Source organism: Lolium rigidum, chromosome 4 (genome assembly GCF_022539505.1).
Source record: "Lolium rigidum isolate FL_2022 chromosome 4, APGP_CSIRO_Lrig_0.1, whole genome shotgun sequence".
NCBI classification, from domain to species: domain Eukaryota; kingdom Viridiplantae; phylum Streptophyta; class Magnoliopsida; order Poales; family Poaceae; genus Lolium; species Lolium rigidum.
In genome coordinates this window covers 273,838,211-273,910,299 of record NC_061511.1, presented here as the reverse complement: position 1 = coordinate 273,910,299, position 72,089 = coordinate 273,838,211, and the positions used below count along the sequence as shown (strand labels likewise).

General features: G+C 48.2%; 2 protein-coding genes and 1 pseudogene across 2 annotated transcripts; all 3 read right to left on the bottom strand.

Annotated features, from left to right (window-relative positions):
• Window positions 1-12,504: 12,504 nt before the first annotated feature.
• Window positions 12,505-15,411, bottom strand: LOC124648803 (annotated as a pseudogene).
• A 1,675-nt stretch (window positions 15,412-17,086) lies between these two features.
• Window positions 17,087-18,615, bottom strand: LOC124648802. Its single transcript, XM_047188505.1, has 3 exons — window positions 18,385-18,615; window positions 17,195-17,912; window positions 17,087-17,118 (listed from the first exon to the last, which is right to left on the bottom strand). Exons 1-3 carry the CDS (start codon window positions 18,403-18,405, stop codon window positions 17,087-17,089), a joined length of 771 nt encoding a protein of 256 aa, XP_047044461.1. The 5' UTR covers window positions 18,406-18,615.
• A 24,792-nt stretch (window positions 18,616-43,407) lies between these two features.
• Window positions 43,408-49,485, bottom strand: LOC124707780 (sterile alpha motif domain-containing protein 1). Its single transcript, XM_047239474.1, has 7 exons — window positions 49,049-49,485; window positions 48,209-48,648; window positions 46,966-47,118; window positions 44,883-44,975; window positions 44,333-44,391; window positions 43,814-43,907; window positions 43,408-43,664 (listed from the first exon to the last, which is right to left on the bottom strand). The coding sequence occupies exons 1-7, from the start codon at window positions 49,479-49,481 to the stop codon at window positions 43,452-43,454; spliced, it is 1,485 nt and encodes a 494-aa protein (XP_047095430.1). The 5' UTR covers window positions 49,482-49,485; the 3' UTR covers window positions 43,408-43,451.
• Window positions 49,486-72,089: the final 22,604 nt, after the last annotated feature.

Below are 72,089 nucleotides of genomic sequence, written 5' to 3'. Positions count from 1 at the left end.
CTACATCCGAGATGGCGGACGGCACGCCAGATCACCTACGAGGATCTGCTCGACGACCTCAAGAAGCAATACAACGAGATCAAGGCCACCCTCGAAGCCGACCTCATCGGCTCTTTTCGGAGAACCCGTTCCCATGGCATCGGATGGAAGGGATTCTCACCGCAAGGTGCGCTCGATGGGATAGACCTCTCTACCCCGTCGGAGGAACGCACCGGGGTCCGCGCAGGAGATCAACTACCTGGTGGCTCACTCGCTACACCGCCACTCTGAGAACTTGGTCAACGTGTTGGAGCGTGTCGCTCTGCGCGTGATCCAGGAGATCATGAGCCACCAGTACTCGCCGTCAGGACCAGCTCTCGGGACTCATCAAGGAGAGTTGCCACTCCAAGTCCCGTCCACCGCTGCCATATGCGTTGGCAGCACCTGCTGAAGTGCCGACTACACCGGCATTCCTCGTCTACGAGATTGGTGGCGACCCTAGTGACTACCGGTTCTTAATGGAGGCGCCTAAGGAGATCCCTCAAGGATACGCGTGTATGTATGTGCCGGATTGTGGTGACCGGGCACTCACAAACCAGGCCACAACATCGGGGACTCCGGCGAAGACAGGAGGAACGTCGGCGACGCAGCTTGAGAAGCGATACGTGGCTAACTAAATGCGCCACACCGACGAAACTCCCGAGCCCAGCTCCGCAGCTGGCTCGGAGCCGGAAAAGCAAACATGGCTGGCCAGTACGCCACCCCGGCGAATCTTCGTAGTGCAACTCCTACGGCCAGCACAGACGGATCGATCGGTACCATACCGAGAGACCAGTTCGGCATGATGCCGAAAAGAAGGGCAGTCGGCTATTCCAAGCCGTACCCCGACGATTACGAGATGATCCCGCTGCCACCTAAATATCGGCTCCCCGACTTCTCCAAATTCGTGGATCGATGGCTCCAGCTCCATCGAGCACGTCAGCCGATATTTGGCTCAACTAGGACCGGCTTCGGTGTCGGATCAGCTGCGCGTGAGGCTCTTTTCACGGTCCTCACGGGATCGGCTTTGGGTGGTACACCTCTTTGCCAGACAAACTCCATCCAGATCTTGGAAGCAATTGGAAGAACAGTTCCATATGCAATACCATTCGAAGCTTCCGAGTCCGGCATTGCCGATCTAGCACAACTACGTCGAAGCGCGGGGAAACGGTGACGGAATACATCCAGCCGCTTCAGAATCTTAGGAACCGATGTTATTCGGTTCGTATAACTGAAAAGGAAGCAGTCGAGTTGGCGTAGCGGGCCTTGCAACCCAGCTCAAGTACATGGCCTCCCAAGCGATTATCCTCGCCGGCGCACATGGTTCGAAACTATCAGCATATGAACAGCGCCACCCCGACTCTGTACCAAGACAAGTTCAAGCGTGCGGTAGTTATGGTCGATACGGAGGAAGATGAAGTGCTCGCGGGAGACCAAGAAATAGCAATGGCTGAGTGGACTCGGGGAGGAACCCCCGTGGCCTCGCAAATGGGTAAAGCCACCGTGGCCGCCTGTGGGATTTGATTTTGACGTAACCAAGACTGAACAAATCTTCGACCTCCTGCTCAAGGAGAAACAGCTTGACGGTTCCTGAAGGTCTCAAGTTCCCCACGGCGAAAGAGCTAAACGGAAAGCCGTACCGCAAATTCCACAACTCGCTTTCCCATGCCACCAACGACCGCCGGGTGTGGCGTCAGCGACATCCAAGCGGCGATAGAGAAGGGGCGGCTAATTTTCAACCAAGCACGCCATGAAGGTCGACACCCAACCCTTCCCCGCCGTTAACATGGTGGAAATCACCTACCTCGAAGGTTGCCGACCGGGTCCCTCGTTCAGCATCAACATGGTAGGACCCGGAAACCACTCGGCAAAGATGGAGATGAGGGCAGCTGCTCTCATAGCAAGGATACAGAGGAGGCCGCTCCACGCGATCGGCTCCGTCATGATGGCAAGCGCTATGTCACGGAGGGAGAGGTGAAGAATATAAGATATCAGCCGACCCTCTCTCGATCACCTCCTCAACAAATATGTGAGTCGATATGACCAACGCCGACGGTCCAATTACGATGATAGAGGAGATCGTCCGGCTAGAGAAGCCGAAGATATCGTCGGCGGGATCGCGATGAGGAGGAGCACGAGCGCCGTGCCACGGAAGCATCAAGGGAGCAAGGTGACAACGCCGTACACCGGGACTGCCCTTTCTTCGTACACCGCTGGGATTCAGGAATGAGCCGATTGCCCACAATCGGCAATTGCCTGAATGCAACAATAAAAAGAAGGAGGCAGCCAACGTGTCTGTGTTCGAGCGCCTAGGGCCTCTCCCGCCACAAAGCAAACGCGCTGAGTCACCTCGTTGGGCAGATCTTGAGGATTCGGAAGACGAGGGAGAAGTGGAAGAAGACAGGTACCACCGGCCAAGGTGGTGCCCTGACGGACTCAGCCGTTCCCAAAAGCGCAGGGTTCAGCGATTGCGCGGCCTGGAGGAAGCCGAAAGGTTGTACCTGCATACGCTAAGGAAAGCACGACCTGATCTGGCTGCAAAAGTTCAGCGAGCCCTGGATGAAGAGGGTCGTCCACGGAAAATGGAGTGGCGCCCCAAACAGAGGAAAGCCGATGATGAGACATCGGCTGGTACAAACATGGTACTCGTCTTGCCGACAGAGCTTAGTGCTCCACGACCCTACGGTGCACTCAAGGTGGACGACAGCAAGCGCATCAAGTCAGAGGTTGGGTTGGTTTTATCCAGCCTGACCAAGTAACAAGATTAAACCAATGAGCAAACCAGGCGAGGCTGATCCTTGTGATCGGCCCCAAAAAAAAAAAATTTTTTTTTTATGAAGGGACATTACAGGACCTTCAGTCAGCTCTCCGATGAATATGGAGGCCGATTCCAGCAATCGGCCAAAATTACTTCCACCACATGTTCTGCTTGCATTCAGCACCGATCTACTGGACAGTGACCACGTCGGCATACGAGAGTCAGTGCGGATTTTTGCAGAGCCGACGTACAAGTGCAGGTGCCTCCGGCTAACCATACAAGCCGATATCTGCAGTCATCCAGCAGGTATCGGCTCGGGGGGCATATAATCAGATGAACATGTGCAGATAAACATGTGAGAACATACGTGCAAGGAAACATTGGGGGCCGATTAAAGAAAAATCGGCCAAATAAAAAAAAAACAAAAACAATGTTTAGTGGAATTGAGAGGCAGCCGATGCGTAGCCATCGACTTTAGTGAAATTATGCAATGTTTATCAAGTGGTGCCTTCTGTTACCCCCAGGGAGTAAAACAATGGAACCTTTGTTGTTAAGGATTTCCAATCTTTGGGGCTAGTTCAGCTGAAACGGAAGATTATCGGCTGTCGGAGGAAGAAAGAGGATCGGCCGTGGCGCATTCTCTCTGACATTCTCGCCTCGAGTGAGGCTCGGGGGGCAGCAAGCTCGAGGGAGGCTCGGGGGGCAGCAGGCCTAGTGGATACTCTGTTTAAAGAACCGATGGGTGTACCATCGGTTGATCCTTCATCGCAACCCTCTTCACAATGATGGGTACTGAAAAGGATTATTGGGTTTGGTTGGAAAAGTTCGAAGGTTTACCTGAAGATCCGGCATTTTTTCACCAGATTCAGAAAATCATCAGTTGAAGAAGAGAAGGGTGAATTTCGAAGGACCGATGCGGTGCGATCGGCTCATTACGCATTGGCAAAAGAGACGAATCGGCAAGGTCAGTAGGAGAGAGAATCGGCTCAATTAAATTCAGAAGGAATCGGCAAAATCGAAATTGGGGAGAAGTTCTTCATTGATTAAGATGAGATTTCTTACATAAAGAGCTAATTGCTCTCAAAAAGGAAATACTAGGGGATCCATTGCCCCATCTGCTACTCATCGGCCCTATTCTAAAGGTCCTATCTATGGGCCATCATCGCCCTCGTCGTCGCCGTCGTCGGCTGCTATCAGCCGCTGCTCCCGCGGGCTCGTCATCTCTCCAATGGCCGCCGATCGGGCCCTCGTTGTCTTCATCTTCTTCGTCGGCGTCGTCCTCGTCGCCGTCCGAAGTCGCTAAGATTGCCCGGCCAAGGGCGGAACCTCTTGGCCGGCGGCTCGTCGGGGAGCTCTCGTCGACGTCCTCCTCCTCCTCTTCCTGCTCCTCCTCCTCCCCGGAAGAGGTGAAGTCGCAGGAGAAGCCGTCGTCGTCACTCTCCTCCTCCGTTTCCCCAACGGCGAGAAGGCGGAGGTCGCTCTCCCCGTCCGTCAAGGATTGGTCGTCCTCGGACCAGATGGAGAAATCGTGGTCTGACTCCTCCCCGGCCGCAATGGCGCGGCGGGTGTTGGCCGCGTGGACCGCCGCCGCGTTGTACTCCGGCGTCGGCTCACGGGACGTGGAGGATTGGCTGGCAAGATCCGATGGGGCAGAGGAGGAGGAAGACATGGTGGCTGGGAGGGTTTTTTGGAGCGCTAATGCGGAGGAGATGCAAAGGAGAACTGTTCAGAGCGGTTAAATCGAAGGAGGATATAGTGGAAATTCAATGCCACAGCAGTTTCCGAGGGAGTGGTGCCTAAAAAGAAAAAAAAACTGCCGAGTCACGCGGAGAAGTTGAGAAGGCAAGGCATCATCATGAGGGATACTGCGACGGTTCTGCCACGACATGACCCGACGAAGGAAAGCAGAGTGATTTTGGAATTACCAATTCCAAAACCAGGGGGGCATGTGTTATCACCGAGATTTGACCGAGTCAGAGGTGGGCCGCGGTCAAGATGGGCTTAAGGAAATATACATGGAGAATTACATGAATCGGCCTGTTACACCAAGTTGGGCTTAATTGCCCGTGTATCTGTAACATATTAGATCTATTTTAGTTTAGAGATAGAATCTTACTCGTGCACGGTTTGGTGCACGCCCACATTAGAAAGTCCGCTGGACTATAAATATGTACCTAGGGTTCATGGAATAAACAACAACTCACGTTCAACCCCAAAACAAACCAATCTCGGCGCATCGCCAACTCCTTCGTCTCGAGGGTTTCTATCAGGTAAGCGACATGCTGCCTAGATCGCATCTTGCGATCTAGGCAGCACAAGTCCCACGTTGTTCATGCGTTGCTCGTACTCGAAGCGCTTTTGATGGCGAGCAACGTAGTTATCATTAGATGTGTTAGGGTTAGCATTGTTCTTCGTTTAAGCATGCTTACGTAGTGCAACCCTTGCATATCTAGCCGCCCTCACGCCTATCTCAGGTGTGGGGGCGGCACCCCGCTTGATCATTATTTAGTAGATCTGATCCGTTACGATTGCTCCTTGTTCTACAAGGATTAGTTTAATATCTGCAATAGTTAGGCCTTACAAAGGGGGAGGATCCGAGTGGCACGTAGGGTGGCGTTCGCAAGTCCTAAACGGGATGTTCCGAGGATCAACTTCATGTTGGTTTTTAGGCCTTGTTTAGGATCGGCTTACGAGCACCGTGCGTGGCCGCGAGGCCCAACACTGGAGTAGGATGATCCGATTATGCGGTGAAAACCCTAAATCGTCGTAGATCTCATTAGCTTCATCTTGATCAAGCAGGACCACCAAGTATTCGTGCACCCCGTACGAATCATGGGTGGATCGGCTCTTTGAGCCGATTCACGGGATAACTTCGAGAGCCGATCGAGGCTCGTATTTAATGTTTACATGTATGCCCTGCAGAAACTAAGCGAGGCATCCCCATCACCTTCCCGACCAGGTATAGGTCGGGTGGCACGCCCTGCACTTCGCATCGCCGCGTGTGACCAGAAGAGCATTGCGGGCCGTCGCTCGGAGGGGTCTCAGCCAGCCGCAGCTCTAGGCTCTTCCCGGCTCTACGGTGTTGACAAGGCCGCTGCCCGCCGGTGGGTTTTGGCAGTCAACAATGGGACATCTTGGTCCGCTTCTTATACTTAATACAATGACACGTAGACCTCCTGCGGGTTCTCAAAACATAAAATATGTATTGAACACCGCATATATATTCGCCACACTTTATCTGAGGCATTTAGGAAAAAAAGTGTCAGGTCTGCAATTTCCCCGTTGCAGTTATGTCTCGCTTTTTTTTTACCGGGCTAGCGTGACCGCGGCGTGCCGCTAGAACCAGCATGTCGTGTTTTAATGCAAGTTCTCACCGCATTTGAAATAAAATCGACATTGAGACTTTTTTTGCGAGGAAATTAAAGGCTTTATTCACCCATCACCAGCACAATCAGCCTGGATACTGGTAACCAGAAAACTAGGCGGAGAGTTCATCCAGCAACTCGTCACCTCCAAAGTGCAAGCATGCTTAGCACAAAGGTGGGCAAGAGTATTCGCTGACCTCATTACATGTGATACATCAAAAGAGAAAATCGAAAAAACTAGCCCTTCAATCTCTTGTATAATTGGCGCTATGACAGCGCAAGAACCCGTACGCGATTCCCAGAAGTCGACGACCTCCTTGCAGTCCGTCTCCATCAGCACTCGCGTAAATCCCCGGAGCTTTGCGAAGATGACACCATCCCTCAATGCCAATGCCTCGGCGATCAAGGGGTTAGTTACACCCGGATACGGTTTACTCCATGCTCCGATGAAGCCAAAAGGATTGCGCGCAACACCCCTGCTCCAGATTTCCGATTCTCCAAAGACACACCGGCATCTGTATTGATTTTTATCCAGTCCTCATCTTGCGGTCTCCAACCATGGCCTGGTAGTATCTTGGCGTGATGCCTGGGGATATCCAGCACAGCTAGGGCCTCCCTCGTCCGCAACATAGTCTGAACCGGATCGAGGCCACCCTTCGCATGAGTGATATTGTTCCTTGATGACCATATTGCCCACATGACTGTAACAATCTTTGATCTATCATCATCACTGAATCTTTCATCACATATGATATCACGAGTCCAAGTATCTGGATGTAGAGCTGGCAATTTTATGTTCAGCTTCAAACCATAAATTCTCCGCATGAGAGCACCTAACAAGTGCATGCATCAGATCTTCATTCGCCGACAAACAGACTTTGCATCGTCCCAACTCAGCAATATGCCTGTGCTGTAGCGTACGCTCCACTGGCAGAATACCACGGATAACACGCCACCAGAAAACACGAACTTTAGGAACTACCTTGAGTTTCCATAATCGAGACCACAACTGTGTATCAGAATCTGAAGTACCCGTAGCCGTCCCTTCTGCTAGAGCTGCATGCTCGTTCTGCATCATAAGAGATCGATACGCTGACTTTACAGTGTAGATACCCGATTTTTCCAAACCCCAGGCCCAAAAATTTGCACCGCCACCCTGACGAAGAGGAATGTTTAGAATAGCATCTGCCTCGGGTGCGATAAAATTCCTTCGGATGACCTCCGCCTTCCATGTCCAGTTCTCGGAATCAATGAGATCAGCAACCTTGTTGATATCATCCGCAGCAGCCTGCTCTGCATCACCAATCTGGACCGACGGAATCATCGTTCTTGTCTCTGGAATCCATCTGTCAGTCCACACATCAACAGACAACCCGCTTCCAATGCGCTTGATCAAGCCACAAGTGAGAGCTTCTCTGCCAGCGATTATCGCTCTCCATGTCGCAGAAGAGCTCCTTGGGATCGTGGCTGCCATAAACTCCACCTCAGGAAAATATTTTGTCTTCAACACCCGGCTACACAGAGTCTCCGGATGAGTGATAAGCCTCCATCCGTGCTTACCCAGCATAGCCAAATTGAAATACCCCAAGTCCTTAAAACTCATACCTCCTGTGCACTTAGGTGCAACTAGCGAGTCCCACGAGAGCCAATGCAGAGATCGACGATCCAGGGAGCTACTCCACCAATATCTTCCCATATATGACCGAAACTGCTTGAGCACTTTCTTCGTCAAACGAAAACAGCTCATACTGAAAGTTGGAATAGCTATGACAGATTTTAGGAAAACCTCCTTGCCTGCACAAGAAACCATCCGCTCCATACCTCCATGCAATTTGCTGCATATTCTTTCTCCAAGATGGTAAAAGGTACCACTGGTAATACGCCCCACAGCCGTAGGGAGACCCAAGTATCGTTCACTGAACGCTTCAACTGTGATTGCCAATTGCTGTTTGAGTTCATTTCGAACTGGCACAGGTGTATTTGGGCTGAAAAAAATCGAGCTTTTATCTCTGTTAACCCGCTGCCCCGAACAATCTCCATAAATTTGCAGAACCTCATTGAGTCGCTGCGCACTCTCCACCTTTGCTTTCATAAAGATCAAACTACCATCCGCAAAAAGCAAGTGGTTGATCCAGGGTGAGCGAGGGCTTACCCTTATACCTCTGTCTACATTTTTTTCGATAAAGAGAATATATTAATATCAAAAGATATCAATTACACCCAGCCTCTGCAACAACGAACCACCCTAATGGCACTGCGGATGCACACAACCAAAAAAAGAAAAGAAAACTAAGAAACAAAAGTCCCGCTACAGTATCTCGGGCCTAACAACAGCAATACATCCACCGCCAAGACAACACCTGAAATACAGACTCTCCAAAAACGACGCCTTCAAGAAGGGAACAGTGCTCTAACACCGTCGTCGCCCGATCAAAGATCTTAGGTTTTCACCTGAAGATAGTCCCGCTCTCGAAACAATGCCTTCAACAAGGTCATTGCCAGACACAACTAATTAGGGTCAAACCTTGGGTTTTCACCCTAAAAGGTAAGACTCTCAACTTCACATGTGTTGTCGCCCCCACTTTCATACCGCTGCTGTGAAGCCCGGAACACCAAGCCAGTTCCATCTCACCACCAAGATCCGACCACCAGTGCTCTTCCACCAATCTTGACTTTCATGACCTTCTCCGCCAGCACCATGGAAAGAAAACAAGCTCCATGATATTAACAGCCAGCAGAGCTTTGAAGCGCTCCCTCTGAAACCAAACGGTTAGATAAAACATGGGTGCGCTCGACCGAAAACACCCAATCCAGCAATCTTCAGGCATTGATCGCACAATGAATTTCGCCGGCAGGACCTTCCGGAACACGACAATCCAGCAAGCTCGGTGGGAAGAAGCTTCCGAACGATCTTCACTTGGCGCGAGAGAAACCCTAGGACTGCCACCTTTATTAGGCAGAACGGGAGGCCCCCTCGTCGCCGCCCGCCGGCAACCTGCTCCGCCGCGGACGCCGCACTCTACCAGCGGCCAAGAGGCAGCAAAGAGAACGGCGACGACCAAGCAGGGTCGACCCCGACCAGAACTGGCCCAACCATGCAGCGAAGAAGACCAGATAGGCAGCACGGGAATCACCCAGATCAAGATCTAGAGTTTTCCCCAACGCCACCCAATCTGGCCCAGATCTTCACCGCCGGAGGAGTGTCTCCGCCACCACCCCGACCAGGGGCGCCGCCCTGGTCGCTGCACGCAGATGAGCCGCCACCACCGCCCTAGCAGCCATGGCGCCGATCTCCGGCGTCCACCACCCCAGTCCACCTTCGGGGGCTGGGCCCGCCGCCACCGCGGCAAGGGCCGGCGGCAGCGGCGGCTAGAGGAGCAGGCGGCGGGGGCTGTAGGCGGCGGCGGCGCGGTATCGCCCCGGTGTCGCCCTAGGGAGCGACACGGGCGCGAGGCGTTTTCAGTTCTAAGGCGCTCTCATGAATGCCACCAAAATGATTCAACAAAGAGGTAAACCCTTCTCCACATAATAGAAATAGATATGGGGATATCGGATCCCCCTGTCGCAATCCTCTGGTAGGAGTGAAAGACGGTAATAATTCTCCATTAACACATACCGTAAACCTCACCGAAGATACACATTTCAAAACCAACCGCACAAAGCTCGCACTAAACCCAAGCTTCAACATAATAGCGTGAAGATAATGCCACTCCACTCTGTCGTAGGCTTTCATCATATCGAGCTTAACTGCACATACTGTATTCTTGCCTTTCTTCCTTCGCTTCATTGCATGAACACTCTCATACGCAATAAGCACATTATCAGTAATAAGGCGACAAGAAACAAAAGCACTTTGTTCCTCACCAATAATCTCTCCCAAAAGTCCCCTTGCCCGATTAGCAATACATTTGGCTGCAATTTTGTACAACACCGAGCAGAGAGAAATTGGGCGATACTGCGAAATCCTCTGAGGATGCGGCACCTTGGGAATAAGAGTGATTGCCGTATCATTCATACCAACAGGTAGCTCCCCTCCATTCAAGAAATCCAGAACCGTTGGCACTATGTCATCTTTTAACAGGTTCCAGTGCCTTTGGAAAAAACCGGCCGTGAAGCCGTCCACACCCGGTGCTTTCGATGGCGCCATTTGGAACAGCACCGCTTTCACCTCCTCAACAGAGAATGCTTTGTCTAATTCCATATTCATTTCTTGATTCACCCGGGTAGGAACCAGGTCCAACAGCTCATCCATATGATTAAAACCTTGAGACGTATATAAATTCTGGTAGAATCCGTCCAGTTATCACATATACTGCCATCATCACGAGCTAGATTTTCAATTTTATTTATGCGCTTACGGTGAGCAGCATGTCGATGGAAATACGCCGTATTGCGGTCACCCTCTCTGAGCCACAATACTCTAGATCTTTGGCGCATCCATATTTCCTCTTGGCGAAGTGCTTCACGCAGCTGGTTGACTACAGCCCGTTCCTCATCTGTCGGCCCACGGCCTACTGAACAGCCACGCAAGCGCTCAAGTTTCTGCCTAAGCTTCCGCACTTTGCGTGCCAAACAACCAAATTCCTTTGCACCCCACAAGCTTAAGGATATCTGCATATCATTAAGGGCTTGAACAACCCCACTCAGACCATCACGTCCAGCACCTTTCTTCCAATTCGCTAACACCAGATCGTCATAATCAGCATGTGTTTGCCATACATCCTCATAGCGGAACTGTTTGGGTCCCCTAGGCCGTGTATCACCCACATCTACCCGGAATTCAGATAGAACAAAGCAATGATCCGACTCCGAGGTCACAATGTGCCGAACTCTTTTGTGAGCAAACATATTCATAAAAGCTTCATTACCAAGAGATCTATCTAGTCTGGCGTTGACGTTTGCCACACCCATCTGACCATTATCCCATGTGTACTCCACTCCTGACCACCCCAGATCAACGAGCGAGCAATCCTCAAGCACCTCGCGAAATGCTCGCATTTGCCACTCCGGCCTCAAAGCTCTGGAAAAATGCTCAGAAGCATATAAATTTTCATTAAAATCGCCAACACAGAGCCAGGCTGAGTGTTCAATCCCGTGCAGCGTATGAAGGGATCTCTAGCTATGATGTCTATCTTCCGCCTTTGGAGCCCCATAAAATCCAGTCCATCGCCATTGCAGTTCAGGACTATCAATCTTCCTCACCATAGTATCAATATGGCAGAAACTAAAAAATTTAACCTCAACAGATACATCTGCTGACCAGAAAACACCAATACCACCACTCAAACCATCACTATTCACAGCGAAACAGCCTGCAAAACCCAAGGATTCCTTCAGACTTTCCACACGTTTAGCAGAAATTTTCGTCTCCATCACATACAGAAGACTAGGGCGCTCTTGCTTCACAATATTGCGAAGTTCACGAACAGCCGCCTGGTTCCAAGCCCGCGACTGTTCCATTCTAGGCAATTCATTGCTCCGGGCAGGGCTGCACAGCAGCCGCTGCCGAGTTGTCCGAGTTAATCGGTGTAGGTTTCTTCTTTTTTGCATCCCTTTCATGAATCTCCACACTACCCGGTCCACCGGTCATGGCACCCTTAGCTGGATCATCATATACAACAACACTCATGCCCACGCCATCCGGATTATTCTTCAGGAGCGGCATCTCTACCCTCCTATACTCTTTTTGCACAACACCATTTTTACGCTTTGCAGCCGGGTTCTTTTTCAGAGGCGAAGTAACTTCTGTCCCCTTCTCAGCTACATTGCTAGAGCTGCGTGTCTCCGCCTTCCTGTTCTGGCTAGGACCCGCCAAACCTTCACTGACAGAGGCCTTCTTCCAAGCATCTGGCGCTCTCAAACCCTTGCCAAAAGGAAGCATCCCATTCTCATCCCGATGACCAGGGTTCGGGCAGAGAAGGTCTGAGTGCCCTAAACGACCACAAGAGAAACAAAAATGAGGCACATGCTCGTACTGGATTTCATACATATCCATACTCTTTCTCTTAGCAGAATCGATCAGTACCCATCTCCTCAAGGGCTTTGCAATATCTTAGCAGAATCGATATTGAGACTAGTCCGCCCTATTTCTCAACTGTTGAGACTAAAATGCACCCAAAATACAACTATCCAGACATGTGGTGGAGTATCTGAGAGAATAATCGCTCCAAAGACCATGTAATTAAGTCTAGGATCCACAACAATAGCATGCACCTGCAACTGGAAATCACTACTTCAAGACTCGTAAAGAAGGAATAGTCATAACTGAATTCTCACAGACAGAGACAGGTAGTTGCAACAACTGACACACATAGTTGCTGCCATTTTTTCCTTTCAAGAAAAGTTTAACAGGCAAAGCACAAGTCACAACCTTGCTTCTTGGTTCAGGTACACAGCGAACACTCCCAACCAAATCACACTCACATGCAGCGCCATGTAGATGCACGCAGGCACATATAGGCCGCTGTTACAGTTCTAAACGCATAGCAAAGCACTCATGAAAACCACACACAAGCAAAGCATGCAGGCATCCACTGCAAATCGCATAGCCGCTGCTTATCGAGCAGGTCTGTGTACGCATGCATAGACCTGCGCGCCCTCTTCTTATTTGAAAGCCACACACAACTATAAGGTGAGAGTGAGAGCCACCATAAGCTCACACATATGGCACCGGGAACAAAATAGCACACGACGGCATGAGAGGCGACGGATTTACCGACGCTCTCCAAGAAGGCCAGCAATCCAAGCAAGCACGGAAGCAAACCAAACATGATCATACGGCAGCAGAACGTCCATCACTTCAACCGTAGCGATGGAAGAAACACAGCCGCGCAGAGTTCACCTAGGAAATGCGAGAGACGGAGACAGGACATTGTGAGTTGCTAACTGAATGTAAACAGCGGCATCGTCGTGGAACTAAGAGAGAAAAGGTGGATTCAGTCGTATCATACCTGAGGAAGGAGACCCTGGGCAGTTTCTTCTTGTAGTAGCGCGAGTGGACCGGCGCGTCGAAGTGGTCCGGGGAGTTGCCAGCGTCCCACTCCAGAGCATCCCACACGTCCTTCTCGATCTCGATGGTCGGCTTCTTCGCGCCTTGGCCACTGGCTGCCACGGATGGCAGCCTGCGCAGGGCCCAGCATCCCCTGATCTTGATGTTCTCGAGCACAGGAGCCACCATCTTGACCTCGCATATCTGCCGCAGCTTCGGGAGGTCGTGGAGGTGGACGGTCTTCAGCTTTGGGAATACTATGCCACCGGTGGTTATTTCCTCTCGGTAAATTTCGTTCAGAACGAAGATGTGGCCGAGATCGCCGCAGTGGATGATGTGCAGCGTCTCCAAGCTCGGGAAGGAGGAGACCCACGCCGGGAGCACAAACTGTACCCTTGGACATGAGTGCAGGTGTAGGTGCCGTAAGTTATTCAAATTATATTCTCTATTCTGCCACTGCCAGTACAAACCATTCGGCCAAATCGATCGGGCCATTAGGAGATCCCATGCCCAGAAGGTCTCCAACTCAGGAAAGTTGAAGTAATCCGAAGGGAATACAGTATCCAACTTCGGGCACCTCTCAGTGCGGCACCACTTAAGCTGGTTCCACGAGTATGCTACTGCAATACTAGGATGTATCGAGACATCATGCAAATGCAGGGATTCGGCAAAATGTATCATCGTGAAACTTAATACCTTCAGCATGCTCTCCTCGTGCCAGCTCCCTCCACCAATCTCTATATGTCGGTCAAAGCGTGTAGCCGGAGGATCTGGAAATGCCTTCATAGGGGGATCGCCAACCATGCTAAGGACATCACTGTACTTCCCTGATGCAGTAAGCTGTTGCAAGCACCCTTGATCACCGATGTTAAACTTATCATTGTTTGTTGCTTCAGATTGAACAACCCAATCATAAAAGGGTGACGAGGTGACATGGATATTAAAGTAAATATCCTTTATTTTGTCACATGTAAAATAATATTTAGAGAATAATCGCTCCAAAGACAATGTAAGCCTAGTATCCACAACAATAGCATGCACCCGCAACGGGAAGGACTTGGTCTTGTCGATGGATGGCCGCGGACACACGATTCCAGATCGGGTGTCTATGCAGACCAACTCTAGATTGGGTATTAACTTATAACCATTGTCGTCAACAAAGATGATATAGCACGAAGGTGCTTGCATCCTATTAGAAAGAGTTGCTTGAGCCTTGGGACTTGCACCACCATAGTCTTGAAGTCAAGTATCCTGATCGCAGTTCCAGAAAGGTCCAGTTCCACGAGGTTGTTTAGCCCACGCACAAACAGATTATCCAACTCGGTGCATCCTTGTAAGGAGATCTTGGAGGTACGGATATCCTTGTTATCTTCTGCAGCAGATGGGCGAAAATGTTTCGGAGGTAGCTCAATAGTTGGAGTACGCCTGGAAATAGACCCATATCCATCAATGCTAAAGGACCTGAGGGAAGGAGAGAGCTGACCAGGGGCAACAATGTTTTCTAGCCCATCACAACCATCAAGTATGAGCACCTGCAAGCTACTTGCCCTTGATAGGCTTGTTGGAAGAATTTCCATGCCAGAGTTGCCTGACAAGTCAAGTATTTCCATGCTTGTCTTGTCTATAAATGAGTCATCAACATCATTTGATGTATCATAAGGACATGTTGGCCTGATTATTCGGAGCCTCTGAAGGTTAGGTAGTCGCCCTTGTAATTGAGCTATGTACTGCCAACATCTGACTCCCTCTATATTTAGCTCGGTTATATTTGTCATGAGACTCATTTTCTCTCCAGATAAGATTTCACCCCAGTCTGTGTAGCGTAGGTCCAACACCAAAAGGTTATTCAAGCATGCCCATTCTGTATGATTATTATTTTCTTCTTCACTTATTTTGCGGTCTGTACAGTGATCCAATCCAAGAAATCTGAGGTTGTGACACCTACGGAAAGGAGGTGATGAAAAATTGAAGGCACACGAACAGAGAACTAATACAGCAAGGTTGCTGGAATTTTCAAACAAGCCATTTGGTAAAGTTGATGAGTGACTAGATCTTTCAAATGCCAAGAAGAAAGATGACGTCGTTGCGGGTATAGCCCGCAAACCACTTATTTCCACATTTTTCGATGTCACTGAAATCCATCGATATGGCCCTTCCTTATAGAGATCAACATCGTTAACGGCGAGAAAAGGAGGCTCCAAATACTTCATGAAACTTCTAAGCACCTCACCAATCAAAGAAGCATCACAGTCCCAACTTATCTCTCCACGCAACGTGTTACAAATATCCCTTGCTCTGTCCCCTTTTATGATTCCATCTGTTATGGTGCTGCTAGAGGGATGGCGCGAGAGGGCCGGCCGGGGGCCTTGCCCACGGCCGGTGGCAAGAGGGAAGGGATTTCCTTCTTAATTCTTGCTTGATTAGATTGATACATCTCCTCTCCTTATATAGAGAGGTTTACTTGACCCCTAAGTAAGCGACCCTTATCTCTAAACCCTAAGATTAATGGGCTATAGCTAGGCCCATGACGTACTCTAACACTACACCCCACCTGGACATGCAGCTCGTCCTCGAGCTGCAACCTAAACAAACCATGACTCGACGCAACACAAACCTAACACCTAAAAACGAGCCTTTTACATCTCGGCTTGTTTTATTACTCTCAACCTGAAATAGGCCGGGACGCTTTATTGTTGACCCCTGAACATAAAGTGGACACCATCCGCCCGTCGGACGTGCACTCGTACAGCCACCTGGATCCCATGGAAACCAGCGGGACAAAAGGAGCCCGCGCGGCGGCCGGCGGCGGAATGCAGTGGTGCTACGCGGTGCGCTCCTGTCGGTGACACCATGCCTTCTCCCCGCCGGATGACTGTCGATGGCGCAGACTTTGAGGTCGCTGCCCGCGGGAAAAACAGCATGTCCGCCGCCCGTGGGGGAAACCGCATGCCGAAGATCCCCGACGCAGCGGACGACATCGAGGTCCGTTGCGCAACGAAGTGCAACTTGGAGGAGCTGCAGCTGCAGATCACGCATCTCCCGCACACGCCGACGCACTAGGAGGCCGCGCGCAGCAGCCTGCAGCCTCACCGCCGCCGACACGTGGCGGATAGCGATCCAAGCCGGAAGCGGTGACGGCGACGGAGGGAAACGGACCTGGTGGAAGGGCATCCCGGGCGGTGTCGATGTAGAGCCCGGGGCCAAGGTCGCTCCCACACCGCCGAAAGGCAGGGACTGCATCGGTGGCGGCAGCAGCCGCCGCTGCGGTGTTGGTGGCGACGGCAGCAGCTGCTGCTGTTGCAGCTGCCCACCGAACGGCAGGGACAGCGTCGGTGAGGACAGCAGCTGCAGCGGCGGCGTTGGTGGCGGCAGCAGCTGCTGCTGTTGTTGTAGCGTCTCGGTGGGGAAGAAGGCGGCCGGCTGCTGGAGAAGAGGGACCCCCGGCGCCGAGGTAGGGCCCGGCCCGGAGATGGTGGACAGCGGCAGTGGGGACTGCAGCAGCCCAACGTCGGGTGGCGGCGACGACAGCAGCAGCGTCGGCTGCAGCGGCCCAGCGATCGCAGCGGAGGCCGCCTGGTGCGTCGGCGGCCCGTAGGGACCGGCCAGGAAAAGGTGGATCTCCTGGACCGCGGTGGCGAGATCGCGGAGGGCTGCGGTGATCTCCGCCGGGGAGAGAACGGCGGGGACGTCGAAGTGCGGCGGCGGCGGGTGGGAAGAACTCGGTGGAGGGCTGGACATGATCGAACCCGGGAAAGCTGGCTCTGATACCAAATTGTTATGGTGCTGCTAGAGGGATGGCGCGAGAGGGCCGGCCGGGGGCCTTGCCCACGGCCGGTGGCAAGAGGGAAGGGATTTCCTTCTTAATTCTTGCTTGATTAGATTGATACATCTCCTCTCCTTATATAGAGAGGTTTACTTGACCCCTAAGTAAGCGACCCTTATCTCTAAACCCTAAGATTAATGGGCTATAGCTAGGCCCATGACGTACTCTAACACCATCACATATCCAATAGTTGGAAGCATGAGAAATCCAATCAAGTTTTGTGGCAATGTGAAAATTATAACGCAGAAATAACCCGTAGAGGCAACATTCTGCGACTATTGTTGGGTCGATGTCTTGCATACCTAGACCACGAGCAACTATGGCAGCAGCTTGTTGATGCAGTAGTTCACGGAAATCTGAACTTTCTAAATCACTTATTTTTCTCATGGAATGCATGAAAACGTGAGTATATCTTAGCTTGGCGGTTATCTTACGATGATTGTGATGATGCATGGCCAGGCAACTTCTGTCGAAGGTCCATATCACCATGCTTTCGCCAAATCTTGTAAGAGGAATGCCAATCGTACCTACATCAATCTCGTTGTAACTTCCATTGAGAAAAAACATCATAAATTTGGTTGCACTCAGGGTTTGATTAATAACTCGTGCAACACTGTCAATCTCACCCCTTGAGCTTTCATCAACTCCATAAAAATCATCCCATTCATCGTTGTGATCTAGAATAGCCATTACAGAGCGGTCAAGTTTCAGTTCTCTTGCAACTGCCCTCTGCACTGCTCTTCTATTTTTCCACTTTGAGCAATCTATGAAAATTGTCCTGTCAAAGCTTAGTTCTGGATGGATTCTCCTGGCTGGAAGCACTGATGCCATGTATCTAAGAACAGCAGAGGCCCCAAATCCATCCCAACCATCAATATAGAATACCTTGCCGCAACCCATTGCCATAATTGTTTCATAAATCAGGGCTCCTGTAGTTTGAACATCGCCGAACGAAACAGCCTGAAGTAAAGAACCCAAAATATATTTGCTTTCTTACTATTTTTCTTTCGAAAAAATGGTGCGACTTTGTTGATTAACCAAACAAACAAAGCACAGTAAATAACATGCCTACAACTGTACGTAAGTATTGAATAAGCAATATGCATGGTATATTGAATTTCCGATAGACATGCGCCGATTCTTTTTTTTCTATATATGCAATCATCAAAGGCAACACGAAACAACAAAAGTAACTGTGGGATGTTATGCTAAATCAGTCATAGATGTATGAACTCCAGAAGAAAAAAAAGTTAATTTTGATCTAAGGCCTTTACTGGGGTATATAGCATGGGCTTGCATAGAGGGAATTTGGTACGACTGGCCAGTGCGATGTACACAACTTTTCTCCTATTGACAGTTGACACAGAGTATTCACCAATCTGATCAAGCACTCTCTAGATAGTCTCGAACGTAAAATTCACAAGAGCATTACCTTTTCCTGAGGAACAGTCATGATGGGTACACACTCTGTCCAAGACCAAGAGAGAGAAGCAGCATTGAACTTAATCGATCTTTAGCCAACAAGGACTCATGATGAAGAACTCCCCTGATGAGAAAATGCAGCAGCAGATTCAATCCATCAGTTGAAGATCGATCACCTGCCACACCACCTGCATACACAACAACAAATGAAAAGATGCTAAGTTACCTTGACAGCAGAAAAGCACAGCTTCACAAAAAAAAGTTCTTTAGAAAATCTTTCATTTGTTCGTTGACTATTGCTGGTGAGCGAGAGAGCAGGGGCGAGCACCGCGGCGGCGGCCATGGACTCGTCATCACCTTCCCCCACCCACTCCCTTTCCCCTTCTGTCAGGATCCCGGTGGATCCTTGACGAACTGGATCACGAAAAGGAAGGATTTTGGGGGGAAATCGGTAGACAAAAGGTTAAATTGCAAGAACTAAATAAATGGTAAATTGCAGAAAAGTAAGATAAATTTAGGGTTCATATTTCTTGGTTTTTTGCAACAGGATACAAGGGTAGGCTTATATAGACCTAACCAACTACAACATAACAACATAGGTCTATATAGCTATTAGCCCACTAGTAAACCCACTACTCATACACACATTAGTCCCTGACATTACTCCCCCCTTGAGACCATTGCTCAGCAATGGACAAGTTTCTTCAGAAACTTTTATCATTGTCAATTATCCATCAGACTTCATTCACCTTATCAGGGAGGTAGAAACGTAATGAAGATAATATCCATTTCCCATATCTGTGAAGATGGCAGCAAATGCTTTGTGCTGTCAGTCTTATGGACACCTTGGTGACGGACAAACTCCAATTGGCCATGAAGGAATATCAAGATGTAGGGATATTGAGATAAGGAGATGCCACTATATGCCATACTAATCCAACCCTTAATATGAATCAGCTCTGTTATGTTCAGCCGGTTGCACGAAAAATAGAGTGATTCAATACCAGGATCCCAAACGGAAGAGGACTTGTTCATTGGTAATGGACTTTGTAACCAAGTTGATGTCTTCACCTCTTTCATTTCCAGCCAGCTATACATGTATGAGGAAATTGCAACTCCAGGGTCCCATGGACATACTGCACTGCTTAGTAATATGCACTGATGAAAAGGAAGCAACGCTGCAATGTTTCTTCTTTGCTGAACTGAATTTGCAGGAGGCCAACACATACTGACAGCAGTATCAATGAAGTAAGTGTAATTGTGAGTACCAAACTTCACAACCACTAGATATCTCAATACATATCCAGTCCCTTTGGTCAACCACCATAGCTAAATTTAGGGTCCATGATTTATCAGCCTTGATGGCACTCCACAGGAGCATCGTTGTGGGACACAAAACTTGGGTACACCAAACTGGATTCTCTTTGCTAACAAATCATTGAGCATAAAAACAGTACTTCTTGGTGGTACTGAGGTCTGAAGAAAACCTACGTTATCTCTAGTCAATGTTGAACTCAGAATTGTATCTGCTCCTGGATCCCATTGTAGCCTGTATTCACTCATACCATGCTCAATACTGACATGGCTGGACCTTGTGACATCTGACCTTTAAGACTGGACATTGCATGCCCTCTCATCATGTTGGTGCTGCAGCTCAAGAGTGAAATCTAGCACATCTGAGATAATGTTCAGGCAAGCAATATCTTCTTTCTCATACACATTAGAATCTGGCATGCTCGCACCGAAACTTCTCAAAAGAAAAGATAGACTATTTTTTTCTCTACCCTCTCAGGCGATCTGGCGATTCCTCGGCGACCTAGCCCTACCACCACCACCACCACCACCGCCGCCTCCTCCATCTCTACCCTGAGCGCTCGCCGTTGCTGGTATTCCCCGGTACGCACGGCGGAGGAGCATGTCCATTCCGAAGTGGACAGCGGGTTTCCCGTCGTTCGCCGAGGAGATGCGGATGGGAGAGGAGAGAAGGAGGAAGGAGAAGGAAGCGGTGATGGCGGAGGAGCGGAGGCTGGCACTTCTGCGGCGAAAGCTCTTGATCCTCCAGATCAGCCTCGCCTCGGAGTGGGCTGTCGAGAAGATGGCGAAGGGGTGGAGGCCGCAAATCTCAGGGCAGGGGCTCGAGGAGCAGGTGCCCGCGGCGCTGGCGATGATCAAAATGAAGGATCCCGAAGACCCGCGGTGGCAAATGGCGGACCAAGGGCTGGAGGATCTAGAAAATTGGACGCCGTGACGACCTCGCCTCGGATCTCGCCGTTGAGGTCGTCCCCGTTGCTGTTTGATGGTGGAGGTCTGCAGCCTGTAGTCTCTGAGGGTCTTTGAGGTTCCGCTGATGCTCGGCGGCGAAGGGAGAAAATCAGAAGAGGAAACCCATCTCCGACGAGGTACTGCTCGCCGGAGAGGTTGGGGAAAGCTGGAGGTTGCCCTCAGGGGCAGGCCCCGTTGCGCAGCTGCTCTTTGGTGGCAGCAATTGGTGGCCATCGATTGGACCCTCCGGAGCGAAATCGGGCCGTCCGTGGATCATCAGGGATGGCGGCTTTTGGAAATATGTCTTAAAATTTGGGTATAAATGTGGATGCGCCGGCAGTGTCGATCAACAAACCCCTGGTCGGATCTAGGTTTTCGCCTGGTCCTTCGACCCTGGTCTAGGCCAGAAAAGAGCTGGTCCAGAATAGATCCTTCACACCTGCTGATTGTTTTCCTGCTAGAAGTGGATTTCTACCCAAGCCAAAAGTGATCAAGTTCTCAGATCTGTGGGGAGCGGAAGAAGGGAAGAGATCGTTCGTGGAGGTGGTCAAAATGGCGGGTGGTGGTCGTGGTGCGGGCAGATTTGGTGGCGCGGGGACTGGTCGTGGTCCTGGTGGTGGGCGTGCACCCCCAGCGGCGGCGGCGACAACATCAGCGGCTGCCTCACTGGGTGCTGCTAACGAGCCAGCTGATGTCAAGTCAGAGTTCCCCCCACCGATGATGCAGCAGTTGGGAGCTGGTCAAGGTATGTTCCCGATGCTACAGCCAAACATGTGGAACATGCCGATGAGCTAGTGGTCACAGTTCTTCAGCAACCAGCAGATTCCTCAAGCTGGTTTCAATCCGTTGATGATGATTCCTCAGGGGATTCCCCTAGCCTCCCACAATCCAACAGCCAAGGCAGTAGTGCTAGCATGGTCTCTTCACAGCAACCGCAAGGCTCTGGTGCTGGGAAGAACAAGAAGAAGAACCAGAAGAATGCTGCTTCAGATGGATCAAAACAAAGTGGTGATAGGGGTGGTGCTAATCTTCAGTTATCTGTGGCTGGTGGTCCTGGGCCTATCCTGGATCCCAAGTTCAAGAATGTAACTTGCTATAGCTGTGGAGAATTGGGACACTATGTTGGCCTATGCACTAGGATCAAGAGATGTTTTATTTGCAGCAAGACTGGGCACCACATGGATAATTGCCTCATGTGGTACTCTCTTCTTCCAACTGCCCAGTACTGGGGGAGTGCAAACCCTGGGCTGGGGTTTTTCCATGTGGAAGTGGAAGGTCCAGAAGCTGTGCAGTGGTTGAACATGGATAATGTAGGTGTGGTGGTGGTTAAAGAAGGAGAAATTTCAGCTGATGAGCTTGAGAAATGCTTCAATGATATGTGGAAAGCAAATTGGTTTTGGCAGATTAGACAGATTGGCCCCAAGAAGTTCTTAGTTAGGTTTCCTCCTAGCAAAAGGATTAAGGATTTGGTGGAGTACCCCTCCATTAACCTAAAGAAAGATGGTGTGGTGATCTACTTTGTGAACTGGGAAGGTGAGGCTGAGCCATTTGAAGAATTCCAAGAAATCTGGGTCAAAATCTTTGGTATCCCTGCCAAGTGGTTGACTTGGAAAACTATCTGCCAAATCTCCACCTCTCTGGGTGTGCTTGTGAACATTGATTGGCAGGGCATTTTCAGAAGCTTCTACATGGAGGTCAGGGTTAAGGTGGCTGTGAGAGACAAAACCAAGATCCCATCAAACAAGTTATTTGAAATGGAGCGGTGCTTCTTCCTGATCAATTTCATTGTAGAAAATGAAGGGGAAGCCATTGATGTGGATGATGATGATGAAGATCCTGGACAGGGCAATGAAGGTGATGCAGTTGATGATGACAATGAGATTGGAGATGACTTCAAGAGCTTGGACCAGGGCAAAAATAGTGGAACTAATAGTAAGATGGAAACTGAACCCTCCATACCTCCTGTGGAAGAAGTGACGTTTAATCTGTTGTTCATCAAAAGCTGGAATCATCTGTTCAGGACAAGGTGTTTGGCAAAGAACCAAGTGTACAAGTCAGTAATGCTCTAGTCCTGAGGGGAGTTGAAGAAAATATTGGGAAGAACCTTCTTCAGCACTTTGATGATGAGAGTGATGAAGAAGCTGATGATGGTGTTCAGAAAAATGATAAGTTGGTGTCCAACAATCCTGTTCATGTGATGCCTTCCATGGCTTGGAAGGAAAAGAAAAATTGGGGGCCTGTACAAGCTACAAGGATGAGTTCCAGGATTACAAGAGATGGCAAGTCAGCTATCGAGAAAGCTCAAGATCTTAAGAAGGCCAAGAACCTGGAGATACCTAAAGGTAATAAATTCCATGGTTTCTCGAATTCTTTTGCTGCCCTTGATAATCCATTATATGAGAATGCAAAAAATGCTGGCATTAGCCTGGGTCATAAAAATCTTAATGTTGACTCTGTTATTGATGAGATTAAAAAAGCTGAAACTAAAAGGCTTGTTGACTTTCATAACTCCAACCCTGAGAGTTTTCTTCCTAATGACATTAGTCTATCTTTGGAAGAACTGAGGGTAGGATTGGAAGATAAGGAAAAGGTTGTCTCTGATAAGGAGGATTACATTAGTGATGTACCTGATGATGATGAACCTTGGACATTAGTCCATAGTAGAAAGAAGGGTAGAAGAAAACTGATTTTTAAAAATGGTAGTAGCTCTAATATGGAACCCTAGAGGTCTCAATAGACCTGATAAGCTTACTAGAGTACATGACCTCATTAGAGAGACATGTCCTGATATTATCTGTTTTTCTGAATCTAAAAAGGAAGTTTTCTCTAGCTTACAGCTTAAGCAATTAGATCCAGGGGAGAAGTTTTCCTGGAATTGGTTGCCTGCTGTGAAAACTGCTGGAGGGATTCTTGTTGGGGTTAGCATTGATATGTTTGATGTAATTAAGTGGGATATTCTTTCATATTGTGTGTCTGTGCACATCAAAGCAAAAAAAGATAATGTCCTTTGGAGAGTTATTGCTGTGTATGGCTCTGCATATGAGGAACATAAACTAGAGTTTATTAATGAATTGCATAATATCATGTCTTGTTGGAATGGTCCTACCCTTATTGGTGGTGATTTAATCTCATTAGAGAAAGATGTGAGAAAAACACTGGGAACATCAACCAACACTGGGCCAATCTTTTTAATGATTGGATCAATAAATTCAATTTGATGGAGATTAAAAACCCTAGTAGGCAATTCTCTTGGGCTAATAATCAATATAATTTTGTTATGGCTTTACTTGATAGAGTTTCTGTGACTACCTGTTGGGATTCTCTTTTCCCTGCTAGTAGTCTAGCCTCTAAAGCTAGGGTTGGGAGTGATCATACTCCCCTTGTTGTGGACACTGGGGCTTTGAAAATTCCTTGTACTAAACAATTTAGATTTGAGAAATGGTGGCTTGATATTGAGGGGATTGATCAGGTGGTTGCCAAATTTTGGCAAGCTCCCTGTCATCTCCAGAAATCCATTGACAGATGGAATTTTAAGATTAGAAATACTAGGAAAGGCTTAAAACTTTGGGCTGCTAATATTGAATCTGCTCAAAGGAAAAATGAACAAAGTTTGGTTGCTGAATATGATCTGCTTGATATTGTTGTTGAAACACAGAGCTTATCACCTGTTTCTAAAAAAAGAATGAAAGATATTTCTGTTGAACTCACCAAAATTTGGAGTAATGAAGAGATTAAGGCTAGACAAAGGTCTAGAGAAAGATATATTTTGGAAGGGGATCGTAATACTGCCTACTTCCATTCTGTAGCTAATCAGAGGAGAAGGAAGAAGCAAATCTGCTAGTTGCAAGGTGATGAGGGGATGGTGGAAGACAACAAAGATATGTTGGACATTGCTGTTAATTACTATAAGGCCCTATTTTGCAAATAACCTTGTCTTGATATTGATATAGTAGATGACTTCTGGGACCCAGAGGATATGGTGTCACAGAGTCATAATGAGATGCTTGATGCTCTTTTTTCTGAAAAAGAGGTAAAGGAGGCTATTTTTGGCTCTTATGCTGAAGGTGCTCCTGGTCCTGATGGCTTTTCTTTTCTCTTTTATCAACACTTTTGGGAGCTCATTAGAGCTGACTTCATGGCTATGGTTAAGGATTGGAATGAGGGAAAACTTGATCTCTTTAGGCTAATTTTTTCTCTCTTGACTCTGATTCCAAAGGAGACTGATGCTGTAACTATACAGAAATTCAGACCTATTGCCTTGACAAATTGCAGTTTTAAGATTTTTTCCAAATGTGCCACTAATAGGTTGGGTGTGGTTAGTGAGAAACTTATTTCTCCTAATCAAACTGCCTTTATTAAAGGGAGATACATACTTGAGAGTGTGGTATCTGCCCATGAAGTAATTCATGATGCTGTTCACAGAGGCCATAGTGGTTTTATTTTTAAACTTGATTATGAAAAGGCATATGATAGAGTGGACAGAGACTTCCTTTTGAGAGTGATGAAAATGAGGGGTTTTAGCCCCAAGTGGATGTCTAATATTGAGGGGCTCTTACATAATGGTTCTGTTGGTGTTAGGATCAATGATTGTAATATTTATTTTTTCCTTACTAGCAGAGGTGTAAGACAGGGGGACCCTATATCCCCCATTCTTTTCAATTTTATGGCTGATGTTTTCACTAAAATCCTTTATAAAGCTGCTTCTGGAGGGCAGATAGCTGGGCTTATGCAAGGACTGGGAGGGGGGAACCATTAGTATGCAGTATGCTGATGATACCTTACTCTTCCTTGAAAATAGTTTAACTTCTGCCATTAACTTAAAATGGATCTTAGCTTGTTTTGAACATATGTCTGGGATGAGGATTAACTTTCATAAGTGTGATCTAGTTCCTATTAATGTGTTTGAGAGTGATGCACAGCTTTTTGCACAATCTTTGAGTTGCAAGTTGGGTGAGTTTCCTCTCTGGGGGTTCCTCTGCACCACTGCAAGCTTAAAAAAAGAGGACATTCAACCTGTTGTTGATAAAATCCTCAAAAAAGCTGCTGGCTGGAGAGGGAAACTCCTCAACCATGCTGCCAAACTAGAGCTGGTTAGGAGTGTCTTGGCCAACATTCCCATCTATCTCCTTAGTGTGATCAAGTTCCCTAAATGGGCCATTACTCTTATTAACTCTCAGATGGCTCACTGTCTTTGGGATAATTATGAGGGACACCATAAGTATCATTTAGCTAATTGGGGCTTGGTCACTAGGAAAAAGGAATATGGAGGTTTGGGCATCCCTGATTTATCAGAGATGAACATGTGCCTTTTAGCTTCCTGGATCAAAAGATACCATTTGGATGATAACAAGATATGGAAACAGATAGTAGATAATAAATATAATGTGAGTATCCCTAACATCTTTTCTTGATCTGCTAATGGTGCCTCCCCCTTTTGGAAAGGGGTGCTATGGGCTGCCAAGGCTGCTAAGATGGGCTATAAATGGAAAGTTGGGAATGGTAGGACTATTAAGTTCTGGGAGGACCATTGGTTTGGTTCTTGCTCTCTAGCTATTAAATACTGGGAAGTCTATTTCCTTTTGAATGAGCAAAATAAAACTATTGCTGATTTATGGGATGGTGTTTCTTTGAAAATGACCTTTAGGATATGTTTTGACCATAATTTGATGTTGCAATGGTTGGAAATTCAGCAAATTGTGCAAACTATCCATTTGGATGATTCTCAAGACTGTTTGATTTGGAAGTGGGAAGCAAGTGGGGTTTATAGTGTAAAATCTTTATATGCTGTTGTTAACTTTGGGGGAATTCAAACTGTTGATATCCATTGTGTTTGGAAAATCAAAGTACCCCCAAAAATTCACTTTTTCCTTTGGTTGCTTTCCCATAACAGGCTTCTCACTGAGATAATTTGGTCAAAAGACAGAGTGTTGATGATCTAACTTGTGTTTTTTGTAATGAAATGGAATCGTGTCCACATCTGTTTTTTGATTGTGTGGTTGCTGCTAACATTTGGGGAAGGACTGTGTTGATGCTTTGGGTGTTGACTTTCAAATCTCAAATATGCATGATGTTGCTGCTTTGTGGAATGATAGGATGGAATATAAGAAATGCAATATGATCTTTGCTGCTGTTTTGAGAACTATCTGGATTACCAGAAATGACCATGTTTTCAATCGGGCTCAATGGTTTGGTATGCATGTTTTGTGGAGACGCTTGGCATGCAGTTGTGCTCAGTGGAAGATTCTGCTGAAAGAAGAGGAAAAAGAAGAGCTAATGTCTATGCTGAGCAAGGTGGAGGAAGTGGCCATGATGCCACCACTGCTATTGTGGCTGGAACCTGGGTGATTCCACAGAAAAAGGCAAGAGCGACACTGGAGGTCTGCGACATGAACAGCTCGAGAGGTTTTGGCCCAAGGCTGATCACAGCAGAAGACTTGGCAAGGACCCTGGAGGCGAATGATTTGGTCCTGGTGGGCGATGGAGCGTGTTTCCAAGTCCTGGATCGTCAGTAGCCTGGAGAGGGGGTGGGGTCTGAGGGCTCAAAATGCTAGCCTGCTTCTTCTGATGCTGTTTTGATGTTGTGTGTTTCTCTCTGGTGCCTTAGTATGTTGTGTAAGTTTGATACTGTAAGATGTGTTGGCTAGATGTGCCTAGAGAGGGGTTTGGGTGCTGTAATGATAAAACTTCTGGATGATGTAGACTGGTTATCTGGTTTCAATATATTGGAAACGGGGGTATGCCCCTATTGCTCTAAAAAAAATAGAATCTGGCGTGCTCTCAGATGTCTCAAACTGTATTTGGTGAGTAGCAGTAGCAGACATTGGAGGCTGTTGGGACGGTATCTCATTTTCTGATGGGTTGCTGAAATACTTGGGAGTATGTTCAATCTCTGGTTTGCCCTCTCCATCTTGCTGAATGACAAGGTTGGTATCTGAAACATTACAGGAACCAATCGAACAAATATTTTCTTCTTCAGCATACACATCATATAATGGCATTTTTCCTGACATGTTCATGGCCTCTTGAGTGGAATGGTTGGGCTGTGATACTGTTGGTTGCTTACTCTCCGTACTTTTCATGCGCTTGAGGGCCTGGCTCAGATTCTCACTCATGATCTTTAGTTTAGCCTGAATATGCGCAATCATATCGGCAATACTCTGTGCTTCAGTGACAGAACGTGTATGTTGTTCTGAAAGTTACTCATTCCTTGGGGGAGTAAAAGGTTGATAATTGCAGTTGAGCTTGGTGTTTCCATCTTGCATACACGAACTCTGAACTGGAGTTTGATACCCATAACAGTAGTTAGGTGCAGCCTGTGTTCCATGCCAAGATCTTGGTGTTGGTATTTCACCAAACACGTGTGGGGCGACATAAGCAGTAGCTGGTGGCACGCACAGTTGATGCGCTCATCCCAGGAGCAGAAATACACACCGGTGTAGGAGCAGGAGCAACAAAAGATTCACCCAAAGGAAAGTTAAGGGGGATTTCTGAGGAGCTTGCTGATGCACCCATATTACAGAACCTTGAGGGAGCAGGTGAGAAGCAGGAAGAGGGGAACTCGTCGTCGTACTTCCTGGCCTGGTGGTGGGAGCAGATGAGGTTACCTCGGGAGTGCGGTCGAATACGTCGGTGAGGAGGCAGTCGAGGGGTGTTGTGACCGGCACCGGCGTCCCTGCAGGCAGCGGCTGGACTTGAGAACATGGGAGGTGTATTGTACGGGGTGGTGGAGAACGGGAGAGAGATGGGATACGTCGCCATGTATCGGAATTGGAGTGGGCGGAAGGAGCGGTGTAGGGGAAGAGTCTGGAGGAGGTGGTGACCAAGTTGGCCAATTTGGGGAGAAACTGGACACGGACACGGGTGCTGGGAAGGCGACGCCGTATGGGTAGGCGGGAGAGGCACCATAGAAGGACGGAGGGGAGGTGGAGTAGTCGGCGTGGGAAAGAGGAGGTTTTGGTAGGTGGCGGCGGAGGGAAAAGGTGATGGAGCCGGGTAGTGGCCATACGCTAGTGCTCCCAAGCCACACGGGGGCGGGGGAAAAACGACGGTGGGGGCGAAGAAGGCCAAGGTTGAGAGGTATTCGACCAACCTCTGTTTCGTCCCTGGGCTCCCGCGACGCCCAGGGCGAAACCCTAAATACCGCGCCGCCAGAGCCCCCTCCCTCCTCCTCTCTCCTCCTCGCCGCTGCCGGAAGACGCTGCCCGGGTGAAGCTCGGGTGCGTCGGCGGCGGAGGGGCTGACCCCTTCTCCTCCGCGTGGTGGTGGTGGCGGCGCGGGCCGTGACGGTCAGCGGCGGCGCCGCATTGGGCGTTGGGCGCGGCGGTGCGGTCGCTGCAGCAACGGTGCGGTGGCTTCGTAGCGGGTGCGGGCTCGTGGCGGCGGCGGCTCCGGCGGCTGCAGCTTCGGGCGGCGCGAGCTCCTCTCTCGGCGGGCTCGGGAGGTCGAACGAGGTCATCCCGACAGCGAGTCGGTGGCCCTCTTGGCCGGCGGCGACCCTGTGTGCCGCCCCAGGCTAGGATCTAGAGCCTCACGGGCCGGGCAAGGGCCGGGCCCCTTCTGAGCCCAGATCCAGCCCCGATTTAGAGGGGATCTCCATCTCGGTGGGCGCGTGTTGAGATCAGGTGCGGTGTGCTGCCTTGGTGGCAAGCTTGGTCAGCGGCGGTGGCCTGCCGGTGTTGGGAGGGTGCTGGGAGGCGTGCTGGCAGGCAGGGGCCTGGTGCCATGCGAAGTCATCGTCTTTCATCCCGCCATCTGGTGTTGCCGGCAGCCACAGGGGCTGTTGGTCTACCGATCCTCGGGAGGTGCTCTCTACAGTCAGGTTCGATGCTTCCAGGCAGGGGGTCCGGGGTACTCACTGCGAAGGTCTACTCGTTCTCATCCTTTTCTCCGTTGAGCTCTAAGCTGGGACGCCGGGGCGGCGGCCCTGGAATGTGGGAGTCATGTTGGTTGGCGGGCGAGCCAATGACTCTGGTGCTGGCTGGTGACCACGGCCGTGTGTGCGGCGTGGTGGTTGACGAGTCGAGTGTTGTGGGGTGTAGTTGGTGGTGATGTTGCCAAAGGGAAACCTTTGCCCCTCGGGCCACGGCGGCGGCGTCCGCGGACGGCGTTCCCTTGTTGAAGGCTCCGTGAGGCCAATCTCCGTTCCTCTACTTCGTCCGGGTGAAAACCCAAGATCCTCAGATCGGGCGCTGGCGGCACTACGGTGTCATGCTCTTCTTGAAGACACCGTCTTGGAGCCCACAGCGCGAGGCTCACCGAGGGTTGTGACGGAGGTGATTCTTCGGCGATCGTCGGCAAGGCTTGCTCCGTACCCTTCCCTTGTCGAGCTTCCTTGGCGCTGCTGTTCGGTTTGTGAGCAACGAGTGTTGACCCCCGGTGGTGGTCGACTTATGGTGGCGTTTCTGCGACGGAGGAGTCCTGTTGAGGCGCGCGTGAAAATGGCTCTCTCTCAAGTGAGCTCCGGCCCGACACTGTAGACCCCAACTCTTCTCTGAGTCTCGTAGGCGCTTTGGCTGAGCTTGTTGGTCGCGCTTCCGACTGTAGCTTCTTCGGTAGTTCGTGTGGGTGTGTGGTGTTGCTCTGTAAGCTGGGTTCAGCACTTTGTATCGTGCTCGCCGTTGGTGGCTTTGTTAATTCAAAGTTGGGCACTTGAGTGTCTTTTATCTAAAAAAAGAAGGGGAAGGTCGAAGGGGAGCTCGCCATGGATGCAAATCTGGAGCCGACCGTAGTCGATTGGAGAAAAAGAGTGTGGGGATTTGCGAATCGGATCGCGTGAAGAAGAATAAGTCGCCGGCGCGACCGAAATCGACGAGGAAGAGGGGATCTACACAGAATCGAGGAGGAAAACGAGGGAGGGAAGGGTGGGAGCAGGTCCGATCGATCGACCGCTCTTTTGTCAGGATCCCGGCCCGGTGGATCCTTGACGAACTGGATCAGAAAAAGGAAGGATTTTGGGGGAAAATCGGTAGAAAAAAGGGTAAATTGCAAGAACTAAATAAATGGTAAATTGCAGAAAAGGAAGATAAATTTAGGGTTCATATTTCTAGGTTTTTTGCAACAGGATACAAGGGTAGACTTATATAGACCTAAGTACAACATAACAATATAGGTGGAATACCGATACTGCCCTTACAGCTATTAGCCCACTAGTAAACCCACTACTCATACACACATTAGTCCCTGACACCTTCCCCTTCCCCGGTGACGGCCCGCGCGGCCGCGAGGACCGTTGGTGCGGCGCGCGTGGCTTTGAGTCGGAGGAGACCCCACGGTCGTACATCGGCGCGCTTGCCGGTGGGAGAGCTGTGGAGCGCGGGGACGTGCCGGAATCCTCCCGAGCCCACGTGGATGTGCGGTCGGTGGTCTGCCGCGAGGAGGCGAGCGCAGCCATCAACGAGCTCGATGACTCGGATGACGCGCTGGACGACGAAGACGAAGCTCCATGGGAGAAGCCCTCTCATGTGACCCGCATGCGCGCTAGAGGGCGCCGCGGCGGCAAGAAGGTGGCGGCGAGGGCGGCGCGCTCCGGGCGCACCGTCGGCGCCTACGACGAGTTCCAAGGTCTCTGCTTGCTTTGCATTGTTTGCACGGAGCCGTGCCATCGCGCCGTCGAGTGCACCAAGGGTCCGGTTTGCCTATGCTGCGGTGAGGTGGGGCACATGTAGAGGGAGTGCGCCCTCCCACGCCCACCGGTCGACGGTGACGAACCAACGAGGAAAAGGGTTAACTACGGTGGCCAGGTCCGTCGCGTGGATCAGGGCGCCGACATCCTTCGTGCGCGTGCGCAGGAGGGGCGCCAGGCTGCCGGGGAGCTACATGCACGCGCTTCTGCACCGCAGTTTCGTGATGAGGACAGGAGGCTGGCCGCGCCACGTCGCGATGTGGCCCCGTTCAGGTGCACGCGCCGTACAGTGGGCCAGCGCCGCCGAGGGATGCCGTTGCTCCTCATCGCGAGGCTACGCCGCCATGGGTGGCCGCGCCACACCATGACCACCATCAGCGCGGAGAAGGCCATGGGACTGGGACCGTTCGTGCGGTAGCCCCGGTGCCGGTGGGTGCCGATCGCGTCGTGGCCCCGGTGCCGGTGACCCATCGTGTGATGGAGGTGGCGCGGCCTTGTCGGAGCAAGGACGAGCATGTCCTCCCTCTTGGTCTACGGACGACTGCGGTTGGTGGAGAGCTTGCACAGCGCCTAGCCCGTGCGGTTTGCGTCATTCCCCGCACGCCGGGAATGGATGAAGCCGAGGACGCGCTGTCGAGGGCGCTCCTGGCGGTGATCGTCGGCGTCCGACGCACTGTTACCATGGAGGAGGTGGCCTCTGCGTTGGAAGATGTCCACGGCCTATCACCAGGGAGTTTTTCGGTCCATTGCCCCTGGCTGGAGGACTTCCTGTTGTTCTTTGCGACGTAGGAGGATCGGGACATGGTGCTTAGGGACGAAGTGCTGGCCTCGCCCTTCTGCAGGTTGCTACTCCGGCCATGGTCGCGGCGCACTCATGCCGCCTCCCGCGGCCTTTGTGTCGATACGGAGCTGGAGATCGAGGGAGTTCCGGCACACGCGTGGAACCGTGCCGAACGTGTTCATCCACTCAGAAGGAGACGTGCCGACATGGCATTTCTCGGCTAACTTCTTGGAGCTTGGACCCGGCCACGATCCCACGCGAGGTCGACCTGCAAGTCGTGGAGCCGGACGAGCCTCTGTCGGTGGCCGACATGGCGGCACCATCGCAGGACATCGTGCCGCCGCATATCAACACGTTGGCCTATCTCCTGCTCATTCACGTGACTCGGACGACGGACTTCCGCCGCTCTATGCTGCGCAATAAGCCTGGGGGCCGGGATGGCGGCGATGGTGGACGCACGGCGGTGTGGCTGGTGAGGCGCCAATACCCCTATACTAGGCCTGGAATTAAAACTCGAAACTCGCGAGCTAAACGAGTAACTCGTGACTCGACTCGCCTCGACTCGAACTCGGTGTATAACGAGCCAAGCCGAGTTTCATATTTTGTTGTTAAACGAGTTCAAGCTAAACGAGCCGAGTTCATCGAACTCGCGAGTAGCTCGTTTAGCTCGATAAAAATGAATTCGGCCCAAGCCCACCAAAATGCGCAAATATATTTGTGGTTTCTCAACTTGGCAATCTTATGCTGATGATATATTGATCATTTTGGTTTATATTTTTGTGGTACCATAATCCTAATGCTTGTTGTTCGTTATTTATGCCCAAATATTCGGGGAAAATGCATTGTACGTATTACATGTTCTATTTAATAGTTTTAAACGAGCTACTCGTGAGTTACTCGCGAGCTTTGCGAGTCGAGCCGAGTTTCAAATCCGGACTCGATTGTTAAACGAGTCGAGTCGAGCTAACTCGATTGTTGACCGAGCTTTAGCGAGTCAAGCCGAGCTGGCTCGGCTCGACTCGAATTCCAGCCCTACCCTATACTCCTGGTGCGCCGTCCGTGCTGCCGGGAACAGGGAGCGCCGACGGAGCCACGTCGTCTAGCCAGGCTGGCGGTGGTGGGAATGGGATCGCAAGGACGATTGCGTCAGGGGTCATTGTCAGCGACCAGGACCTGTCCATGTCTCGACGCGAGCCGAAGAAGAAAAGGAGAGATCGTGGTGGGTGCAAGATCAGGAGGTTGAAAGAGAAAGCTGTGGGTGCTCAAAGTGCCGTCCGACAGGATGTATAGGTCGAAGCTGGCATCGAGCCATTGGTGGATGGTGCTTTGGTCAAAAGCGCGGCTGCTGCTGGCGCGCTAGGGAACGAACCGGTGGCCACCGCTGTCGTGGAGGACGAGTCGAGCGTAGGGGTGCTAGTTCACGTAGATTCCCTCGTGGTCCTGCCCCTCCATGCCTGTCGGCGCTTGACGATGATGAAACTTCCTTCGATCCAGGACTTGTCGCTGGTGGCCTGCACTGTTCCATCTGCGCCTGGTCCGACTTAGGCCTTGAAACCAAGGCGAGCACATGCCCACGGTGGGGTAGGCCCAGGAGGCCGCACCTGGACCAGGACGGAGTGGAAGGGTTGGGCTATATTAACGCACCCTTGTTGTGCAACGCGTTGGGCAATACAGGCGTTGTGGAGTTGGACGTTCCGCTGGACCAGGATGCGGGCGATGGGTGCATGGACCCATTCCTTGAACAAGCGGTGGTCAACACCTCTGAAGCGTCGGTGCATGGCGATGCCAGGGCGGATGGGTCGGATGAGGAGGTGGTGGATGAGGAAATCGTGGTTGAGTCACCACCGGCGCGTGGAATCCGCGATGGGAGTGTGGTTGATCCCTCATCTACTGCCACACCAATAGTGTGCCGCTTTGCTTTACTGCCGTTGGTGTTCGCGCCACCCTGCAGTCTCCAGGCCACATGTTGCTTCGGCGAGACCTAGGACACTCGGCGAATTCCATACAGCTACGAAGTCGCGCTCAGACGCCCTCATGCAAACACCGGCCGTCAGGCGAAGGTTGGTGGAGCTTAACTTCCAGCCGCGCCGTAGCTCAAGGATAGCGGGGCAGCCAGGAGGGTTGATCTCGGAGATGAAGGCGGTACGGAACCTCATGCACAAGCTTGGTCTTGTCACGAGAGATGAGGCACCGTCGGTGGTGGCCCTGGAAGCTTATCACAAGATGTACGAGCTGCCCCTAATGGACGACATGATCGAGCCGATCGTGGAGTTCTATGGATGGTCGCTCTCCATGATCAGAGGTTGTTCCCCACCTATGCTTGGGATGTCGGGTGGTTGACTCATTGAGGCCAGACCCCTTTCGTTGTTCTATGGGTGTTCTTACACTGTTCTAATGTTGTACGAACCAAAGGTAATGGTGGCCAATGTGCGAGGCATCAATGATTGCACACGGCGTTCGGGTGTTAGTAGTGCAGTGGGTACTACGGACGCGTCTACTGTATGACTTCAGGAGACAAAGCTTTCGGTTGTAACTCATGCCATTGTTATGGAAGCGGTTGGCGTGGATTTTGATGCTTACTTCTACTTGCCGGCGTCTGACACGAGAGGTGGGGTGATTGTGGCATGGGTGAGCGGGTTGGTGCAGCTAGATGTCGCCCATACGAGTGATAACAGTGTCATGACTAGGGTGTCTCCCCTAGGGGGGGGGGCATGGTGGTGGCTGACGTGTGTCTATGGTCGACATGCTGAGGCTAACAAGGTCGCCTTCCTCGCGGAACTTCGTGATATCCGCGGAATTCACCAAGGACCAAGGGCTCTTTGCGGGGACTTCAACATGATCTACCGCGATGAAGATAAGAACGACAGTAACCAGAACCGCAGGATGATGGGCAGATTTTGTCTCTTCCTGGATGACTCCAAGCTCAAGGAGGTCTACTTGCATGGGCGACACTACACTTGGTCCAACGAGAGGGAAGCTCCTACCCTCGTCCGGTTGGATCGGGTGTTTGTCACGGCAACCTGGGAGAAGCAACATAACAGCTTGACGTTGTGCTGCTTTGTGACGGTGGTGGCAGATCACTGCCCTCTCCACCAGGATTGTACCACGCGATCAGCGGGGCGGAAAAGGTTCCAATTTGAAAGGTTCTGGCTGAAGTTGGATGTGTTTGATGGGACCCGGACCCCTTCCGGAGGCTCACCGCAAAGCTGAAACGAACGACGCGCAGCCTTATGAGCTGGAGCGACAAGAAGGTCGGCTGCATCAAACTGCAGCTTATGATAGCGCGGGAGGTGGTGCTAAGATTGGATATCGCCATGGAATCCCGACAACTGTCTTCGGACGAACGTCGATTCCGGGCCCACCTTAAGCACGCATACTTGGGTCTGGCTTCCCTCGAGCGCACAATGGCCCACCAGCGGGCTAAGATTGCATGGCTGAGGGAGGGAGATGCCAATACAACCTTCTTTCATAAACACGTGGCATACATGCGCCAAAAGAACGTGATTCGGAGTCTGCAGGTGAATGGCGCGGTTGTCTCTGAACACGTGGCCATGGCTGAAGCAACCTTTACAGCACTTTGAGGGCCTTCTTGGCACCTTGGTGGACCAGATACACTCGCTGGACTTGGATTTTCTGAGCAGCCACTGAGAAGACCTCTTTGAGCTTGAGGCGGCGTTCACCGAGGAGGAGGTTTGTGAGGTGGTTAGACACTTGCCTTCTGGCAAGGCGCCAGGGCCTGATGGCTTCACGGCGGAGTTCCTGCAGAAGTGTTGGGGAGTGGTCAAGGGTGATTTCATGGCTGCCTTCGATAATCTGTTCACAATGTGTGGGCGCAGATTCCAAGGCCTGAATCACGCGTTGATGATCATGCTGCCTAAGCTCCCGGATGCGGCGGCACTGGGTGATTACCAGCTGATTAGTCTTATACACGTCTTCGGCAAGCAGGTGGCTAAGAGCATATCCAGCCGCGTCCCCCAAACGGCGCCGAATTTGTCGTTTGGGGGACGTGTTTTGTTCGTGCCGCGTTTGGAAGACGTCGCTCCCCAGCTGCGTTCCCCAAACAAAATTTTAGATTTTTAAATTTTAAGAGAAAACAACTAAATTCATTCAAACTTGCTATATATTACATAGATTCGAACGAAATTCGATGAAATTTAAACTAAACCCTAATCTAGTAGTACTTGCGGCGGCCAGGCGTCGTAGTCCTTGTGGAAGTTGTGCATGTCGTCGATGATGACGTCCTGCTTGCCGTGCTCACCGAGCTCGTCGACGGGCTCGTCTTTCACCGCGCCGCTTTGTCCAGCCTCACCGTCATCGGTGATATCGACGAGTGGCTTCCCAGAGTCGCGGATGGACATGGGGATCGCCAAGTCTAGGTCGCCCCTCCTAGCGTCCTTGTCGTTCAGCGACGCCGCGAACACCGCGTGCAACCCTGGACAGTCGCTAGGGTCGTCGCTGCTGGCGATGAGGCGTTGCTGGTGCTCTTACTCCGCTAGCTGCACCGCCTTCACGGCTTCCTCGTCGTCCTGCTCCTTCACCTCCGGCTTCGGGATGAGGAGGGCACCGCCGACACGCCTGTGCTGCTGCCGGCTGACGTTGTTGCCACCGCGCCTCGGATTGACGGGCGACGTCGCGAACTCTGGCTCGTCCTTTACCTGGCGCTTCACGGTGTAGGGCGCGGCGGGGTGCGACGAAGGCGCCGATCGCACCGGCCCTAACGAAGAAGAGTTAGAGGAGGACGTGTACGGCTTCCTTGGCTGCCAGCATGCTGTGGGCGTAGGAGATGGTGGCGGCGACGGCGGCATCTGGGGCCTGGGCGCGCCGTTCTGGATGTCGTCGACGACTTGCTCTAGGGTGCGCCTGGGAACGCCCCAGAAGCGGAGGCGCCCCTCCCTGTTCCAGGTGTTCCGCCGACCGATGAGGCCGGCGGTGCTGTTCATCTCGGGGTCGTGCTGCGCCTGGAACTAGTCGACCCACCAGGCGTCGTTGCCGGTAGGCACCCAGGTTGGAGCAGCTGCTTGGCAGGCGCATGTCCGGCGGGACATGATATCCCACGCGGTACAACGCCCACGCCTCCACCACAGTGAGGTTGTCGTAGCCGAAGCTGTTGGCCGCGACGCTCTTGCGGGACGACGACATTGGAACGACGAGCTTGGAGCAGCGAGGGAGGAGATTGGGAGCAGCGAGGGAGGAGGAGGGTGGGAGTGGCGAGAGATTGGAGCAGCGAGAGATTGGAGTGGCGAGATTGTAATGGGGATGGAAGGAGGGGAGCTCTTGTTGTACAGCGGCGGCAGGCGAAGCGGCAGCGGGGCGTTGGTGGCAATAAATGCCGGCGCGGATGGCCACGCGGCCATGCACGTCGAGACGCGTCACTGCGTCGCCTGGGAAAGCTGGGCGCCATTAACTTTGCTTGACCAGAGGTAGGCGACGGGGTTTTAGGCTTCCGTGTCGCTGACGCGTCGGGCTCGCGTCTCCCTGCCTCGCATTTCGTTGTGGCCGGCGTGCCCGGAGCGTCCCCTGTGGAGCGCGGATGGGCTCGAGGCGCCGGACACCGTATTGGGCTGCGCCGGACGGAAAGGGCCTTTGGGGCGCGCGACTGTGAACAGAATTTTGTCCGGCGCGCCCCAAATCCCTTTGGAGACCGCTTTGGGGGACGCGGCTGGAGATGCTCTAAGTCTTTGGCTACTCGGTTGGCCCCCCAGATGGAGGCGCTGGTGGATCGCAACCAATGTGCGTTCATTCGCAGGCGGTGTATCCATGACAACTTTATGTTGGTCCAGCCGACTGCTAGATTCCTCCACCTAAGAAGGAGCCGCGGGTGATGCTCAAGCTGGCCATAGCGCGTGCTTTCGACTCTGTATCTTGGGGATTCCTCATGGAGGTCCTCCGCAAGTTCGGGTTTGGGCCGAGGTTCCGCGAGCTAGTCCCCCCCCCCCCCATCTGGCATCGGAGGGGCCTGAGACATGGGGATCCCTTGCCGCCATCGTTGTTCGTCTTAATGATGAACTCGCTTAACAGGTTGCTGGAAGGCCACTGAGTTGCGTATCCTGAGACGCTTGGCGCGCCGAGACTTGGTGACGTCGGTGTCCCTCTATGCAGACGATGTGGTGATCTTCTGCCACCCGGATGAGACGGAGCTGCGCGTTGTCTGCGGCATTCTGGAGCTCTTCGGGCAGGCATCGGGGTTGCACACCAACTTTGCCAAATGCTCGGTTTCCCCCATCGCATGCTCATATGATGAGGCCACACTGGCGCTGCTAGGCTCATGGAGTGCCATCTAGCGCCGTTGCCGGTGAAGTACATTGGCATTCCGCTTTCCATCAGGAGGCTGTCGGATGCGTCCTTCCAGCCCTTGGTGGACAGTATAGCTAACAAACTCCCTACCTTGCGGGCATCCATGATGCTGAGGGCGGGGCATCTGGCGCTGATCCGAGCGGTACTCGCAACGATTCCGTTGCACCAGCTGATGGTACTAAGCCTTGATAAGAAGACGCTGAAGCAGGTCAATAAGATCTTGCGAGGGTTCCTCTGGGCTGGCAGGGCAGATGCCAATGGTAGCCACTGCCATGTCAACTGGTCCAGGATGTGTCGGCCGCTGCGGCTCGGGGGCCTAAGGATCCCCGATCTTGCGCACACTGCGATCAGCCTGAAGGTGCGCTGGATTTGGAGGATGCATACCGATCCCATGAGACCTTGGCACATGCTCGATTTGCAGTTCTCAAAGGTGGAGCGGGATGTCTTTGCGGCCTCCACTTCGATGGTGGTCGGCAATAGAGAATCTGCCCTCTTCTGGGAAGATAGGTGGCTGGATGGCATGTCCATCAAGGAGATGACGTCTGAGGTGTACGCGCTGGTACCTAAACTCCGCAGGAAGGCGCGTACGGTCCACGAAGCTCTGGTTGGACGCGCTTGGATCCCTGACATAGTCGGCGCGCCGAGCGCCCTTGCACTGACAGTACGTGCAACTGTGGGGCAGGCTTAGAGGCATACCACTGTCAACGAACTAGGATAGGCTAATTTGGCGTTGGACGACAGATGCCCAATACACGGCTCAATAATGTGATGACACTCTCTTCCAGGGGCTATCATCAGGATCTTGGAGAATGAATTGGAAATCTTGGGCGCCACCGAAGGTGAAGTTCTTTATTTGACTGGCCTACTTTGATAGGTGTTGGATGGGTGAGAGGCTGGCACGGCGAGGTCTACCGCACGCGCCTAGATGCCCGCTCTGCGATCGGTCTGTGGAGACCCTGATGGTCTGGTTTAAGGTCCTCTCGTGGATACGATCCACCTCAGGACCTCCCACGGTTGAGGGTGACTTCGCGGAATGGTGGTCGCTGGTGGTGCGGACCGCCCCACGCCGGCTGCGCAAGGGCAAACTTCGTCGATAATCCTGCTTACTGCATGGTGGATATGGATACACCAGGTCTTCGACAACGTGCAACCTTCGGTGGCATTCCTGTGCCATGCATCTTTAAGATGGCACCAGCCGATCACCCGATAGCCATACATATTTAAGATTGCACCCGCTGATCACCCGGCTATGCCATGCATGATTAGTACCGTTTGCACACTGGTCGGCTGCGAGATTACCGATCGGCAGCTGGCCGGCCGATCGGCGGCGTGGTGATCGACCAGGTCTGCTAATCGTGCGTCAGTTCGGCAAACAAACTTATCGGCAGACCACTGACCGATCGACTGCTGGCCAACCGACTGAGTCACACATTTTTAAAATTTTGAAATCACGTATTGGTTATAAAAATGCTGAATAAAAACGTATGCTGAGGATACAACAGCCATATACCGTCGGTGTGCTCCAGTAACCGTTGCACGTGCCCCTGCGTCGAGGGCGTAGGTACGCCGCCGCCATGCTCGAGCACCCCTAGCCCGTGCTGCCAAGCTTGGGCGATGATTGCAGGCACCTGGCCGTGAGACGCGAATTTAGAGCAAAGCGGCTAGGCAAGCGGGTAGATGAAAAATACCAGCTGCCGCCAGGAACAACAGTCCGCCTCCATCGTGCGAGCAATCAACTCTCTATTTGTCCCTCTTACTCGAAGCCCTCTATTTTTCTCCTTCCTCTCCCGTCTCGTAGTGCTAGGAAGGATCAAGGATACAAAATAACTCTCTACTTGATCCCTATTTCTACAGTGACCGTTCATGGGCATGGAGTTGACAGAATGAGTAGAAAGAATGGTAATGTTATCGAGAAGAAAGAAAGATACATATAGTGCTAGGAACATTTGTTTCGCTTGCCATCTTTTTTTATCATCTTGCATTCGTGATATAATAGGAACATTAGAAGTCCTGCACCTTTTGCAAATTGGGGTAATATATAGCTTTTCACATTGCTGAAGATGAAAGCATCTTGAGTTTGTGATATTCTTTGACTGCTCCGAGTAAGAGATGGGAAGGCATAGGACACAATCAGGTTTAATGCTCTTATGTTTATTTGCTGGATTTTGTTTGAAACAAACTTTTAATTTCATCTAACATTGTTTTGTTTTCTCAATCTACTTTAGGGAATACCTGACGATAACATTGAGGGCTATCAGGAAAAGATTCAGTCTATGTAGAACCGTGTTTGCTTGCATTCAGTACTATGAATCGAAGGGCAAGGTTCCGATTTCCGAAGTTATATCAATTTTTATATAAAAAGGATATAACATGCTTATGCACAACACTTCATTTTTCACAGCCTCATATGAGCTCGGTTGATCGATATGAACATGAGCTTCAGCTTTTAGCAAGGGTGATGTTCAAATGTGTCTGGATCTAATTTGGACGACGATGATGAATTCACTGAGTCAAAATGATTTGACATACCGTCTCCTTCTAAGAAAGGGAATAAAACCTGGACATAGATCTAATTAAGAGGCTCTTTCTATTTTTCCTACCTAATTAAATAGCGATAGAACAAGTGTTTAGATTGGTCATGCATATTCAAGCAATCAAAAGCTCTATAATTGGGCAACTTATGAAGGTTTGCAACTTTCCATGGTTTTAATACCATTTTACTATTTTATTTTCCTTTCAACAAATATATCATAATTTCTCCGTTTTCATTATATAGACGGTCAATAGATCGAGGTTCTGAAATTATATGCATGTTGATAACACTTATCCATCTTCAAAACCAATAAATTATGTAGAGGGAGATAATGATTGAATTCGGTCTCGTTCGATGATCGGCATAGCCATAGTCTGGTATTAAGTGTGTTTTTGTATGACATAATTTACTAGATGAGGATTTTTCTTACTATACAGGGGCACAGCTGTCCAAGTTCGATATGAACTAATTATGTCCTTGCCGGGTTCAGTCATTCTGTTTCTCCTTCAATTGCTTGACTACTTATTTTATCATCTCATGTGTTACATTGTGTCCTCCTTATTTCTTGGCCGTGGTCAACACTATTGTTAGCTAATGTCGCGCCAAAAGAGAATAAGCTATGAGATGTTTTTCTTGAAGTGTCCCCTTGTGGCACCAATTAGATTTCATCCTTTAACATGTTTTTTTGCAGTCGTTGTAACTACTCCCTATGTTCCAAAAATCCGGGAAATGCTTATTGCAGGCTATTCTGAATGGTATTGAGAGCTTAGGGTTGATACTTCAACTAAATAAGAGCGACTGAGTTAAGGATGCGTAAACTAAAATTTGGGACAGATTTAGAGGTTAGACTGGACCTTGTTAATTAAGCATCAGTGCTGTTTAGTTGCATGCCACGTTTTGACAGAAATATACGTACGAGAAAAGCAAGGCGGCAAATGCTACTGTTTGTCACTAGATAAATAGTGAGTATCAAGTACCTTGGAAGAAGACAAGAGCAGCTTGCCGAAACAGAAGTATTGACTGAAATTCCTGATCTTGTTCTCCTCAAAACTATCAATCTACCCCAAAGTCAGACCAGAAATGCGAGATATGCATGCACGAGTACGAGATGAGGCTCTCTATGACTAAAGAGTGCACAACAGCACAAGGATACCTTGCTTGCTTGTTATCTTCACATACAGTTGCTGCAAGCAGGCCCTCTTTGTTTCTCTCTTTATCCTCTTTTCCAAAGCATCAAGCAAAACATATATGCTGCTCTGTTTTTTGCTTTTTCTTTCCGGTGACAATTCAGATGCTCTAACATCAACAGTAATGCTATCATCAGTGGGCCGACCCAAAGACAAGACGGCTGTCCGAACGTGTTCGCGCGAATAGGGGACGTGGCCCAACGGTGCCACCCAACGACCCATATCTAGCCCAGTGCCCGCATCCCATCTTATCCTACCCGGGTCGTCCTGTCAGGGGCACATAAACCAATCCCTCTCCTGCCACGCCCTCACGAATTTCGCTGCCATAGTTAGTTACCCAAGCCCTTGCCAACGATGGAGGATGCTGCCACCATCGCCACCGGCCACAAAGCCCAGGTGAAGCCAAAGAAAGAGCTCACTCCAGCGGAGTCAGCAAATGAGACAAGGAAGCGTGTGGCCGACACGACGCCACCAAGGCAAAAGCGGCCGAAGCAACAACCACCGCCGAAGCCAAGAAAGAGGCTAAGCTCGCCCTATCCCTTCAGGCCAACGCCGACGTCCTCCCCTCTCAAGCCGTCTCCCGGGCCATTATCATGAAAAAGCAAGAGGTGCTCACCGCCACCATGGGACAGGTCTCAAGCGCCATCGTAGCCGACGCCTCTTCGACAAACTCAATCTCGACCGGGAGCCTGCACTGACGCCTCTTCGACTCCAGGCGCTCGCGACATCGGGGATGGTTAATCATTCAAGAGGAGTGCACCGAAATATGTGGTGTGTACGGGTATCTTGCAAATCGGCCGATGAGCGGCATTGGTGTTGCGAAGTTGACGTATTTCTCCAAGAGAGATGGTTAATCATCCAAGAGGAGTGCAACAAATCGGCCGATGAGCGGCATTGGTGTTGCGAAGTTGACCTAATGGCAGTCACCACCTCACCGGTACTGCCTTTTCGCATTTTCAGACTGATGTTCCATTTTACGGTTAATTTTGTTGCAGAGAGTGCAACATGGACGTACATCCCTCACATCAGACGATCAAAATTTTGAGAAGGCATCCCGCACTGAACCTCACAAACAAACTCTTTTTCACTGAACACAAGTGTACCTACTGTTACCAAACAAGGCGCACTATGTCGATCGTCTCAGTCAAAACCAGGTCTGTTCCCACAACTATGCCATTGGATTTACAATAACAGTGGTAATAACTGAAGTGTGACCGCAGCGATACTGCCAACTTTGACAAGGCATACGTTTTGGACCACCCAAAACGGGCTACCGGCCCTTGATCGCAATGAATGTAGGCCACATACACTCCAACAAAGCGCCCAAAAAAAAAAGGAAAGAACAACGCCGAGCATTAAGATGACAGAGACTGGAACATATGCTTTCCTGGTGTTCTTTTTACAACATAAACGATTTTCTCAGAGCAACAAAAGCAACGAAAAAGATAGGGGAGGCAAGAAAGATCATGTACGGGATGATCTGACGAATCCCCACCTCGGGCTCGTCGGGGTTCGCGTAGTAGTTCCTCTGGCCACCGAACTGGTCGAAGTACCCTTCGTAGCCTGTGTTCCGTGGCACGGGGATGCCGTCGACCTTCAGGAAGTCCGCCGCCTTCGTGTGACAGAAAAAAAAAGTAACAGTCGATTAGATGGATGGCCAACGCAGAATTCACCATATTACACCTCCCCTAGGCTCTCGTGTTCGAAGCCTTGTATGAAAGGGGCTAGAGAGACGTTGTGTACGTATTTGAGAAGCTTTACCTGGAAGCTGAACATGAACATTTTTGCCTTCTTGCTAACTAGAGTGTTTGGATGGTATTTTAGCTTGCTGTACATGCTCATGGCTTCCTTGGACCTGTTGAAGCAAGATGTTCCGTGGAAAATACATGCAGCAAAGATAGAATCTTAGATAGGGAAACCACACAAATTAATTTCAAAATCACAGAGACATGAGCGTAACGGGCTGACGGTAAGGATGCATCTTTCAACTACTGTGATGTAAAAAATTTATTGCACTTACGGAAAATCTGCAAACCAAAACATGGGGATGAACATGGATATTCACACACCGCCATAAAGGAACCATAGTATACAACATAAAACGGCAGTTCCAAAATAGGAGAATATAGGCTTGTATGATCGGATATTGGGGTTATCTAAAAAAAATCAAGGGATTGGGATGGTTACATTGATTTTGTGTACCTTAACATGAAAAACATGCATGTTTGATGAATTAAAATAGTGAAGCAGGAAAAGGACATCCGGAACAAAGAAAACTACCTGCAGAGTGAATCTAGACAGATGGACCACTGCAAAGCAGCCATTCCATGGAGTTCGGTCTGCATGTAACTTATTTTGAGTAAAAAGACAAGACAGAAAACTAAAAAAGGACAACAAGATGATGCAGGAATACCGGCAAATTAGAACATATGCTTGACAAATAAAAATAGAGATGTTTTGCATCTGAACTGAAGCATATAATGCAATATGCTGCTGCATTTCTGCTTAATTTTAAGGATCACTAAGTTGCACAATATATCTACAACAAACCTCACTTTTATTCATTTAGTAGGTACGGCGTAAAAAAATAGGAAAAAACAAATAGGAACAAATACTCATATTCTAGCAAATAGTCCGATGTGCAGCAAGTTATGTCAAAAGAGTGTATTTTATCGTATCCAGCAAATTGTAGAGGACATGACTTTCTGAATTCTGCATTTCTCACAATCACGAAGTTTGTAGATGAGAGGTCAACTTACCATAAGCCAAAATCAGCAATGATGCAGCCAGTGATATCTACATACATAATATCGATTCCGCAAAAGGGTACCTTAAAGTCTGCAGCCTGCATCACTTTTTCATAATAAGGCAAAGCTTGTTTCAGCCTTCCAGCATTCATAAGCTCATCACCTTCCTTCAATGCCTTAAACATGTAAATATAAAAATTCTATGATCGTTGCCAAAGTATGGAAACCGCAAAGACACATGATTAATGAAGTAACAGGAACAACCGTATGGATTGACATGGGGTTCGAAAAGACAAACTGGCAAATAACTTCAAAACCTGAATGTGATTTTCCATTTCTACCAATATTCATAAGCAAAACTTATTCATATATACAAATAATATCTGTATGGCTCATCTCAGAGCAGAATAAAATCGTCATCGAACTAACGCATATACTGCAGCGATTAACTTGTAAAATCATCAATTATTTGGAAGTTATCCATAAACGGAAAGGTACTAACAGAAAGCATTATTTGGCACCAACTATTCAATAACCTCCAATTAAACTTCTTAATTAGCTGATGTTCTTATTCATCGTCTGACTGATTCTAATATTACCAAACAACATAAGACATTTCCTCAAATCCTTCACTGCCATTACAGTTCACTAGCAAAAAATGGATGTGTGCATTCTATGTGTGAAGGCCCCTAGCAAAACAAAACTTGGTTACTTGATCAAGAAGCTGATTCATTAAAGAATAAATACTTGTATGTTCTGAGAACCAACCTGAGGTTGGGTGGTTAGGAGGGTGGTTGTACCCCCAGCCCACCAGAGTTCAAACCCCAGGTTTGACATCTGTGTGTCTCATAAAGGCGGAATATTCATTCAGTGGGAGGCGACGTTCCCGTCGACAGCGAGGCGCCTGTGGTGACTTCGTCAATTTCAAGATCCAATCCGCCGACTCAGTCTTCTGGAGGTGCTCATAGGGGTAGGGTGTGCGTGTGTACGTTCATAGGGGTGAGTGTATGCGCGTGTATGTGAGCGCCTGCGTTTGTACTGTGTTTCTCAAAAAAAAAATACTTGTATGTTCACTTCTGAGCCACAAAATAGGTACTATGTACCCTTCAAGTTCAAGGTCACAATGCAGATCAACCAATTAAGGATTCCTCCGATGTACAACAGAAGTCCCCCTCTCGTCCCCCTCCTCCCCCCACGCGGGTAACGGGGAAAACCCTAGCCGACGCCCACCTCCGTCCTCCACCCACCCTCCCTCCCTCTGCCACCGCCAAAGGGCGCAGACCGACGGCGGATGGGGCGGAGGCTGGCCGGTGAGAACCGGGTTCCGATTCGGTCGGAGACAACGATGCTGACGTCCTCAGGTGTCATCACCTTGCTGAAGGCATCGTTGCCACGGATCCGCCCTCAGCCTCTTGTTCCGAGGGAAACCCCAGATCTGAATTTTTAGATTGGACGATGGCGGCACCTCCGGTGTCGTTTCCCCTCTTGAGGGCATCGTTTTTGGAACACGAGATGCCTGTAGGAGGTCATCCGGCGGAGCGGTGTTCCATCTACTGCGTCGACGTTGGCGGGTCTCGGCGGCATGGTGCAGCGGGGTATCGATAATGGACGTGGCTGGACGGACTCACGCAGGTTGGTGGCGCTGTCTGGCGTCATGGTGGCGTCAATGGCAAGTCTGACGAAGTGTATGCAGTTTTTTGACTTGGAGATGGCTTGGTGGATCGATGGCGGCAACGACTTCTTCAGCGTGCATCACAGATGTGTTCGTTGAGAGTCTGTTGTACCAGATGTGCGCTCCGGTTTCACCTAGAGGGTGGCCTGGGGTATGCGATAGTTCCCGGTGTCTAGCTGATGGGTTCTTTTTCCATGTTTTCAGGGCACAAGGCCCTGCTGACATGATCTTCTCTCATTGTCAGGATTGTAGGTGTTAAGTGGTGGCTTCAGGTTATCTTGATGTATGCTCTTTGTAAGACTTTTCGAATAATTTAATAAAGAAGGACGTATGCATCTTTTCGATGCAGAGGCTGGGGGTCATCCTCCATTTCAAAAAAAATTAAGGATTCCTCCTGTGACATAGGAATACACACACACGTAGAGTGCCCACAGGTACTTAATTAACAAACAGTTGCCAATTAATATAAAAGGAATTGTGTTTCAGTCATGTACCTGGGTGCACTCTGCCTTGGTTTTGGCATCAAGTGTCTTGTTTCGTCCACCCATATATGCAGCTAGGAGTTCTCTGGTGCGCTTATCTTTAGCTGCCTTCTCTTCAGCACTTTGAGTCTCTCCACCGAGGCTTATATTTCTCCCACCCCCATACTAATGAACAAGTGTAATTAGAAAAATCATAAGTGGAATTGGCAGCGCTACCACAAGCATATATTATTCTTTAATCGAATTATATAACATAAATAATGCTAATGATCATAAAATGGAATCGATTTTAATACATGGAGTTTTTCAGTAAAAACAAGCCAATTAAATGTGGAAAAGTCCACAATACAACATCATTTCAACTGTATTTCAGATGTTGTTGCTAGAATATCAGTCAAACAAGCAAAAAGTAACACACACTGAAAGTTTTAGAAGCATCTTTATCTTGTATTTCAGACATGCCAATATATCAAAAACTTATTAACGGTTCAAACCAGTTCCACGTGTATGTCCTGTTCCCATTTTGACTCCTTTGCATGCGGTTCCTGGTCAATGGCCTAGAGCAATGGTGGATGATTCCTTTATTTCCTTAATTATGCATACGATATGACCAGAAAAAGAATCGATCATTGTCTTTTTTTAGATGACTGTTCAGGTAATAATGCTTTGTCACAAATAGTTCTTTTAGAGATCAGACGAATGGTTGTCCTGTAAAAATAATGCATCCTCCAATCCATAATAAGTGTCGTGGCTTTAGTTCAAGTTTGAACAAATTTGAACTAAAGCCATGCCACTGATTATGGATCGGAGGGAGTATTAGGGTGAATAATTCATAATTTGTGTGGGTAGCTTTGCATACTGAATAGTACCAATGGATAAACAAGTGGTACATTGAAAGGTGATTGCAAGATTAGTTATAGTAGGTAAGCAGTAAAACAGGACGATACAAATTTAGCATAACAGCAACAGGGTTTTGTTTAAAGAAATATGTGTGACTCCAGAAAACCTTTAGGTTCAGTTGCCAACGCCAAAAAAAATGTCACCAGCTATAACAAATGTCTATCAATTTCGCCACAAGAAGCTAAGAATATTCAGAGGGTAGTTGGGGTATTAATACATTATGCGTATCGCTGTATTATATCAGTTTGTTCTAATAAAATCAGTATTTCTGTTCTCCGAATAGAAGTTCGCTTAAAATGAAGTAACCATATAAATTAAAACGTATATCTAGAAGCAAATTGCAGGGCATATTTACCGCTTTTGAAATATCTTGTGGCCGTGGAAACATTCCCCATGATGTAACCCTGGGTTTGTAGAATTCCGATTTTTCATCATCTTCTGGCTGTAGAAAAGTTGAAGGTGCTGTCTCCTCAGCCTTGATATCGCCATTTTGCTGGCCGCTTGTTGAACTTGAAGCTTCCTCAGACACGCTATCATCTACTCCTGGTTGATTTTCTGTTAAACGGCGCGACTTCCCAAATTTACTAGGATCGCCAATTACTATCTCCACCTCAGGAAAATCTTCATCATTTGAAAAAGGATCAACTGCTCCAGACAGCCCTGGAGGCGGACCTTGATAGCGTTTCTTCTCGAAAAAGTCAAGGCCCAGAAAATCCGTGTCATCGTACACATAGCCCCCCTTCGTTTTCGCCGCTTTGCCGAATGCACCGTCTTTACCAGCGAACGCGCTTTGGCCTGAAAATAAAATAGGTACCATGGATGACAGTGAATATTAACTACTTAAGCAATGCAAAGAGCACTTAACGATAGTATGAAAATACAATTCAAGTTAAATAATGATATTTCAATACACTCGACTCTACCCCACCCCAACGGCCCAACACATGCACACACATTTTCATCAGCAAAATACCACACGATAAGAACATAAGGGGGACTTAACGAAGGAGGCATCGACAAGATTCCGATTTAGCGATCCTAACTTATTTCAATTCAAAGCACACACGCGCGAACTATGAAACTAGCATTTCCTTGCAATTACAACAGTTCCTGCATCCTAGTAGTGGCGAACAGCATTTTTAGAGACGACGCAAACCAAATTAGAGAAAAAAGTTAATTTCGCGCCTCCACTCACCAAAAGTCGGCGACGCACCGAGAGGCGCAGAGCCGCCGCCGTCGCCGTTCCTGTACTCCAGCGCCCGCTCGAAGGCCCCCTTGCCGCCGCCGCCGGACTCCTTCGCGGAAGGCTGCGGCGGAGGGGAGGTGGGCGGCGGTGGCGGAGGCTTGGGTGTGGGATTGGCCCTCTCCTTCTTGTAGGCGGCCGCGCGGGCGAAGGCGAGCTTGACGGGGTCTGTCGTCTCAGCATCCTCGGGCGGAGGCGGCGACGAGGGGGACGCGGCGAGCGGGTGCAGGAGGCGGGGTGGCTTGGGGGACAGCGCCGTCAGGGTGTTCTTGGGGGTGGCGGCTAGCAGGGGTCTGTGGGTGGGACGGAAGGGGAGGCGGCGCGGGGACGTGGAGGGGACAAGGGAGGACGCCGCGCCTGCTGCCGCTGCCGCGGCCGCGGCCATTGCTTGGCGGCAGTGCGGCGCCGGCGGATGAGAGGTGCTTGGTGACGGCCGGAACGCGACAAGCCAAGCGTCTGGTCTGGTAACTTATCCGTTGTCCGGCGAGACGTGGAGCTGGTCCAAGTGTGGACGCCCTGCGCGGATCAAATGCGCGGTTGATTTTGGTTGCAAGAGCCGACAAAGACTCGTTATTGACTCGTTGATTAAAACTTGCTCAGATTCTACGATCGGTCTCGACGAATCTATAATATCTATAAAGTTCATCCCCACTATGGTGCATTTAATGTTTGCAAGCTGAAATTTCATGCAGCCACATCACCTCAATTGTTTCTAGCCGTTGGATTCAAATATACGGTCATTGGTCGTCCGTACTGGCCCTGCCAAAAGCGTTTCCCTGGGCCGTTCTACCTGACTTGCACCACGCTCACCTTCCACTGTAGAAGGGGAAGCGATACTGCAGCATGCAGATAAGCGGAAGATGAAGCGACTACATAAACAATTATGGGGTTACGAGTATTTCAATCGTTTTTCCTCTCCACTTTCGAGTTTTTATAGCGCCTCCGGCTGTGTGTGCGCTGCCTCCTCCTGGGTGCACATGTCACCGCCCTATCCATTGGCCATTGCTACGTCAGGGAAGCCTGTGCTGTGTTCCATCATCCAGCGCCTTGGTTCTCCTCCATGATGAATGGGAATCTGTGTAGCTGACCGTGCGTCTCCATGTAATCGCTGCACCCCTTTCACTTTGTATAATACTCCGTATATCCTAATATGGCTATCGTCTGATCCCTTTCCGGCCGTATGCTTCATGACCTTCATCTATCCTTTTCATGGTGTATACTCCCCAAATCCCTCTTATGTTAAGTAATCAGATTTGACTAATTTTTTGGGTCAATCTTACCGTGTTCAGATCTGATTAGGTGCTCAAGAGACGGAACTTGATTTTATTAACTGGATTTTTGGGTCAATGTTACCGTGTTCAGATCTGATTAGGTGCTCAAGCCTCAAGAGAGGGACCATTATTTTATTTACTGGACTTATACTGTATAAAATTTTCAACATACCCGCATACGTTCAAGAATGAATTTGTACCAGCAGTGACAGCATGGCGTACAGGGTGTACTGGTCATACGTGGTAATTAAGTGAGGTACTAATTATAGCTGGTCATATATATATATCATCGTTCCTGCAATGTACATGTGAGTATCAATGTTTTCCCGTATCTAGCTTCTCGATATTTTCACCTCCTTATTGCATATAACTCTTTCCTCAATCCTCTCAACCTTCAAGAACGTTAGCACCAGCCCACAAGTATGTACCTGCTCTTTTAATCAACTCTCCATCTGTGCTTTGTATCTACTACCGTTTCATATTTGAGATAGTTTTCAGTTTTTTTTCTCCTACTTATTACTCTTCAACACTGAAAGTGAACCAGCACTGAAAGTGAACCGGGAAGAAGGGACAAGGTGAAGATACGATCGTATTCCAAAAAGTTATAGAGAATCTTTTCATCAAAAATTATTTTCAATTATGTGCTCAAGAAGAGATACACAGTTGACCACCAAGACTTGAATCAATAAAGCAATATAATGGAAAATAATTTTGTACTTACAAGAAGGCAGCAATATGCTTGCACTTCATAACTGTATATGCAAGTGAGCATTATTAACATATAATGTCCATGCTATTTGCTGCATACATGAAAATCAACTCTAAATTCCGCGGCAACGCGCGGGGTATCATGGTACCCCGCGCGTTGCGGCGGGCATTAGACATGATTCTTTTTTGTATGCAAAAAATAACATGAACAATCTATAAAAATAATGCTCATTTGCATATACAATTAAAATGCGAAAGCATATAGCTAATTAATTATTTGATTTTGGTCATGCGTTGCCGTGAGAATCATACATGAAAAATATAGCTCCTTTCGAGCGTACTATATATATTTCCTTATACTACTACCACATGATTTCATCATTTATCTATGATTAAATTTGAACCGTCCATTTCTTGTGATAGTGCACTGCTTATCATTGTATGTTTAAATACAACAATTATTTTACTTTCCACAAAAGAATTGATTTACACTGAAAATGTATGGGAATTTTATGCTCCTTAGACGGGTAAACAAAATTAGACCTCAGACAGTCTTTCACATCATGTGGCTGCTCCTTTTTCCACCTAATTTATAAACCGCGCGATGTATTCCATATATCAATTGGATATGTATTTCTGAATTCACTGCGTCACAAGTTACTTGAAGGGCACCAGAATGGATGGCTGGTTGCAGACTGATAATCTATATTATCTTTTTGAACTTCCTTACCACCATATTGTTCCAGCTGACCTTTTCCGCCCCCCGCACCCCCATTCGTCCCAAGCCTACAGGCGACGGGCCTCGTTCCGCTCGTCTGAAGTTAGCCTCGCTTTAGTATATGAATTTGGATCACAATATAAAAAACTCCACTTTGAGACAAATTCCATCTTGTAGCTGAACTTTAATAATCTCCTGAACAACAAAGAAAAAACACTTTCTACCGCCAATAGCCACTTGGGCTAAATAGTTATACCAACCAAGCTCAAACTTGGAAACAGGAACTGACTTTATCATCATATCAGCAGGATTATCATGAGTACTTATCTTGCATACTTTCAGTTTACCTTGTGCAACAATGCCGCGCACATAATGGTACTTGATATCAATGTGCTTTGTCCTCTCATGGAACATTTGATCTTTAGTAAGGTATATTGCACTTTGACTGTCAAAACAAGTTAATGCAAGAATCATCTCCACAAAGCTCAGTATACAAACCTTTCAACCAAGCAGACTCTTTGCAAGCTTCATTAAGGACAAGGCATTTCTGAACTCAGGTGTAGATGCTCTTGATTTAATAAAAAAATCGAAACAAATAGCAAAAAAAACTTAAAAAATCTGAATTTTTTGGAAAATGAACATGAACACTTGTTCTAACTTTACACCAAAAATCTCCAGAAAAAGACTTATGTAGTGATCTGTGCAAAAAAGACAAATTGAAGTGATGTAAGAAACAAATCTAGACGTTCTAAACAGCACCGTATTTTAGCTTTTTTGCACAAACCACTATATACCGGCTAGGGTTTATCAGATTATAAGATAACCCACGGCGTTTGTAAACACTCCCCGATATAGTGAAGTTTTGCTGGCTGGCGTCCGTGGTTTTTTTCCCCTTCTATGTTGGAAGAGGTTTTCCACGTTAAATCTTGTGTCTCCGCTGCGTTTACCTTTATCGTTCTTCGTTATTTTCTTGTCGTTTTTATAACACTTACCGTTATTTTTATTTTAATCCCATTGGTTTGCTAAATATGCTCCATCCTTTTGCAATTTATTCGCGTTATGGGATTATTCAAAGTCAAACTTTATAAAGTTTAACTAATTGTTGAGAAATAAATATCAACATCTACAATGTAAAAGTTATAGTATTAGAACTACACAAGTAATGGTGGCATAGGTAACTAGCGTAAAAAAATGTTAGAAGCAGACATAATTAATTTTATCTTTTCAATAAAAGCTAGTATAACTTTAGTTAGAAAAAAAATGAGGAACCCCACACATACAACACTATGTATCTATTTCTGTTCCAAAAAACCGTATTTCTAAGCTTACGATCCCGCTCGTGAAAAAGAGGATGCTTCCTCACACGAACCTACTTCGAACCATCTAAACCTAGCTAAAGTTGTGGGGTGGCGCCCCTAGGGCAGTGCGTTGGGCATGCTCTTAGCTCGAGTTCAACATAGCCATCCAAATCGAACATCTTTTAAATTCAATTTCTTCTGTTTGGATGGTTGCGTGGAAAACCGTGAATACGTTGTTTGGATCGCTCAATTCGGCGATCCAACCTAAAATATCCACATAAAAAGAGTAAACAGATTTAATTGAACAAGTTTAATTAAACATATGACCTATTATGGGCAAGATCTACAAAAGTAGGCTCTATTATGGGCTAGATTAAACTGAAAATATACATAACTAAACCGTAGCTAGGGTTTGGGTCTACACCGCTCGCTGCCGGTGTGCGGTCTCTCAGTAGTCGTCGCCGTCGGTGACGCTCTAGATAGTGATGACGGCAGGCTCCGCCGAGGCGCGGCTCTAGTGGTTGGACGCCATGGGGACTCTGGCCACATCAACCAAAGCGCCTCCTCCCAAGGAGAGTGGGGGTACGAAGGGATGGCATACCTCTACCTCCCGCTGGGCCACGCTGCCTCGGCCTCCCGATGGGCCGCCCAAAACCGTTGGGCATGTCACTCCTGCTCCTCCTCCTACGCGGCTGCACGGCGAGTGGCCTCCTCCTGCTCCTGGGCCATCTAGAGGAAGGCTGCCGCCCTAGCTTCCTCTCGTACGCACCTTGCCGCCTCCTCGAGAGCTGATGTGTGAATCGCCTCGACGAGTTGCGGCCATGCCGCTAGCACGCCGAGGTCATAGGCCTCAATGGCAGTGTGCAGGTCGGCGTCCTCCTCACCCTCATCGTTGACGACGCTACGGGGTGGTGGCGCAGCGGCAACATGGACCGCCTCGTTGATGATGATGTCTCGTCCGTGCAGTGGTGCCATCCCCGACGGCACTCCATGGCGATGCCGGTGGCTCGCGCGGCGGCACGCGCGAACGAAGAAGGACCTAGCGGGGTGTGTTGTGCTACGCCATGAACCAGAGGTCCCAGCTGTGGGAGTCCTCATCATAGGCCAGGTCGTTGACGAGGTCTAGCAGCAGTAGCGCGTGACCGCTAGATCTCGGTCCGTTGGGCGCGTCCAGAGACGGGCACGGTTGGCATCGCAACCCGATCTGGGCTCAGGGTCGAGTTGTGGGGGAGGTTGACGTTGCCCCACAGCGTTGGACCGCTGCCCTCACCACGGCGATGGTGATGTAGATGTGTTTGTGATACGTCTCAAACGTATCTATAATTTCTTATGTTTCATGCTAGTTTTATGACAATACTCACATGTTTTATATACACTTTGCATCATTTTGATGCATTTTCCGGCACTAACCTATTAACAAGATGCCGAAGCACCAGTTCCTGTTTTCTGCTGTTTTTGGTTTCAGAAATCTTACACGGAAATATTCTCGGAATTGGACGAAACAAAAGCCCACGGTCTTATTTTCCACGGAGCCTTCCAGAAGTCCGAAGAGGAGACGAAGAGGGGACGCGAGGCGGCCACACCCTAGGGGGCGCGGCCCCACCCCTGGCCGCGCCGCCCTATGGGGTGGGCCCCTCGGCCGCCCCTCGACTCTGCCCCTTCGCCTATTTATTCTCTCCGTCGCGAAAACCCTAGTACCGAGAGCCACGATACGAGAAAACATACTGTGACGCCGTCGCCGCCAATCCTATCTCGGGGGATTCAGGAGATCGCCTCCGGCACCCTGCCGGAGAGGGGAACCATCACCAGAGGACTCTACATCATCATGCCCGCCTCCGGATTGATGCGTGAGTAGTTCATCCTTGGACTATGCACTACAAGGAAAAGGCCTACCGCCGGCGAACCTAAAAGGCCCATTGTCGGCGCACCACGAGCCCGCCGGTGCGAACGGGCCGGTGATAACTGGCCACTACCGGCGCACCAGGCAGTGCGCCGGCGATAGGACGGATACTGCCGGCGCGCCATCGACGCTTCGCCGGCAAAGGACAAGTTCCACCGGCGCACCGACAGCTGCGCCGGCGGTGAGTGCTTCCAGCAGCTGGCGCATGCCACGTGCGCCGGCAGTGGGTCATTTAGGTGCGCCGGCAATAAATTCGAAAATTCTTTTTTCAGCTTTTTTCCGGCATATTAGAATACATATTTGACAGCGGTATATATTTACAACACGAGTTCATATTTGTACAGCAGCACATGCAATATGAGAAGCACATAGAGAGTCAAGTATCATTTCCGTATCAATACACAAATACACAAGTCTCGTTCCGGAATGTTGATTCATACAACACATGTGCATATGCAACACCAAACGACGAAGTTTCACAAAGTTAGAAGTCTCGGTACATAGTCGTCACAAGTATCGTCATACACCTCACAATGTAGGTCCTAACCTAAACTACAATCACATAGAACATGACCAACATGGTCATGATGACCATCATCACGAAGGCCATGGTCTTCATCCGGTTCCTCCTCATGTCCCTCATCTCCCCCGCTACATAACGGGCGTATCTTCCTTCCGCCTCCACCCTAGTGGGGTATCCCTTGTAGTTGTTGCCGCTGAAACGGTGCACCTGTCTCCGGCAGATCCTCCCGATCATCGTAGACTCTAGGAACCCTCCCCTTGTACACGACATATGTCGTCGGCATCTCCATGCACAAGACAAGTTAAACGTTAGTACCAATGCAATGAACAAGTGCCAACTCAAATAAGAGACAAGTAGTACGAACTAAATAGCATGTGCCTCATACTTTGTTGGTCGAAATAAATAATAACATATAGGGATGGGGTCAGCGAGGCTAGGTAGGATGCACAATAGATTGATATTTGTGGCCATCACACCAAGTCTCACTGGCCCCACCCCGGAGTGTACAAGTGACCGAACATTTTAATCATCGGCAAATGCAATTAAGAAGTGCGAACTCAAATAAAAGACAAGTAGTACGAATTAAATAGCGTGCCTCATACTTTGTCGGTCGAAACACATATTAACATCCAGGGATGGAGTCAGTGAGGCTAAGTAGGATGCACAATAGATTGATACTTGTGGCCATCGCACCAAGGCTCACTGGCTCCACCCCCGAGTGTACGAGTGACCGAACATTCTAATCATCGGCGAACTCCCAATACGAGGCAAGTAGGGGTCGAGTAAATGCAAATAATTATTAAGGTATCTACGCCATAATCTTGAAATATATAGCAAAGTAAATGAAACTATAGACACATGTTCACATGCACATCCATACAACTAAATAAAAGCAACAAGTTGATTCTATGGGAATATGTAGCAATTATTACAATACGGAAGTTCAAGGACATATCGTTCAAGCTTTAGCAATAGTGTTCCCGTCGTAGGATCAGGTTGTACGCCTAGGGGGAATGGACGGCAGCCCTCAAGCGAGTTGAACGGCCTCTCATCACGCGACATCTCCAAGCGGAGTTCTATCTCGTCATTAGGTGGTAGACCGTAGCCGTAGAAGAACTCGCCGGACCTCTTGTTGACATCCTGCGGGATTACCGTGCAAATGAGCTGCTGGATGCGAGCCCGGTTCTTTCTAATCTCTCTATCAGGGGCATCCGCCATGTTTGCAAACCTGTTTCTGAGATTCTCTGGGAGCAACATGTCATCTGCGTACTTTATGTACTCCTGCATCTGAAGGATGGCGTACCTCGCGTCCATCCCATTGTCTTGCGTCGACTGCTTGAGGCAGGGGAAGTTGGTTGTGTGGGTTAAGACCAAGCCTCCTCGGGATTTCCTCTCTACTTTGAGGGGCCTGCCTTGTTGGCGAAGCCGGTGAGAGCATCATTGAGAAGGGCCCTGATGTGGGTGTAGTCTTTCTTGCGGTCCCTACCCGAGTCGAGATAGACTGCATGCGAGTGTTGCGGGTGCACGACGATGAGGGTGCAAAACTTGTCTCTGCGGAAAACACACGGATTAACCTTTGGAAATGCAAATGGAGATATAGGATAGAATGGTGATGGGGGACTAGCGAGTGATTACTTACTCGGGAAGTAAGGGATGAGAATGGCGCCCTTTTTAATGTTCGCCGACATGAAATCCTCGACCTCGCTGGGTGGCAATCGCGCGATCCCCGGCGTTGCGGATGATGCTCTCCCGCATATAGAAGGGGTCCATTATCGCGATGGTCGGCGTCCCCTCCTTAACAATGCTGGGAAGACAAGCTAAGAGCAACTAGGCGAACCACACTAAAGTGGAGCGCTTGCATGCGATAGATGCTGAAGATGTCGTTGAACCGGATGAAGCACAAGTCCGCGGGGTACTTCTCGACGAAGTTCATGCCGGTTGGCACCTTCGCCACGAAGAGAGGGTAAGCGGGATCTTTTGATTTGAGAAGAATGTTCTCCACATGCTCGACAGTCTCATGCAAGCTCCTCATATCCGGGGTGAGTTTCTTCAGGACATGCTCCGGCAGCATCGGTTCACCCAAGTGATGCAGAGGTCGCCAATTGTTTGGCAACTTGTCAAGGAGTGGGACCTTGTCCTTGGATTTGGCTGCCGCCTTGTCTTGGGCGTCCTTCTTATTTGCCCTCTTCCTCTTCTTGGGTTGTAGTGCTGGACCATCCATCGCCGTAGTGGCCGTAGCACGGAGTGTGTTTGGACTCAGCATATTTTTGACGGCGGCGGTGGCGACCTCCTCAGGATTTTCCTCCTCAGCCGTTTCTTGAGAATCGAACAGCTTCTTGGAGCACACATATTTCGAGGCCGGCGCATCCTCATGGACAACTTGTGAAGACGTAGGAATATCCCATTGGAAGTTCTCACGTTCGTATTCCTCGGCCTCTGGCGCCGGCTGGCTGTTGTGGTGGGGCGGCCGACCTCCGGCGCAGGCTGGCCGTTCCGGTGGGTCGATGACCACCGGCGCCGCTGGCTGTCGTGGAGGGACGCCGACATGTGGCGCCGCAAGGTGCTTGTCTTTGCTTGCCGTCGACCCCGAGTAGGTGTTGATCCGAATTAGGGTCTTCGGCCATAGCGAGTACCCAACCCTTCAGTGAGGCCAGATTCAACGGGCTATCGTCATCGGCACCATGTGGTTGATTAGGAGGAAACAAATCCTCATAGCCCGGTAACGCCCGATCCACTTCAACCCGGTAAACATCATCCGCCATATCTCGTGTGTGCCACTTCTTATCCGGGGGCCGAAGGATGGACCCCCTCGCGACGTCTTTGAGTTCGTCGTTTACTCTCATCGAGGAAGGTGCATGGCGTTGAGAGCGCCTGCGAGAACATGTGTATGGCGTTAGAGAGAGGGCAAGGATGATGAAACTAATATATTAACTTGATGTACACATTAATTAATTACCGTGAGGGCGTTGAGCTCGGCTAATGTCGACGGGCCGGCACATGCGGCGGCGGGCGTGCAAGTGACGGAGGGGCTGCTACCCGGCATGGACGGTGAATCCCTAGCACCAGCGACATTGCCGGCGGCCGGAGGAGTCTCCATTATAACATTGTCATTGCCGGCGGACGGCAGCGCCATCGAGTTGCTGCCGTCGAAGCTAACCACTTGCATTTTCGGGGGGGGGGGGGGGCTTGTTTGCCACCCTCATACCACGCGTGTAGAGCGTCGAAATCTGCTTGGACTGAAGCGGCGCCTTCAGCTTTGACTTCAGGTACGAGCGTAGCTTTGAGTTGCGGTACCAGTTGCGGTACCAAACCAGCTTGGACTTGGGCTAGGATTGACTCCCTCATTTCCTCCGCCTCCCGCTGCTTCCTCTCACTTCGCGCATTTTTATCGGCCGCAGACGACAAGCCGTAGTGACCATGCTTGTGGCCTGTGCGGCGCCGGCCACACGGCCTCTATGCGGCCTTCTCGTAGGTGAATGCTCATTGACGATGTTTAGCGCCCGTACGAGAGGCTTGTCCCATGCTACCCTGCCCGTCGACGCTCGGGACGCAGGAGCCTTCGTCACCTTGAGAAAGTCTTTGTCTTTCTTCTTCCTGCGGAAGAAACGCGAACCATTTAGAAATGTTGCTACTATTATATGAACGATACTTGATCTAATTAAACCGGTAAATTGCTTACCAGTTTTTTCTCCAACGACAGGACCTTCTTGTCGTTCGTGAACCAAATTATGTCGGTTACGACCTTCGGGTCCGTGACAAGTTCCCCGGTTAGTTTCTTCTTATGGTACCGGGACCTGATGAATCTTCTTTCAAGCGGGTCCTTGTACTTGAGCCAGGGGTTCTCAATGCCGGCATTTACATACGCCTCGTCCTCCTTCGCCCAATAGGGCTCCTTTCCCTCGTACCCACGGCTCCCAAGGTTGTGGTTGCCGATGTTAAGCTCCCGCATTTCCTTCCCCCACAACTTGCGATTCTTGGTTGCTTGTAGCTCTTCATTGGCCACAAAAGCATCAAAGTCCGCCCGGGTGACATGCGGAAAGGCGGAGTGGACCTCTTCGAAACCTTTGCCCTCGGCAATCAGCTTCCGCACCATGTACTTATAGCTGCTGAGGTGTTTGGTGAACTTCGAGGAGGGCTTGTGAGTTCACAATGTTGTTGGTTTGATGAGTCGGAGGCGTAGTCGCCTAGGAACTTGTATCGTGCGTGCAACCTCGCAATGAGCTGGGCTCGCAAAGGCGCTTTGTTCTCAGCTCGGAGGTCCGTCTCGTTGAGATTGACGACCTCTCGGAGGATACATGCCGAGTTGGTTGCCGTACCCCTTGGCAACATCCTTAGGCTCCACCGGCAAACCACTGGCGGGGTCCACCTCTTTTATTGTGTCTCTGCCGGTGGCGACCGTGTTTTGGCGCCTTGCCTTCCGCGGCCTCTTGGAACCACTTGTCCCGGTGCCACTACTCCCGGCGGCGCCGCTAGGATCGTCTCCGCTTGTCTCGCCGCCACCCCGGCGGCGGCCGGTTGCCTCGTCGCCGCTTGGCGCGTAGGTACTACCCCCGGCGGCGTCGCTTGCCTCGTTGCCGCTTGGCTCGACGGCACTCCCCCCACCGTCATCCTCCATCTCATGGTCCTCGTCGCCGCCAACACCAGCGGCCTCGGCATCCTCCTCCGTCCTAAAGAAGTGCCTATTGTAGTGCTCCTCTAATTCTTCTTGAGACGCCATGGTGGCTTGCACTAATAGAAGATGAAAAAGAGTTAGAATTCACGGAAAAATTCGGCATGACCTTTGCTAAAAATTGGTCATGCCGAGTGCTAGAATTGCCGGAACGGAAATGAATCGACATTCCGGCACTCAATAGCAACTCAATCCCTGTAACAGAAATGCAAGCATCTTGACAACACATGTAAATATTTACAGACATGTAAATGTGTAACAGACATTAACTAAGCAATATTTACTAAATCTGAATTTTCATTTCTTTTCCAACCAGCAGCAAGAGAGCAGCAGCTTCATTTTCATTTTTTTCCAACCAGCAGCAAGAGAGCAATATGAGCTTAATTTCATTTTCTTAACCAGAGAGCAACATGAGAACACCCAAAATTGTACAATGCTCTCCGAGTTTAAAAATAAGTCACGAGATTATATAGCGAGACTTAAATAAACATGTGCAAAACAATAAATAGGAACTCATAGTATTGCATTTTCCAAGAAATACTAGTTCACCTTGTGGCTTCTATTACAGAAGCAAATGAATACCCAATATTGCTACTGCACAGAATATGTATGAACCCTAAATCATCAATTTTTTGTAAAGCAGAGAATTGATGGACAGAACAGGAGCATTTTCAAACCAGAGAACAAATTCAAACCTGAGAAATAGCATTCTCTAAGAGAAATAGCATTTTAGGATTTTTCAACTAACAAATTCAAACCAGAGAACACATTTTTAGCATTCTCTAACAAATTCCAACCAGAGAACAAATTTTATCAACTAAACCTACTAATACTAGCTACTGCTACTGCTAGAATTTTTCATTTAGTTATTTCTATATCACCAAAACAAGAGAACAATTTTTAGCATTTAACTAAATCAATTAAATGAAACCTACTGCTAGCATTCAAAATTTTATGTATAATTTATAATGAAAAATTGAAACCTACTTGCTAGAATTTGAAACCAATTTTTAGCATTCAAAAATTGAAACCTACTGCTAGCTAAACCACCCTATTTGCATTTAACTAAACCAAACAATTGCCAATTAAGTAAACCTACTGCTAGTGAACACTTGATAGCATCCATTGATATAGAAAATTTTTTCAAACCAGAGAATAGCACTTGCTCTTTTTTCAAACCAGAGAATAGCACATCAAATTTTAACCAAAGCACATCAAATTTTATGATTCCTAATTCATCTTGCAAGCATTTTTTCTATTCAATTTGTCCCAGGGCATCAAATTCAATTTGGTAAACTATTCCCAGGGCATCAAATTCAATTTGCTAAGCTCCCAGGGAATCAAATTCAATTTGCTATGAACAACTGCAAGAGCAAAAGCAAGAATCGGCGCAAGAATTCGGAGGCAGAGAGAGGGAAGGAAGAGGGGGATAGAGAGGGGAAGGAAGAGGGGAAGGGAGAGGGGTTCTTACCAATGGCGATGGTGGCGACGCCCTGCTGCTCCTCTCCGCGATGGTGGCCGGCGTGCAACGCCCTCCTCCTCCTCTCGGCGACGGTGGCGACGGTGGCCGGTGCGTGACGCCCTCCCCCTCCTCTCCGCGGCGACGCCCTGCTCCTCCTTGCGCGGCGGCTCCGGCGTGCGGCGGCTCCGGCGTGCGCGTGCGGCGGCGCTCGAGATCGACGGTGGTGGCGGCAGCGAGAGAGCACGGTGGCGCGGTTAGGGTTCGTGAGGAGAATGGGGATTGAAGGAGAGTGTGGCGCGTGCGGTTAAGTCCGGAGTATAGCCGGACCCACCTTATTGCCGGCGCACCATCTGTTTGGTTCGCCGGGGACAATTATACCCCCGACGAACCAAACAGATGGTGCACCGGCAATAAGGTGAGTTCGGCTATATCTGGGACTTGTCCCCTAGCCCCTGGCTGGCTTTCCTTTTCTGTTTTTATTTTCTTTTTCTTCATTTCTTTATTAGGTATACATGTATGCATAAAATATTAGGTATACATGCATGCATAAAATATTGACCAACACAATATTAATTAGTCATACATAAAATATTGGCCATGACCATATGAGTAGTTATGAATTACACAAAATATGAGTTATAGATTGCAAATAAAGTTTTACATCATCGATTGAGAAGAGTGTTTTGCTTTCTTCTTGCTTTTCTTGCTCGTCGTTGAATAATTTAGCCCCGTGTCGTGACTTCTTCGTTTGAAGGGTCGACCTGGCCTTGGTAGCGTGGTCCTGCTTCTTCTTGTGGTGTATGTTGTGTCTTCTTCCTCGGATTCTTCCATCATTGGGTCTCCGACTTGTCCTTCGAAGTCTTCCTCGTTGGCGACTCCATCCATTCCGACGATGGTCCTCTTGCCTCTCCTCACGATAACACGGCTAGGCCTGGATGGGTCGGTTATGAAGAAGCATTGGTGCACGTGTTCCGCCAGTACCCATGGCTCATTCTACGCGGTGGCGTTCGTGGACTTTGATTTGTTGGCTTCGGGTAGAAACATGGTGGTGAAATACCGGTCTTCTTTTGTGACGCTCTTAGCCCATCTGATACGGAACATCGGCACTTTCTCCCCAGCGTAGCTAAGCTCCCAGATTTCCTCGATTCTTCCGTAGTATCTAGTCTTTACGTCACCCGTCCAGGAATCCATCGTTACCCCTGAGTTTTGGTAAACACTGTTGAAAGGACACGGATGTCGCCTAGAGGGGGGGTGAATAGGCGATTTAAAACTTTTACGAGATGGGCTTAACAAATGCGGAATAAAACTAGCGTTTACTTTGTCAAGCCCAAAGCCTATAAACTATGGTTCACCTATGTGCACCAACAACTTATTCTAAGCAATGGTTCACCTATGTGTACCAACAACTTATGCTAAGCAAGACAAGCAACTTATGTGATAGCACGATATATATATATAACTTCAAGCACGATGGCTATCACAAAGTAAAGTGCATAAGTAAAGAGCTTGGGTATAGGAATAACCGAAGTGACGCGGAGACAACGATGTAGCCCGAAGTTCACACTCTTGCGAGTGCTACTCTCCGTTGGAGCGGTGTGGAGGACAAGTCACTCCAAATGCACGAGGGCCACCGTATTCTCCTCGAAAATTCCCACCAAAAGGGATGTCCTCGATCCACTATGGGACCTTAGGAAGGTCACCGAACCCGCACAAAGCTTGGGGCTATCTCCACAACTTAATTGGAGGCTCCCAACAAATTGCCACAAAGGCCTTGCCCTTGAAGATTCTCCACAACTTAATTGGAGTCCCCAAGAACACCACAAAGATGCCACAAAGGCCTTGCCCTTGAAGATTCTCCACAACTTAATTGGAGTCCCCAAGAACACCACTAAGATGCCACAAAGGCCTAGAATCCGTCTAGGGTTCCAAGAACCCAAGAGTAACAACCTTCTTGCTTTCGCCTCCACGAATCACCGTGGAGAACTCAAACCGATGCACCAAATGCAATGGCAAGAACACCACAAAGATGCTCAAGCCATTCTCACTCAAATTCCAACAAAGCTACAAAAGCTATTGGGGGAATAAGAGAGGAAGAACAAATAAGAGGAGGAACACCAAATTTCTCCAAGATCTAGATCTAGTGGATTCCCCTCACAAAGAGAGGGATTTGATTGGTAGGAATGTAGATCTAGATCTCCTCTTCCTTTTCCCTCAAAAAGATTCAAGAAGCATAGGAGGAGTAGAGGGAAAGGGAAGCTCTCAAGGTCAACAATGGTGGAGAGCACAAAGGGGAAGAGGTAGCTGCCCAAGGAGGAAGAAGGGGGGCTTAAATACCCCCTCCCATCGAAATATGACCGTTTGGGTCAGCTCAGGCCGGATTTTCCGGGCCGGATATTTGCAAAATATCCGGGCCCCGAAAACGGCTAAGGACATGAGAAAACTGCTCTCGGGATGGGGGCCGGACATTTGGCCGGATATTTGCCCGGATTTGTCCAAAAACCGGATTTTTCCGGGGGCCGGATTATCCGCCCCAAACTTGGGCCGGAATATCCGCCCCCGAAAACTAGCAGAAACATCAAGCTGAAACGGGCATAACTTTAGCATCCGGACTCCGATTTTGATGATCTTGGGCTTGTTTTAAAGCTAGGAACAAGCTCTACAAGATCATGCAGGAAACCATCATAGTCCAACAAGGGAGGATAGAAACAAATGATGAAAGGTTTGACCTATCTAAAAAAGACATACCGGTAAAACCTCCAATCTTGAAAATGCAACAAGTTGCCCGTGCAAAAACCATTCTTGATGAACTAGAGCTTGTCATGAGAATAAGCACAAGCTCTAAATCATCACATGGATAAGATCCAAATAATAACCAACAAAGATGATGCAAGGATGCAAAGGTTTGAGCTCTCTCCGAACGATACGATCGAGTTACTCACTCGAGAGCCCTCTTGATAGTACGGCAACTAAACTATAAACCGGTCTCCAACTACACTATGAGACCGGTGAGAAAGAAACCCTATCAAGAGCAAACCTTATACTTGCGCATTCCACTTGAGCTTGATGACGACGATCTTGACCTCAACAAGATGGAACGCCTTTCTTGCTTGTGCTTGCTTGACGAAGTCTTGTAGATTGCTCCCCCATAAACCACCATGGGAGAGCTTCTTCTTCGAGCGCATCTTCACATAAACATGACCACCATGTGGATTGCTCCCCCATAATCCACCATGGGAGAGCTTCTTCTTCGGCGCATCTTCACATATCCATGATCACCATATGGATGGCAAGACTCAAGCAAAGGATCTCTTCGAGATGGCTCATCTTGAACTTGCATATCATTTCTTCATTCTTCATCATGTTGATGTCTTGAAGTAACTTGAGGGCTCACTTCATCTTCATCTTCAAGACATACTTGACACTTGATATCCTTCATCAATTTCTTCTTATTGCAACCTTGAAGCCAACATATGGTTCAAGAATTGCCTATGGACAACTCCTACAAATATAACTCAATGCAAACATTAGTCCATAGGGATTGTCATTAATTACCAAAACCACACATGGGGGATCCATGCACTTTCAATCTCCCCCATTTTGGTAATTGATGACAATCTCTTTGAGAGGGTTTATATAAGGAATTTAAGTAACAAATAAGTTGAATCTATAGAGCAAACTCCCCCATAATATATGCATGTGTGAATGATCTTGACTTTAATTGCATATATTGGCATTCAAAGCCTAGTGGAGTTTCCTCTAAATATTCAACTATGCAAAGCAACAAGATGCAATGCAATAAAGGCACATGCTTAAGCACAAAGCAAAGACATAACCAAATTCCCTTAAACCCTCCAAACTTCTCCCCCATTGGCACCAATTGCCGAAATGGGTGAAAAATTTAGAAGGCCAATATAGTGAGAGTTCCTCCATAGCGTGTGCATTTCTCATAATTTGAGTGGAATCAAATGCACATATCCAATTACGAATATTCGGAAGGAATCACACCATAGATAGGATCAAAGATTGCAAAAAGATAACAAAGTCAAGAAGCTTCAACAAATGAAGCAAGCAACCAAATGAACCACAAAGAAGATACCAAAATAAAGAAAGATATTATGATAAGATCAAAAAGATTGCTCTAAATAATATGAGGAAGATCCCCAAGGTTTGTGCACAAAACAAGACAATTTGCATTGGAGTATAAAGTGCACAAACATGGAATCATCACTCCCATAATATCATTCAAAAACAAAATATACCAAGTGAATCAAACTCTAATGATCACCAAAAGATAGTGCTCTAAATTAAATGAGGAGGCTCCCCAAGGTACATGCATAAATTAAAATGTTGTATTTGAATACAATATGCATAACATGGAATCCTCACTCCCTCATTACCATTTAAAACACAAACATTTGGAATAGATCATAGATAGAGAAATAAGCTTAACACTTGCAACAAACAAATAGTTGAGCAACAAGTAAGAGGCACCATTATAAAAGGCTCAACCGAGAGGATATGTGAAAGGCATGATAAAGCATATTATAAGACTATTACAAGGATGAGCAAAAAGCATCATCATAGTCTTCAATGAATTATATTGCTTAGCATGACCAATCAACACGCAATAAATAAATAAGATATCAAAAGGAGATGTATCATCTCTTATGTGTATAAGTTTCTCTAAGTGGGCAATATCACAAAGATATTTATCCACAAAGAAACATGCACACATAAAATAGATACGCAAGAAAAATAGTATGATATCCAAGACGAAGTCATGCAATATACCAATAAGAATTTTTGCTTAAAAGCATGGCCAAAGGCTCAATTTTATCTTATTGTACATTCATGAACTTCAACCACAAACAACTAAAATACATCACAAATATCAACAAGGGATAGAAGATAGTTGGGATGCATTTGAGAAAGGCAACAAGTATCACAAACGGGGATACCAAAAGAAGTAACTAAATTTGCACTTTCATCTATATTGCACATGTGAGAGCCTTGAGGAATTGATATGCAACAAAATTGCGAGATAGGCATAGTTGGGATGGATGAATCATGAGCATGATTTAAAATACTTCCCAACAAATGCACTCATCTCAAATTACTCACATTCACAATAAAGAGGTTTCATTAAGACTTTTGCAAGAAGCACAACATTTGCAAATCAAGAGATTCATGCCAAGATGCAACCATAAGGTTGGATACAACAAAAGTATGCATGAGAAGATACTTGTTACCAAGATAGCATTGGTGTGGATGTAGTAGATATGTGTTCGTTGATCATCCTATCTTGCCTCACGTTACCATTGAGTCACCACTTCTTTCCAAGAGTGAGACAAGCATTCAATGCATATCCACTGTACCTAACACAAAGGTAAGTACAAAATGGTCCCCAAACTAATTGGTTCCGAAGTAGTTAGACACACTACAACATATAGGACAAACTCCACAATTCTATGTGCATATAGATATGAAATTGAATTTCATGCACATCTTAGTCAAATTAGGATTTGATGGAGTTTACCCTATATATTGGATCAAAGAAAGTGACACATGCCATAAGATATACATATATTAAATATGCATGCACAATACTTTCAAGAACCAAAGGAAGATACAATTTGGACAAAACACCAAATAAACCAAGAGACAATGGTTGTCCAAATTATATCAAAGAATCAAATCAACACAAGATTGACTCCAAAGACTTATCTCATTATAAGAAGCTAATTAAACCTAAGCACAAAGGAATGAGATAACCAACTCCCAAGAGAGCAAGGTTCCAACAAATAAACCAAACCCTCGACACTTTTTATGATGGCACAAAGTACCAAAAAAAATTTATGACTCCCAAAACCAAATTTTTGATAAAGATCAAGAGATGTTAAGCATTCTAACAAATATAGGAGAGCTCCCCCAAGATTTGTGCATTATCTAGGATTTTGCATATGAATACTAAATGCACAAAACTAGGATCATCACGCTACCTAAATCTACTAAAATGCTAAGAAAGTTTGAATAGGCAAATTAGATCCATAAGATGCAAGGAAGACACATGGGAGTCAAAGCACAACACATTCATGGAAATAAATAAGACAATTTAAACACAAGAGCCAATGTAGATATGATCAATAAATATCTACCTCATAATTGATTACCAATTGTCCTAGGACAAGAGGTATTAGGAAATATTTCCCGGTGGTAGTTTGTAAGTATACATAAGATCATATTTACAACGAACAAAGCATATGGTAAAAGATAAGAGTTAACCATCATGCAAAGATAGTTTTTTGATAGCTTCATTTAGTCATACCAACATGCAAGGCAATTAATAGTATTCATACCAACATGCAAAGCAATTAATAGTATTCATACCAACATGCAAAGCAATTAATAGTATTCATACCAACATGCAAAGCAATTAATAGTATGACTTGAAGCACATGGTTTTCCAAAAATGTATTGAGGGACACGTTGTGAAAAACCATGCCAAGAAGAACTTTCACAAATAAGATCCACAAAGATATTAGCAATGAATCCATTTAAGCAAATTGGAGCTTGTTTGAGCAAACATGCCACATAGGAGAGAGATAATTTACGGTACCAATTCTATGTGACACAACCTCAAATGTTCACATTTTCTAGGCTTGTAATATGCACAAAGCTTATTACTCCCCCATAATGTGATAAGGAATTTATTTTCACAAGAGGCAAATAAGATCCAACTAGAGATATTAATGGACATTGGAATTTGAATTTCTCATGAAGATGACATACCACATAGAGACTAGATAATCTTGCAATATCAATTCTAAGTGATATTCCTCATGTACACACATTGTTAGGATCATGAAATTCCCAAAGGAATATCACTCCCCCAAAATGGGATAGTCCATTAATCGCTCATAAGAGCCATATAAGATACAACAAGATGCAAAGTGGCTCCAACACAAACACAAATACATGGTGTGCAACCCAACATACATAGACTTGATTTCTCAAGAAAAGCAAGTAGGAAGCACAACATATACAAACACATGCTAGGAACAAAACTAACACATGCAAAGGGGCGAGTAACTTTCAATATAAATGAGTTGAGAACATGTTACCGCAAGGAGGAACATTGGATATATGATAGTAGCAAGATAATCAAAAGACTTGGCTTGAGATAATATAAATGATGAAGATCCCTTAATTCTTCATGATGTAGCCAAGTCTCCAATGCCCTCCAACAAGCACCTATTGATCAAGTTTTGGATTGTTGGTCCCCAACTAAGTTGGGTCCTAAGAGGTTAGTCACAATAGGCTTGGCAACCCAAATGGTTCTTTTCTTGACACCACTTTGAGCACCAACAAATTTGGCAAACACATTGCCACCCTCATCCTTACGAAGAGAATAAACATCATCAACGGTGATAGAGTTGGATGAGGTACCAATAGTGCAAAAAGAGGAGATGTGGCCCTTCTCACGGCATATGTAGCAAGTTCTTTTCTTCTCCTTCTTCTCACTAGATTTCTCCACAATGGGAGCATTGGCTTGATTCTTCTTGGGAAGTGGAATTTCTTCAACTTGAGGTTGAATATGAGTTTGAGCTTGAGGCCGCTTCCCTTTTTGCTTCTTCTTCAAAGGGCAAGATCTAACATGGTGCCCTTCAATTTTGCACTTGAAGCAAACAATCTTGGCCGGGTCTTTGACTTGTACTTGGCCCTTCTTGTTGTTGTTGTTGGACTTGTTCTTGTTGTTGGATTTGAATCCAAGTCCACTCTTGTCATTGGGGGATTGTTGCACACTTAACATCTTATCAAGTTTGCATTTCCCTTCATGACTCTTTACCAAGTCGTTCTTCAAAGAAGTGACTTGGGCCTTGAGCTCTTTGATTTCCTCTACATGGTTAGTAACAACACAAGTACTAGAGGGAGTAGAACCTTCATTGTTAGAGCAACAAGGCAAGGAAGATAATTCATCATAAGATTTAGCAATACTATGAGTGGATGAATTACAAGGACTAGCACATGGCAATATAGCATTTTGAGTAGTAGTGCTAGTATCCACATGAGGCTCACAAGGTGTTGCCTTAGATATGATAGCCTCATGAGCTAACTTTAGCCTATCATGAGAGGCTAGAAGATCCTCATGGGAGCTAGAAAGCTTTCCATGATTTTCTTCCAATTTCCCATAATTGCAAGTTAGCAAATCAAATTGAGCCCTTAGCTCAACATTCTCCTTCAAGATAGATGCTTCACAAGAAGTAGAGTTAGTAGCACAAGCATCATCACAAGACATATCAAGAAGAGAGGGTAACATAGCATGCTCTTTTAAATATGAAGCTTGTAGTTGCTCATATGACTTGGTGAGGATAGAGTGTTCGCTCTCCAAGGCCTTGTGGGCCTTGTCTAGATCATCTAGATCCTTAACAAGTTTATCATGGCCAACACCAACTTTGAACTTTTCATTTTTAAGCAATTTTAATTTAGCTTTAGCATGGTCTCTTTCTTTAGTGAGTTTAGCAAATATTTCATTTTGAGACACCTCAAGGGTTTGAAGTTGCTCCTCAAGAGAGGCTACGGTCTCTTGTTCTTCTTCAAGATCATTCTTTAAAGATGCTACATCATCGGCATACTCTCGTTCAAGAGCACCCTTTTTATCAATGGTGTTCTCATGCATCCAAATAAGTTTTTGGCTCTCAATAGCGGTAGTCAAGATTTCAAAGAAGTGAGAGCTAGCAATTTTATCTTTGTAAAGAACCTTGAATACACTCTCACCTTTATCGCGTAGAGAGACAACCCAATCCTCTTCTTCATATTCATCCTCATTCTTATCACCACGAGACATATTAGGTTCCATGGTAGGAGGTACCGTGGAACCCTTGGCCATAAGGCATATATGAGGACCGTGGAGATAAAGATGAGGAGTTACTTGAGGCTCCTTTCAAGATCTTGTCTTGACCAATAGAATCTTTGGTTTCCTCTACATTGTTAGCCACACAACAACTAGAGGAAATAGAAGCATTTTTATCATGGCCACAAGACAAATCAAGCATATCATTATGAGATTTATTCAAGCAACTTACACATGATATGCAAGGACTATCAACACAAGCATGTAAATCATTTCTAGTGCTAGATGTGTTTAAGTCCAAAGATGAAGCATTGCAATGAGATAGAGATGAAGAATCATCAATAGTAAGCTCAATATCAACATTGCAATTTTCATCACCACTCACCATATCATTACCTTGTGTCTTACCACACTTTGGTGAAGTGGATGAAGATGAGAACTCATCACGGCCGGAAGTGGAAGCAAAACAATCATCCTCAATGATATTGGACACATCATATTTATCTTGAAGCTTTGTCCATAATTCATGAGCGCTCCCAAAAGGCATGATTGAAGAAGTAACTACATTGCTCACAACAATGGAAAACACATGAGAAGCAAGAGCATCGAGGCAAGAGTTTTTCTCCTCCTCAAGAGATAAATTTTGAGGATCCTTAGGAGAAGAAAAACCCATGTCAAGAAATCGCTCCATGTCCGGGGACATACGCCGCAAAATATTAAGCACATAAATTTTCCATAGATCATAATTTGTGCCATCAAATATAAACAAGTTATTGTGCGCTAATCCCCTAACCGACATCTTTACTCTCAAGGCGGTGAAGCCTAAGAATGAGAGACCTTGCTCCGATACCAATTGAAAGGACACGGATGTCGCCTAGAGGGGGGTGAATAGGCGATTTAAAACTTTTACGAGATGGGCTTAACAAATGCGGAATAAAACTAGCGTTTACTTTGTCAAGCCCAAAGCCTATAAACTATGGTTCACCTATGTGCACCAACAACTTATTCTAAGCAATGGTTCACCTATGTGTACCAACAACTTATGCTAAGCAAGACAAGCAACTTATGTGATAGCACGATATATATATATAACTTCAAGCACGATGGCTATCACAAAGTAAAGTGCATAAGTAAAGAGCTTGGGTATAGGAATAACCGAAGTGACGCGGAGACAACGATGTAGCCCGAAGTTCACACTCTTGCGAGTGCTACTCTCCGTTGGAGCGGTGTGGAGGACAAGTCACTCCAAATGCACGAGGGCCACCGTATTCTCCTCGAAAATTCCCACCAAAAGGGATGTCCTCGATCCACTATGGGACCTTAGGAAGGTCACCGAACCCGCACAAAGCTTGGGGCTATCTCCACAACTTAATTGGAGGCTCCCAACAAATTGCCACAAAGGCCTTGCCCTTGAAGATTCTCCACAACTTAATTGGAGTCCCCAAGAACACCACAAAGATGCCACAAAGGCCTTGCCCTTGAAGATTCTCCACAACTTAATTGGAGTCCCCAAGAACACCACTAAGATGCCACAAAGGCCTAGAATCCGTCTAGGGTTCCAAGAACCCAAGAGTAACAACCTTCTTGCTTTCG

Coding starts and splice junctions, on each gene's coding strand:
- LOC124707780 (XM_047239474.1), bottom strand. CDS start 49,481: ATGGCCGCGGCCGCGGCAGCGGCAGCAGGCGCGGCGTCCTCCCTTGTC. Junction 44,392..44,882: donor TGCAGGCTGCAGACTTTAAG/GTACCCTTTTGC, acceptor AGTTACATGCAG/ACCGAACTCCATGGAATGGC. Junction 43,908..44,332: donor TGTCTAGATTCACTCTGCAG/GTAGTTTTCTTT, acceptor TTGCTTCAACAG/GTCCAAGGAAGCCATGAGCA.
- LOC124648802 (XM_047188505.1), bottom strand. CDS start 18,405: ATGACTGTTCCTCAGGAAAAG. Junction 17,913..18,384: donor TGACTGTTCCTCAGGAAAAG/GTAATGCTCTTG, acceptor TCTTTACTTCAG/GCTGTTTCGTTCGGCGATGT. Junction 17,119..17,194: donor CCTCTACGGGTTATTTCTGC/GTTATAATTTTC, acceptor TGATGGTGTTAG/AGTACGTCATGGGCCTAGCT.